General features: G+C 38.6%; 3 protein-coding genes and 3 pseudogenes across 3 annotated transcripts; all 6 read right to left on the bottom strand.

The window, feature by feature from the left end:
- Positions 1-1,296: 1,296 nt before the first annotated feature.
- Positions 1,297-2,356, bottom strand: LOC132345687 (olfactory receptor 7A10-like). The gene has a single exon (XM_059888529.1). The coding sequence runs from the start codon at positions 2,353-2,355 to the stop codon at positions 1,297-1,299; it is 1,059 nt and encodes a 352-aa protein (XP_059744512.1). The 5' UTR covers position 2,356.
- Positions 16,185-17,117, bottom strand: OR7A133P (olfactory receptor family 7 subfamily A member 133, pseudogene; annotated as a pseudogene).
- On the bottom strand, positions 28,833-29,870 carry OR7A113 (olfactory receptor family 7 subfamily A member 113). Its single transcript, NM_001390823.1, has one exon. The coding sequence runs from the start codon at positions 29,868-29,870 to the stop codon at positions 28,833-28,835; it is 1,038 nt and encodes a 345-aa protein (NP_001377752.1).
- An 11,414-nt stretch (positions 29,871-41,284) lies between these two features.
- Positions 41,285-42,415, bottom strand: OR7A115 (olfactory receptor family 7 subfamily A member 115). Its single transcript, NM_001390824.1, has one exon. The coding sequence runs from the start codon at positions 42,413-42,415 to the stop codon at positions 41,285-41,287; it is 1,131 nt and encodes a 376-aa protein (NP_001377753.1).
- On the bottom strand, positions 58,937-59,968 carry OR7A166P (olfactory receptor family 7 subfamily A member 166, pseudogene; annotated as a pseudogene).
- OR7A164P (olfactory receptor family 7 subfamily A member 164, pseudogene) lies at positions 70,898-71,802 on the bottom strand (annotated as a pseudogene).

The raw sequence follows: 72,089 nt of genomic DNA, 5'->3' as shown, positions 1-72,089 counted from the left end.
TAGTTTATTTTCCTACCCTAAATCTCCCTGGAAATGTTCAAATTTTACTGAGACCATTGTGCTTCCAATTTCTTCTTGAATTTCATCCAAGTATATTTTCATTCTTATCACTTAATTATCACTAATAATCATGTACTGCTGAATCTGATTGGCAGTTTTCTTTGAACATATTAAATAAATTGATTAGAAATCATTTAATCAACCATGCACATAAACAGGGAGATCTGTTGGCTTTTTTCCAGGTATTTGGGTTTCTAAGTGACTGCAGGTAAATGTTCTTGGATTTCATTCTCTGTGGCTTTCTCCTGAAGTGTCTACTGGGCTCTAAGACTTACCTGGATGGAAAGGTTGAGATGGAAGACTCTGGGTGGAAGTCCAAAACTTCCCCAGGTGGTTGATGGTGGAGAATGAAGCTCTGTTCCCAGATAGGAAAGAAGTAAGAAGCGAAGTATGGACCCCTGAGCCAGACTCAGGAATCCAAATGCACAAACCATGACTTCTCCAGCTCAAAGTGGAACATGCTTAGACCTAGCAGCAGTGGAGATATTTACAGCTCTGCATATCCACTCTATTTTCTCATTAGTACATTTTCCACTGTTACTCCAACCCCAAGCACATTTCCCCCATGGGAACTTATCTGGACAGAATGGAAATTTTCTGGGTTGATTTGTTCCCAAGAGACCAGTTAGATGTCAAGTGTATCCAATGCTTATTACTACTCCATGAACTCTTCTGGATTCCAAAGTTATAACACTGAACCTTTTTATAGTCCTGAGACAAAGATTTCTCCAAAGCTAAGTCTGATTGTCCCATTTGTTCTTTAAAAAAGTCCATCCAATGAGGACTATACAATCAGAACTCTCATTCTAAATTTTCAGAATTGTTGTTCAGAGGGGTTAGATAGATCATGTAGATATAAAAATCAATGAGAGGAAAGACTAAAATATCTTACAGTAAAATCTGTACACTTAATATCTTACACTAAAACCTGTAAGATATTGATGAGAAAAATTGAAGAAGACAAATAGATGAAAAAATATAAGGTGTCTATGGCTTGGAAGACTTAATATTATTGAAATGCTGATACTACCCAAAGCATTCTATAGATTCATGCACCCTCTATAAAAATTTCCAAAACTTTATTCATAATAAAGCTCAATAAATTGAGTTCTTTAAATTGTGTAGATAAGTTGAATTCAAATAAAAGGAAATTCCTGGAAATAAATGGACAAGTTCTCCTTCCAAAATCTGGTTAAAACATATCAATTTCTGGCTCCATTTATTTAAATCCTGCAATCATGGGTAGTTCTTCAGTCCCAGAACAGATAACACTTTTATACCTGCCTTTCTATTGATTCTTTCCAGAGCCCTCTTTATGTCTTTGTTCCGTAGACTATAGATGAAGGGGTTCAGCATGGGTGTGACCACTGTGTACATCACTGAGGCGATTGCACTTGAATGTGAGCTGTGGGTAGCAGCAGAGCTAAGGTACACTCCTAAACACGTACAATAAAATAAAGAGACAACTGAGAGGTGAGATGCACAGGTGAAAAATGCCTTATACTTTCCCTGAGCTGATGAGATTCTTTGTATTGAAGAAACTATCTTGGAATATGAATAAAGAATCCCAGTGAGGGAACCACCACCCAATATTGCAGCTGCAAAATACATCAATATCTCATTAAGAAACATGTCAGAACAGGCAAGTTGAATCAACTGATTAATTTCACAGAAAAAGTGGGGGATTTCCATGTACGTACAGAAGGACAATCTCAACACCATTACACTTTGTAACAAGGAATTCAGGGCACTCATCATCCAGGACACCAGAACCAGCAGACCACAGAGCTGGGGGTTCATGATGACCATGTAGTGCAGGGGGTGACAGATGGCTACAAATCGGTCATAGGCCATCACAGCCAGAAGAAACACATCCAATACTGCAAAGAGTATGAAAAAATACATCTGGGTAATGCAGCCTTCATAGGTTAGTACTTTGCTCTGTGTCCTTATGTTCTGCAGCATCTTTGGGATGGTTGTGGAGGTGAAACAGATGTCTACAAAAGACAGGTTGGAGAGGAAGAAGTACATGGGGGTGTGGAGGTGGGAGTCTGAGCTGACAGCCAGGATAATGAGCAGGTTTCCAAACACAGTGATCAGGTACATGAAGAGGAACAGACCAAATATGAGGGGCTGCAGTTCTGGTTCCTCTGAAAATCCCAGAAGAAGAAATTCCAAAATTTTTGTATCATTCCCTGGTTCCATGTGGTGAATGTGACTATCAAGAAACAAAATAACATGACTAGTTTTCTCAGAAATTAACATTGTAAACATAGTTGAAATTCTACAGTTCATATTTTGCATTTAATATTAATATCTATAATTTCAATATGAAAAATTTCCCTCAAGTAATCCCATGTGCAATCTCTGAATACTTCACCCCACATTCAATCTTCTCCCCATAAAATCATTTATTCTAAACTTTGAAGAGAAATTATGTCATATATTTGGTAGTATAAATTGAAGACTAACTTCTGGATAAAGAGTATACAGTGCCTATATACAATAGTTCGTACAGTTCAATGATGGAGGAAGAATAGAAGCAAATAAGAAATTATAATGATTATCAGATAATGACAGGCACTGTAAAGCTAAAAAAATCAGGTATAAAAAAGAGACTTAAAGGGTGTATTAATTGTTTGTAATAAAGATAAGCTTTCTTGGTCCTGGAACCTTTCAATCCTGGATACCCAGAAGAGTAAAGAAGCAAAAAGCATTTTACCAAAAAGAAAGGAATGATATATTTATATGATCAATGTAGAACATCCTACTAGAAAAATTGACAAGAGAAATAAATTAAAAATTCATAAAGGAAAGTATTGAAACTACAACAAAAATGGAGGATTTTTAAAGATTTCAATTGTAATATTTTAATGAAGAATTTTTCATTTTTATGTTATCCATGAAACACTTTTTAGTTCTGATTCAAATTCTAAGAAAATTGATTTAGAAACATGAAGTGCTTAAAATACAAAAAATAAACACAAAATTTATCTGAATTATACAATTTAACTCTTAAAAGTAAATGAAGAATCTCTAAAAATAAGGTAAATTCTTCCTTTTTTTAATATGATATTATACATGTTTTAATGCCATTCTCCCAAATCATACCCCACTCCCTCTCCCACAGAGTCCAAAAGACCGTTCTATACATCTGTGTCTCTTTTGCTGTCTCCCATACAGGGTTGTCATTACCATCTTTCTAAATTCCATATATATGCATTAGTATACTATATTGGTGTTTTTCTTTCTGGCTTACTTCACTCTGTAAAATAGGCTCCAAGTTGCTCACTCTTAGTGACCCCAGGTACTGTAGCCTGCCAGGCTTCTCTGTCCATGTAATTCCAGTGGCAAAAATAGTGGCACTCTTGGTAACCATCCCCTTCTCCAGGGGATCTTCCTGACCTAGAGATCAAACACAGGTCTCCCACATTGCAGGCACATTCTTTACCATCTGCGCCACCAGGGAAGCCCTAAATACATTTAAATGGATTCAAACATGTTTATGAAAAAGAAATAAGCAATAAATTAGTTGAATGCAAAAGCATGTGTTCCACAAAAGGGCAACAAATTATTGACATTTTAAAAACAGATCTACTCATAAAAGGCAAAAAGTAGCCCTAAATAAAAACATGTGGATAAGATGGCAGTTCACATAAATGACGGTTTATTATTACTAAGGAGGCAAAAGAATTTCTATGTTTGAAAAGCTTTGGGAGGGAGGCCAAAATATGACCAACTGATAGTTTTGACCACTTCCAGTTTATGCACTCTCATACAACCCAACAAATGCAGTAAACACACATACAAGAATTAAATGGTGCATAACTGCTGCTGCTAAGCTGCTTCAGTCATGTCCAACTCTGTGCAACCCTATGGACTGCAGCATACCAGGCTCCCCCATCCCTGGGATTCTCCAGGCAAGAACACTGGAGTGGGTTACATAGCTAACTTCCTTTAAAAATGATAATCCTTTGTTTGAAAGAACGCAATAAAAACAAGAATAAAGAGAGACTCATATAGGGAATCTGAAGTAGGGGAAGTGGTTGCAGTTTAGAGTGACCATAAAATGGAGCCATGGAAATGGTGCCTGACACACTTGTGTTGGGAGGGGAAGAGTGGGGACAGAGAAGCTGCCTGTATCTCTAGTTTCAGCAACAAGAATTGTCAAGGTATTTAAAATATATTTCATGCTCCCTATCTTCCACCTGTTGGAGTGAGTTTCCTGGCCTTTTCTTAGCCAAAGGTGAAAGAAATTATAAAAGAAGGGGTGTAGAAAAAAAAAAGAAAGAAAGAAAAAGAATAGAACACTCAGAAGCCAGTATGTGAAACAATTTGCATGGACAGTTTACAGTAGGGAAAGTAAATAGCTGAAGCCCCCAAATATATTGAGCCCATAGGTAGTGAACAAATTGCGAAGTTAACCCCTTTACTATATGCCTGTTTGTATGGTAAATGTAATTTTTAAACAAGTGAACACTCAAATCTGAGTAAAGACTCTGTGACATGTGTGTCTCAAGAACTGTATTTCCAGGTAGTTACTACAGCCATTGATCTGGATCTTCCTTATGAATGCTCCAATATATTGCATCTTAAAAATTAAAAAGTAAATAAAATACTGTCACTTCACTACAAATAACTTCTAACCAAATAGTTTATTTCCTACTCCCATCAACTGCAAAAGTGCTTGGAAGCATTCAAATTTTACTGATCACTATGACTCCCATTTCTTCTTGAGTCTTTTCCAACTAGATTTGCATTCATATAACTTAATTATCAACTGTAATTCTTGTATTTCTGAAAACATAGATACTTTCCTTTTAAGTTGTTAAATACATTTGTTATAAGTTAATCAAGCAAACAAGCAAACATGGAGATCTCTTGGCTCTGGGTCAGTTGCTTAGGTTTTCAGGTGACCCCAGATAAATAGTGTTGAGTTTCATTCTTTGTGACTTTCTCCTTCAGTGGTTATTTCTTGCTTAGACTCACCTGGGTGGGAAGTCTGAGAGGAAGGTCTCTGTGTTAAAGTCCAAATTCTTCCCTGAATGGTTGATGATGTTGATTGAAGTTCTGTCTTTAAACAAGAGATGATTAGGAAGCAGTGAACCAAAACCAGACTTGGGAATCTAAATGAAAAACCATGCCTTCTCCAGTTCAAGACAGAACTGCTCAGACATTGCAGCAGAGGAGATATTTATAGTTACTTATGTTTTCTGTATCTCCTCAATATTTTCAGCACATTTTCCATTGTTACTCCAACCCTTGAACACATCATTTCCTCAGGGAAACTTGTCTAGACAGAATGGAAATTTTCTGTGCTGATTTGCCATTCCCAGGTGAACAGGTTAGAAGTCAGGTGTATCTGATTCTTATTGTTACTCCATGAATTCTGCTCTCTCCCAGAGGTCTGACATTGAAACTTTTTACAACACTCAGTCAAAGTTTTCTTCCATGTCCAAGTCTGAGGAACCTGTCTTGACTAGGTTGCTTGGCCCTCAGAAGCACTGGCTTGTGATGGGAACACAACTCCTGATATCTCCATAAAATTACTGCTGCTTCTTCAATAAGTGAGAGAAGTGTGTGCCTTTGTTATAAAACCATGGGTAAAATAATCCTAGGCTTCATAATGCCTTTAACACATCAATAGGATTTACATGCTTTAAATGCATATGAAAAGTTGATATTTAGTCTTTTATTTATAAAACATTTGGTAATTATAAGATATCCACTTAGATCTTTTAATACACCATAGACTGAGCTTAGAATCTTACATATTATTTCATTTACTTTTTGCAATAGTCCATCTTATGAGGATTGTACAATAATGAGCCTCCTTCTAAATTTGCAGTGATTGTAATTTGGGTGATTGGCCCAAAACTTATGAACTGAGTAAGGTATGTGTTTTGATTAGAACACAAGATATTTATAGTTCTCTCACTCCAGGCTAAGGCTTCTCAATCAGAGATGATTTCATCTTCTGAAGACACTTGGCAATATCTGGATAAATTGTTGATTGTCATATCAGGGGAAGTGCGATTCACTGACAGTGGGTTCAGGCCAGGAATGCAGTTCAACAGTCTGCAAAGTAAAACCTGATCCCACCCTAGAGAATTATCCAGCATAATGTCAACAGCAGTGAAGTTCAGAAACACTATTCTGAGCAAGCACTTCTTCCAACATAGATGCGAACATGAATCACTAGGGTATCTTGTTTAAATGAAGATTCAAATTTGGCAGGATTTTTAAAGTGCTACACTCAATATGTCAGTAAATTTGGAAAACTCAGCAGTGGGCACAGGACTAGAAAATGTCAGTTTTAATTACAACCCCAAAGAAGGGCAATGCCAAGTTCTAACTACCATACACTTGTGCTCATTTCATATGCTAGTAAGATTATGCTCAAAATCATTCAAGCTAGGATTCAGCAGATCCTGACCTGAGAATTTCCAAATGTGCAAGCTGGGTTTCAAAGAAGTAGAGGAACCAGAGATCAAACTGTAAACATTCTTTGGATCATGGAGAAAGCAAGAGAGTTCTAGAAAAAATCTAATCCTGCTTCATTGACTACAATGAAACCCTTGACTGTGTGGATAGCAAGAACCTGTGGAAAATTCTTAAAGGGATGGCAGTACCAGATCACCTTACTTGTCTCCTGAGAAACCTGAATGTGGGTCAAGAAGCAACAGAACTGGACATGGAACAACTGACTGGTGTAAAATTGGAAAAAGAGTATGTCAAGGCTGTAGAATGTCACCCTGCTTATTTAACTTCTATGCTGAGTCAGTTGAGTTCAGTTCAGTCACTCAGTCGTGTTGGACTCTTTGCGACCCCATGAATTGCAGCACGCCAGGCCTCCATGTCCATCACCAGCTCCCGGAGTTCACTCAGACTCACATCCATCGAGTCCGTGATGCCATCCAGCCATCTCATCCTCTGTCGTCCCCTTCTCCTCCTGCTCCCAGTCCCTCCCAGCATCAGACTCTTTTCCAATGAGTCAACTCTTGGCATGAGGTGGCCAAAGTACTGGAGTTTCAGCTTTAGCATCATTCCTTCCAAAGAAATCCCAGGGCTGATCTCCTTCAGAATGGACTGGTTGGATCTCCTTGCAGTCCAAGGGACTCTCAAGAGTCTTCTCCAACACCACAGTTCAAAAGCATCAATTCTTCAGTGCTCAGCCTTCTTCACAGTCCAACTCTCACATCCATACATGACCACTGGAAAAACCATAGCCTTGACTAGACGGACCTTTGTTGGCAAAGTAATGTCTCTTCTTTTGAATATGCTATCTAGGTTGGTCATAACTTTCCTTCCAAGGAGTAAGCGTCTTTTAATTTCATGGCTGCAGTCACCATCTGCAGTGATTTTGGAGCCCCCAAAATAAAGTCTGACACTGTTTCCACTGTTTCCCCATCTATTTCCCATGAAGTGATGGGACCAGATGCCATGATCTTCGTTTTCTGATTGTTGAACCTTAAGCCAACTTTTTCACTCTCCACTTTCACTTTCATCAAGAGGCTTTTTAGTCCTCTTCACTTTCTGCCCTAAGGGTGGGGCCATCTGCATATCTGAGGTTATTGATATTTCTCCCGGAAATCTTGATTCCAGCTTGTGCTTCTTCCAGTCCAGCGTTTCTCATGATGTACTCTGCATATAAGTTAAATAAGCAGCATGACAATATACAGTGTTGATGTACTCCTTTTCCTATTTGGAACCACTCTGTTGTTCCATGTCCAGTTCTAACTGTTGCTTCCTGACCTGCATACAGGTTTCTCAGGAGGCAGGTCAGGTGGTCTGGTATTCCCATCTCTTTCAGAATTTTCCACAGTTTATTGTGATCCACATAGTCAAAGGTTTTGGCATAGTCAATAAAGCAGAAATAGATGTTTTTCTGGAACTCTCTTGCTTTTTCCATGATCCAGCAGATGTTGGAAATTTGATCTCTGGTTCCTCTGCCTTTTCTAAAACCAGCTTGAACATCAGGAAGTTCACGGTTCACATATTGCTGAAGCCTGGCTTGGAGAATTTTGGGCATTACTTTACTAGCATGTGAAATGATGCAATTGTGCTGTAGTTTGAGCATTCTTTGTCATTGCCTTTCTTTGGTATTGGAATGAAAACTGACCTTTTCCAGTCCTGTGGCCACTGCTGAGTTTTCCAAATTTGCTGGCATATTGCATGCAGCACTTTCACAGCATCATCTTTCAGGATTTGGAATAGCTCCACTGGAATTCCATCACCTCCACTAGCTTTGTTCATAGTGATGCTTTCTAAGACCCACTTCACTTCACATGCCAGGATGTCTGGCTCTAGGTGAGTGATTACATCGTCGTGATTATCTTGGTCGTGAAGCTCTTTTTTCTACAGTTCTTCTGTGTATTCTTGCCACCTCTTCTTAATATCTTCTGCTTCTGTTAGGTCCTGAATACATCATGTGAAGTGCTGGGCTGAATGGAACACAATCTGCAATCAAGATTGGTGGGAGAAATATCAACAACCTCAGATATGCAGGTGATGTCAGTTTAATGGAAGAAATTGAAGAGAAACTAAAAAGCCTTTTGATGAGTGTGAAAGAGGAGAGTGAAAAAGCTGGCTTGAAATTCAGTATTCAAAAAACAAAGATCATGGCATCCAGTCTCATAACTTCATGGGAAATAAAAGGGAAAAAGTGGAAGCAGTGATGGATTTTATTTTCTTGGGTTCCAAAATCACTGCGGATGGTGACTTCAGCCATAAAATTAAAAGATGGTTGCTCTTTGGAAGGAAAGCGATGCGAAACCTGGACAGCATATTAAAAAGCACAGACATCACTTTGCCAACAAAGGTCCATATAGTCAAAGCTATTGTCTTTCCAGTAGTCATGTATGTATATGAGAGTTGGACCATAAAGAAACCTGAGCACCAAAGAATTGATACTTTGAAGTTTTGGTGTTGGAGAAGACTCTTGAGAGTCCTTTGGACTGCAAGGAGATCAAACCAGTTAATCCTAAAGAAAATCAGCCCTGAATATTCATTGGAAGGACTGTTGCTGAAGCTCTACTACTTTGGCCTCTTGATGTGAAGTGCCAACTCATTGCAGAAGACCCTGATGATGGGAAAGATTGAAGACAACTGGAGAAGGGAGCAGCAGAGGATGGGATGGCTAGATAGCATCATTGACTCAATGGACATGAATTTGAGCAAACTCCCATAGATAGTGGAGGACAGAGGAGCCTGGCATGCTACAGTCCACGAGGTTGCATAGAGTAGGACATGACCTAGCAACTGAAAAACAACAACAGGGCTGCCCAGAGATCCCACATTTGTAATAAATTCCCAGATGTTGTTTATGTTGTAAGTCTTACTCTGTGGACCACATTCTGAATGTCAGTACTGTGGTCCAGAGTGAGGTGTAGGTCTTTTAGGTCTTCTCTATTAAGAGTCTTCCTTTCCACCTCTGGTCTGATGTAAGGTGGTCAAATGTTGAACTCAGTCATTCTACTACTGCATATACAATTTTACACGTGCCTCTTGGGTATTTCACTCTTGGTATGAAATAATAATTTTGACCTGTGCATCCTTTTGTATAAGTGGGTAGATTTCACCTAAGCAGTTATTGTCTAAGTTGATAATATTTTAGATATCACAGGAAATTACTTGGCACAGACAGATACTCAATTCATCACAGCTGTTATGACTATGTCTGAGTTCAGAATTGACTAAAATCATTGGGGCTCCAGAGAATCTCTTAAAATAAGAAGAGAGTCCAGGAATACTCTGGTCGTGGATTGAATTGTGATTTTAAAGGCATATCTCCTCCCAGAATTCCACACAGGGAGGAGAGTGTTTGAGAGCTCACCATTCTGTGCCTTGTTCTACACAGGGACATAAACGCTGACCCCCTCATGCTGGCTCCATATTATCTCAGGAAGAATTTTTAGACTCTCTCAAGCTATTTTACTGTTTATTCAGTTTACTCAGAATATGTGCAAAGCTTCCATTTCTTGGTGAATTATCGTATTTCTCCAACTCTCTTTATTTTCCTTTGTTGCAAGTCTGTAGCATAGAATTCATAAGCAATTGATGTCAGTAGTAGTACGAAATACTTGTGTTTGTTTCTGCCTTGAGTAGAATTTTTATTTTTCAAAATTACTGCATTACTCCCTTATTCTCTTAAAAGGAATGTACCTCCCATCTATTACTTTGTGCCTTGAAGGTACAAGTGGGAGGAATACATGTCCCCACTTGTGAATCTTGACATGACATGCTCAGAGCCTAAGGAGAAGCTATAAGAGGCTTTGGAAGAGGCCACCCTTTCTATTACTATTACTGTTCCCCTCGATCATGAGAATGGGCATTTTCCGCCTAGGAGCTGGTCCACTGGTATGGCTCCCAGACATGCAGGTAGCCTAGCACAATATGGACAGAGCCATAGACATTTTGCACCATGCATTTAATATGATAATAGGTAAACAAGTGTTATTTTAAGCCACCATGTTTAGGGAGTTGCTTGTTGCTACAGCAAAATTGACTACTATACTACCTTGCATACATGCTAAGTCACTTCAGTCATGTCTGACTCTTTGCAACCCAAAGGACCGTAGCCCACCAAGTTCATCTGTCCATGGAATCCTCCAGACAAGAATACTAGAGTGAGTTGCCATGCTCTCCTCTATGGGATCTTCCTGTTCCAGGGATTGAACCCACATCTCTTGTGTCTACTGAACTGGTAGGTGGGTTCTTTACCTCTAGTGCCACCTGGGAAGCCCTATGTCCCTTTGCCTGCCAAGTTGCTTCAGTCATGTCTGACTCTGTGCGACCCCATGGACTGCAGCCTACCAGGCTCCTCCATCCATGGGATTTTCCAGGCAACAGTACTGGAGTGGGGTGCCATTGCCTTCTCCCTATGTCCCTTTATATAATGTTTAATGATAATTAATATTTATCTACCAACTAAATGGATGCTACAGGGTACAGACCTTTTCAAGTATGTATTCTCATGTGATGTGCACATGGGAATAAAATCTCTAAAAGAAAAAACATAGCCTAAAACATTTCAAATATTTAAAAATTTAATCCTGAGTACTTCCATCCAGTCCCCACTGGTTTAATTACTGATTTATGGAATGATAATAAAATAATTACATGAATACCTTATTTTCTGAACTCAAATTATTCTGTTTCCTTCCCAAACTCAGGAATCAAATAGAGTTAGATACCAAAGTGCTACTTGTACTATTTGGGGAGAGAACTGGCAACTCACCCCAGTATTCTTGCCTTGAGAATCCTATGGACAGAGGAGCCATGGGGTCGCAAAGAGTTGGACACAACTGAGTGACTAATCCATGCATACTTGCACTATTACACTTTTTATTAGATATTAAATAAATATTCATTCTTTACCCTCTCTCCCTCTCTCTGTGTCTTTCCAAACAACGTTAGAGAGTTGTAAAATTCAGTTCCTGTCTAGATTGTGGAAATCTGCACTTTAACAGGAAAGGGGCAGATAAACTACAAAATTGTATATTTTCTTGAACCTATTTAAGAGTGGCAATCTCAGAGCAACCATTTATTCTGAAATCTAAGGTAAGTCAGGTGCATCCAATAAGAGTCAGGGACTTAAGGAAGTGTTTCCTTGAGGGACTATCATTGGAGAAAGGTCATGCCAACATTCATCAGGCAAGGTTTCAGGTAAAATCTTGCTGTTGCTCAGGTGCTAAGTCATGTCTGACTCTTTGTGACCCCATGAACTGCAGCATGCCAAGCTTCTCTGTCCTTCTTTATCTCTGCGAGTTTGCTCAAAAACTCATGTCCCTTGAGTCAGTGATGCCATTTAACCATCTCATCCTCTGTCACCCCCTTTTCATCCTGCCCTCAAACTTTCAGCATCAGGGTCTTGTCCAGAAGTCAGCTTTTCTCATCAGGTGGCCAAAGGATTGGTGTTTCAGTTTCAGCATCAGTTCTTCCAATGGATACTGAGGGTTGATTTCCTTCAGGATTGACTGGTTTGATCTTCTTGCTCCCCAAGGGATTCTCAAAAGTCTCCAGCACCACAAGTCAAAAACTTCAATTCTTTAGTGCTCAGCCTCCTTTATGGTCCTAATCTCACATCTGTACATTACTACTGGAAATACTATAGCTTTGAGTATAGGACCTTTGTTGGCAAAGTGATGTTTCTGCTTTTTAATATGCTATCTAAGCTTTCCTTCCAAGAAGCAAGTGTATTTTAATTTAATGGCTGAAGTCACCATCCAGGGTGATTTTTGAGCCCAAGAGAATAAAGTAAAAATCTTAGAGACTATTTAAAGATCAAGTGTGGATTGACTACCATGAGAATATAGAATTCCAGGAAAGGTTATAATATTTCATTGCAATTCTCAGGTAACTGTGCAGTGGTGAGAGAATGTTTCATTTTCCACTTAAAGCCCTTGGATACAGAGAACAAGATATGGTAGTTGAAAATTGAGCTTTGAAATGTCAGAAATGATAGGAATAAAGATGATATGGGTGGGACATACACATCATTTAATATAGTTACTAATATTGATGCATATATATTTATGTATTTTCTCTACAGATATCCACTTCCTGCACCATTTTGTCAAAACATTATTTTCTTGTTTTAGTGCTTTTGTCAAAAATCAGTCGAGCAGATATGTCTATTCATGACTCTGTTCCACTCCTCCATAAGTTTCTGTGTGCATGTGTGCTAATTCCCTTCAGTCATCTTTGAGTCTTTGCGACGCCATGAACTGTAGCCTGCCAGGATCCTTGTCCATGGAGATTCTCCAGGCAAGAAAACTGAAGTAGGTTGCCATGGCATCTTCCAGAAGATCTTCCAGACTCAGATTTTGAACCCTCATCTCTTATGTGATCTGCATAGGCAGGTGGGTTCTTTACCACTAGTGCCACCTGGGAAGCCCCAAATCACAGTGTCTTCATTATTATATTTTTACAGCACCTGCTAGTGTGAAACCTTCAAAAGAATTTTTTTTTTTTTGCCTTTGGCAGTTCTTTGCATTTTCCATGTAAATATCAGAAATAATTGACAATACTACACGAAAGAAAATTTGTAAAAAAATTTAGTTGAATTTCAATCTATAGCACAAATTAGGTAGAACTGACATCATAACAGTACTGAATCTTCCAATTTTTTAACCCAGGGTAGCAGGCAGAATTCTGAGACAGCTTCAAGATCCCTCTTTCTGCTTTATGCACTCTAGATGCATCTCCCCTTGAGTGTGGATAAGTGAATTTAACACTCAATATTAGGATATACTTTATGGAAAAAAATGAAAATATTTTCCAGATTTAATAAAGTCTCAATTCAGTTTTCTTTGTGCTAATCAAGAGGTAGGTTATCCTGGTTTGGCCTGATGCAATCAAGTTATCCCTTAAAAGAGACTGGGCCCTCCCTAAAATAAAAGTTTGGGAGCGGAGGAATGATTCTGCAGCTGGCTTTTAAGTAGTGAGCTGCTGTCTTGTGAAATGGCTAAAAGTCAGGGCAGGTATGCTCAGTTGTTCAGTCATGGCTGAACAACTCTTTGCAACCTCATGAATCATAGCCCACCAGGCTCCTTTTTCCATGGAATTCTCCTGGCTACCCACTGGAGTGGATTGCCATCAGTTCAAGGGGGTGTACAAAATTCCATAGACTGATAGTCTACCAACAGCACACATTTATTTTTTATAGTTCTGGAAATGTAACATCAGGTGTAGGTATGGTAAAAGTCCAAAGAAGGCTGTCTTCTGGATTGTAAATTAAAAGTTTTCCTGTATCCTCATATGATGGAAAAGGACTAAACTTGCCCTCTAAACACCAAGGACTTTGCCAGGTGGTGTTAGTGGTAAAGAATCCACCTCCAATGCAGGAGATGTAAGAGATCTGGTTGGATCCCTGGGTCAGGAAGATCCCCTGGAAGAGGGCATGGCAACCCACTCCAGTATTCTTATCTGGTGAATCCCATGGACAGAGAAGCCTGGCAGGCTACATGGTCTGTAGGGTCACAAAGAGTCGGACACAACTGAAGGGACTTAGCATGCATGCTAAATGGCAAATTAAGATAAAAGAAAGCTACCAAACAGACAACCTAAATTTCTACATCAAGGAACTACAAAAAGAACAGCAAACTCAGCCCAAAGTCAACAGAAGGAAGGAAATAAGTATTGGAGTAGAGAGAAATAAGACACAGGCTAGAAAAACAATTTAAAAATTAATGAAACTAAGAGGTGGTTTTTGAGAAGACAAACAATGTTGGTGATCTTTTGGCTAGACGAAGAAAAAAGAGAAATGACTAAGAAGAGTTTACATGAAAGAGGAGACATAACAGCTGATACCACACAAAGACAAAGAATCATGAGACCATCATAAACAATTACCTATGGACAAGTTAAGTAACTGAGAAGTAGTGAATAAATACCTAGAAACATTCAAGTTACTAAAACTGATTCATGAAGAAACAGAATATCTGAACAGACCAATGACTAGAGAGGTGCTTGAATCAGTATTAAAGAAAAGCCCCATGTAAGATGGTTTCACTGTTGAATTATACCAATCCTTCTCAAAATCTAAAATGTTGATAAAGAGATAGCACTTTCTAAGTCATTTGACAAAGTCAACATTACTCTGACATCTAAACCAAATAAAAAGACTACAAGGAAAGAAAATTACAGAACAATATTCCTGGGAAATATAGGTGCAAAGTATTCCCTCCCTGCAAAATGCCAGTTAAAAAAAAATTCCATAGCACATGATAAATATTATACATTGAATTCAAATGAGATTTTTCCCTGAGATTCAAGAATGTCTCAACATATATAAATCCATAAATGTAATACATCAATTAACAGAATGAAGAATAAAAAATATAATCACTAAAGACTGAGAAAAATTTTTTGACAAAATTAAACATCCATTATGATAATGCATGCATGCTCAATAGCTTCAGTCATGCCTGAATCTTTGCGACCCTAGGCACTGTAGCCTTCCAGGCATCTCAGTCCATGGGATTCTCCAGACAAGAATACTGGAGTGGCTTGCCATGCCCTCCTAGGGGATCTTTCCAACCCAGGGATCAAAGACGCATACCTGCGTCTCCTGCATTGCAGGCAGATTCTTAACGCTGAGCTATGAAGGAAGCCCTATTATGGTAATAGCTTTCAACAAAATGGGTTTAGAATAAATGTACCTCTACAGTTTTTAATAATAAAGGCACTATATGACAACCTCACAGGTAACAGCAAACTCAAATATGAAAAGTGAATGCTTTCCTCCTAAGTTGAAAGACAAAAATGCCCATTCTTGCTAGTTCTATAGAACATACACTGGAAGTTTTCTGCAGAGGAATTAGGCAATAAATGAACAAAAAGCATCCATTTCAATAAAGAAATAGCAATGTAAGCTGTATTAGTAGATGACATCATCACATACATAGAAAATACTAAAGAATCCATTAAAAAAGACATAACTAATACTTGAATAAAGTTGTAGGGTAAAAAATGACTGTATAAACATAAGCTGTATTTCTACACAGTAACACCAAACTATCAGAGCTAAAAAAAAAAAAAAAGCAACTTTATTTATAATAGCATCCAAAAGTATAAAATATTTATAAATAAATTTTACCAAGGAAGTGAAAGACATGTATGCTACAAACTGTAAGATGCTGTTGAGAGAAATTAAAGAAGATCAATAAATGAAGAAGTATAAAGTGTCCATGGTTTGTGAAACTTTATATTATTAAAATGCTCATACTACCCAAAGCATTCTACAGACTCAATGCAGCCCCTATCAAAAATTTAAATGCATTTTACTTTATTTTTCTAAAAATAAATAAAATCCATAAAAAATTTGGCAAAACTAATACAATATTGTAAAGTTTAAAAATAAAATAAAATAAAAAAAAACAAATAAATAAAAGGTGAAAAAAATTAAAAAAAATTTAAATGCATTATTCACAATAAAGCTCAGTAAGCTGAGCTACTTAATTTGTACAGAGGAGTTGAATTCAGATAAATTGAAATTCTAGGTAATAAATAGAAGGAGCAAGTTTTGCTTCCATAGTCAGATCAAACAATTTCAATTTCTGACTCTCTTTATTTGAGCCCTATAACCACAGGCACTTCTTCAGCTCCAGGACAATTGGCCCTTATCTAACTGCCACTCTAGTGATTCTTTTTAGAGCCCTCTTTATGTCTTTGTTCCTCAGACTGTAGATGAAGGGGTTTAGCATCGGTGTGACCACTGTGTATATCACAGAGATGACTGTACTTAAGTGTGAGCTATGGGAAGCAGCAGAGCTAAGATACACTCCTAAGGCTGTACAATAAAATAAGGAGACAACTGAGAGGTGAAATGCATAGGTAGAAAATGCTTTATATTTCCCCTGAGGTGATGACATTCCTCGTATGGATGAAATTACCTTAGAATAAGAGTAAAGAATTTCACTGAGGGAACCACCACACAACATCACAGCTGCAAAATACATCACTATGTCATTAAGAAATGTGTCAGAACAGGCAAGGTGGACCACCTGATTAATTTATCAGAAAAAGTGGGGGATTTCCAAGTCTGTACATAAGGAGAGCCACAACACCATTAGGCTTTGAGTCAAATAATTCAATACACTGATTATCCAGGACATCAACACCATCAATCCACAGAGCCAAGGCTTCATGTTGACTGTGTAGTGCAGGGGGTGACAGATGGCCACAAAGTGGTCATAGGCCATCAAGGTCAGGAGAAACATGTCCAATACAGCAAAGAGTGTGAAAAAATGCATCTGGGTGATGCAGCCTTCGTAGGTTATGCCTTTGCTCTGTGTCTAGATGATCTACAGCATCTTTGGGATGATGGTGGAGGTGAAGCAAATGTCTACAGAGGACAGGTTGGAGAGGAAGAAGTACTTGGGATTGTGGAGGTGGGGATCTGAGCTGACTGCCAGGATAATGAGCAGGTTTCTGAACACAGTGATCAGGTATGTGGAGAGGAAAGGTCCAAATATGAGGGGCTGCAGTTTTGGTTCCTTTGATAACCCCAGAAGAAGAAATTCGGAAATTCGAGTATCATTCCCTGGTTCCATGTTGTGGAGTTGACTGCCAGGAAACAACAAATGATATGACTAATTATCTCAAATTTTGCATTGCAAATGCTGTTGAAATTCTACTATTTATGTTTTGCATTCAAAAACTTATATCCATGATTTTGGTATGGAAGTTTCCCCTTCAAGTGATTTACTATGCCATCCCTAACTAACAATTCCCATCCCACATTCAGACTAACCATTTACATTTTTAATGAGTAATTTTGTCAAGCATTTGCTAAGTACAGTTGAGAATTGACCGACTTCTGAACAAAGAGCATACAGTGCTGAGACACAATAGTCCCTATAGTTCAATGATGGAGAAAGAATACAAGCAAATAAAAATTCATGTTTTTTTTTTTTTTTTAATGAGATGAAGTCAGGTGCTGTGAGGAAAAATAAATCAGATATAAAGAAGAGCATTTACTTTTACATGGTGTTGAGATAGATTTGCAACTATTTGAACATAGATCTCACAGAAGAGAGGGCTAGAGATGTCATTTCTTCTAGGGAACTGTGGGCTGGACAGAGACAACGGCCAGAAGAAAGGTCTTGAAAAGGCACTTGTTTCAGAATACTGAGGCTCAAAATGAAGCAGTTGCATATGCAGGGGAATGTATAAAAAGGCAAGTGATGAGAGATGGTGTCAGAACTTGGAAGGAAGAGCTGGGCTCCTTGTTACAGCTGAAACTTCAAGTCCCAGGGAATGCCTACTCACATGTTGTATTATTGTTCGGTCACTAAGTCATGTCTGACTCTTTGCAATCCCATGGACTGGAGCATGCCAGGCTTCCCTGTCTCTTGGAGTTTGCTGACACTCATGTCCATTGAGTTGGTGATGCTATCTAACCATCTCATCCTCTGCTGCCACCTTCTCCTTTTGCCATCAACATTTCTCAGCATCAGGGTCTTTCCTAATACATGTTGTATTACTTTCACCTTATTAATTTTGTTTCTATGAAATCCTATGAATAAAAATGAGTCCTTTCATTATTTTTAATGTTGATTAATATTCTGGCACCTGTGTTATAAGAGTCCCATACTGGAAGCTCTGTGCTCAGGTACTCTTCCCTGCCTTGAGAACTGCTCATTCCCCACAGTACACACACACACACACACACAGGCCTCCAAGGGAAATGCTACTACCAGCTATTCTTACCCTCAGCCACAATAATTAGGAACAGTGATACAAGACAGGCTCTCAATATGAGATTATATTTCCCCTAAAACTGTAGAAACAATACCTAAATTTCTGTTGTTAAGTCACCCATGGACATTTAAATATGGGGCTCCATTTTAATATGACCATTTTGTGTGCAGCATTTAAAGAACAATAAAAACTCATGTGAAAAAAAACAGAAACAAAATATGTGAGGGAAAAGGATCAAATAAGCTCAGGTGATCCCTATAGTTTATGATAAAGTTTCCTTGATTCTGGCAACATTTAAACGCCAGTTATAACCCCATGATGCCCAGAATAGTAAAACAACATCCCTTGGAGAGTAAGGAGATCAAACCAGTCAATGTTAAGGAAAATCAACCCTGAATACTCATTTAAAGGACTGATGCTGAAGCTGAAACTCCAGTATTTTGATCATCTGGTGTGAACAGCTGACTCACTGGAAAGGTCCCTGATGCTGGGAAAGATTGAGGGCAGAGGAAAAGAGGGTATCAGAGGATGAAATTTCCAGATGCCATCACCGATACAATGGACAAGAACTCGGGCAAATTTTGGGAGATGGTGAGGGACAGAGAGGCCTGGCATGACAGTACATGGGTCTCAAAGAGTTGGATTTGACTAGATGACTGAATGACAGCAACAAGAATAAAATAAACCAAATTAAAAATGGGAAGAAAATCTAAATAGACATTTCTCCAAAAAAGACACTTAGATAGCCAAACATCACATGAAAAGATGCTCAACATCACTAATTATATAGAAATGAAAATCAGAACTATAATGAGGTATCACCTCACTCCAGTCAGAATCAGTTCAGTTTAGTTCAGTCACTCAGTCATGTCTGACTCTTTGTGACCCCATGAATCGCAGCATGCCAGGCCTCCCTGTCCATCACCGACTCCCGGAGTTCACTCACACTCACGTCCATCGAGTTGGTGATGCCATCTAGCCATCTCATCCTCTGTCGTCCCCTTCTCCTCTTGCCCCCAATCCCTCCCAGTATCAGAGTCTTTTCCAATGAGTCAACTCTTCACATGAGGTGGCCAAAGTACTGGAGTTTCAGCTTTAGCATCATTCCTTCCAAAGAAATCCCAGGGCTGATCTCCTTCAGAATGGACTGGTTGGATCTCCTTGCAGTCCAAGGGACTCTCAAGAGTCTTCTCCAACACCACAGTTCAAAAGCATCAATTTGGCAAAACTAATACAATTATGTAAAGTTTAAAAATAAAATAAAATTGGAAGAATTAAAAAAAAAAAAAAAAAAAAACAAAAGCATCAATTCTTTGGCTCTCAGCTTTCTTCACAATCAGAATGGCCATCATCAAAAAGTCCAAAAATAATACATATTGATAGAGTATAGAAAAAGGAATCCCTCTACAATGTTAGTGGGGATTAAATTGGTGCAGTCACTGTGAGAACTGTATGCAGGTTTCTTAAAAAACAAAACAAAACATAACAACAGCAACTAAAATAGAGCTAACATATAACCCTGCAACCCCACTCCTGGGGATATATATGGAGAAAACTATAATTGGAAAAGATACCTGCATTTTAATGTTCATTGCAGCACTATTTACAAAAAACAAAACGTGGAAGCAACCTAGATATACATCGACAATTGAATAGATAAAGATGTGGACCATATATACAATGGACTATTACTCAGCCATAAATAATACCATTTGCAGCAACATGGATGAACCTGGAGATTATCATTATAAAGGAAGTAAACCAGACAGAGAAAGAAACATATCATATGATATTATTCATACATGTAATCTTATAAAAATACAAATGAATGTATTTACAAAACAGATATAGAGTCAAAGATACAGAAAACAATCTTATGATTACCAAACTGGAAAGAGGAAGGGGTACATTAGGAGGTTGGGATTAACATATACACACTACTGTATATAAAATGGATAACAAAAACAGAACCATACTCAATATTTTGTAATAACCTATTAGGAAAAGAATCAGAAAAAGAATGTGTGTGTGTGTGTATACACATATGTATATGTGTGTGTGTGTGTAAAATTGAATGACTGTGCTATATACCTGCAACTACATGATATTGTAAATCAACTATACTTCAATAAAAAAGAATAAAGTAGAATTGAATAAATAAAACACAAAATATCCGAGTGCATCATATATGCATGCTTGCTAAGTCGCTTCAGTCATGTCTGACTCTTTGTGACCCTATGGACTGTAGCCTGCCAGGCTCCTCTATCCATGGGGTTTTTCAAATAAGAATACTGGAGTGGGTTGCCATTTCCTTCTCCAGGGGAATCTTCTCAACCCAGCGATTGAACCCATGTCTCCCTTGGCAGGCAGATTCTTTTCCACTGAACCACCTGGGAAGTCCCCATGCAACTTTTGATTGAATTCAAAAGAATGGGTTCCACAAGATGGCTGCAAATGATTGATATTTAAAAAATAGATCTAATCCCTAAAGGCAAAAGGTAACAGTAATAAAGAATATGTGAAATAAGATGGCAATGCATCTAAAAGGTGGTTTATTACATCTATGGATGTAGAACAGCTTTCTATGCTTGAAAAACCATGGAAAGGAGGACAAAATATAGATAGATTTGACTACTCAAAATTCATCAAGTTTCACCCAACCCAACACACACATTGTATACACAAATAAGATTTAAATGTCAGATAGCACACTTGTTTTAAAAATTGAAGGAATGAAATTAAAAAAAATAAGAATAAGGGAGACTAGGATTGATAATCCTGAGTAGTGGAAGTAGTTGCAGCTTACAGCAGCTTTGGGTGAAATGGAGTCACAGAAATGGTGCCTGACACACATGCATGGGGGAAGGGAAGAATGGAGAGAGGGTGAGATGTATGAAAGAGTAACATGGAAACTTACATTATCATATGTAAAATAGATGGCCAGTGGGAACTTGCTGTATGGTTCAGGAAACTCAAACAGGGGCTCTGTATCAACCTAGAGGGGATGAGATGGGGAGGGAGATGGAGAGAGTTTCAAAAGACAGGGGATATATGTATATCTATAGCTGATTCATTTTGAAGTTTGACAGAAAACAGAAAAATTCTGTAAAGCAATTATGCTTCAATAAAAAAAAGTTAATTTAAAAAAAAAGAGAGAGAGAAGTAGCACATATCTCTATTTCCAGCAAGACGACTTGTCAAGGTATTTAAAATACATCTCACTCTTCCATTTTTCCTTAAGTTGGAGCACACTTCCTGGCCTTATATCTCAGAGATAGAAATGAAATAAGTTATGAAGGAAATTATATGGAAAAAAATAAAGCAGAAAAAGTAAAAGCACTCAGATACCGATACATAAAGCAAAGAACATCCATAGACAATTTTCAGTACAGAAAGTAAATGGCTAATAAACCCTCAGATATATCTAGTCTTCAAGGTAATAAAATCATTGCAAAGTAAAACTCTTTATCATCTTCCTGTTTCCATAGTAAATGCAATTTTTCCAAGTGAATACTCAGTGTGAGAGAAGACTCTATGAAATATGAATCTCAATAACTGGACTTGCAATTTCATAGTTACTTCTATTGATCTGGATCTTTCTAATAAAGACAGAACATCATCAAATATACCCTATGTTAAAATTTTAAAAAATGAATAAAATGTTCTTACCTAGCAGCAAATTCCTCCTCACCTAAGTTTACTTTCCTACACCTATATGTTGCAAAATTCAGGAAAATTTCAGAGTTTCTGTTTTTCCTTGAGTCTCATCCAACAGATTTTCATCCCCCAAACTTAATAAGGAGCAGTATTCCTTGTATTGCCGATAGAGTAGAGTCCCATAGAGACTTATCACTAAATAAATAGGTTAATTTGCCAATCAAGCAAACAAACATGGAGATCTCAAGGCTCTGGGCCAGCTGTTTGGATTTTCCAGTGACTTCAGGTAAATAATATTGGGTTTAATCCTCTCTGACTTTTTCCTGTAGTGTCTACTGGACCTGGATGGGAAAGCTGAGAAGAAGGTCTCCACATGGAAGTCCAAATTTCTCCCTGGGTGCTTGATGAAGCATCTGGGGCTAAAACTCTGTCTCCAGACAATAAAGAAGGAAGGAGTACCTGAGCTTAATTTAGGAATCCAAATGCAAAAACTATGCTCCCTCCAGCTCAAGGTTGAACTTGCTCACTCATTGCAGCAGTGGAGAGATTAAAAGCTCTTTATATTCTCTGTATCTGCTCATTTTTATTATTACTCCAACCCTGAGCACATTTTCCCATGGGAGCATGTCTGGACAGAATGGAAATTTTCTGTGCTGATTTGCTGTCCCCAAGAGATTAGTTTAGATGTCAGGTCTATCCAATGCTTATTGCTATTCCATGAACTCTTCTGGCTTCCAAGGGTGAAATATGGATCCTTTTTAACAATCTTGATTTACAATCTTGAGTCAAAGATTTCTCCAAAGCTGAGCCAGAGAAGCCTGTCTTGACTATGTCCTTTGAGTCTGAAATATTGACTTGTGGTAGGAACACAGCTCCTGATATCTCCAGAAAATTTATATTTATTTTTCAATAAAAGAACTGTGTTCCTTTGCTATGAAATCATCATTAAAATAATCCTTGTTTTATAAGGATTTTAAAAACAAAAAAGTATGCTTTTGATACATCAGTCAAGAGTTTCATGCTTTTAATATAAATGAAAAGTTGGCATTTGAATTGCATTTACTATGCAAACAGGCAGATGGCAAAGGTTTTCCTTCGCAGTGATTTTACTGCCTGGGATGCTGGATATATTTTGGGGTTTACTAGCCATTTATTTTCTGTATTGCAAATAAAGTCCTCTATTTATTAAAAAATTGATAATCATAAAAGACACGGTTAAATCATTTTTTGCAAAAGTCCAATCAATGGGGATGGAACAATTACGAGCTTCATTCTAAATTTGCAGAATTGTGGTTCAGAAGTGTTACATGGTTGTTCCAAAGTTATGAACTGAGTAAGGGATGCACTTAGTTTAGAATACAAAATACTTCTTAGTTCTCTTACACAAGGCCAGTGGTCTCAATCAGAGATGATTTTGTCTCCAGAGGACCCTTGGGAATATGGGGAGAAATATTTGATTTTCCCACAAGGGGAAGAGTTCCTGGACATAGTGGGTTGAATCCAAGGATGCAGGTCAGCAAACTACAAAGTACAGGACACGCCCTACCACAAGGAAGTATCCATCCAATGTCAACTGTGGTGAAGTTGAGAAACATGGTTCTTCACAAGACATTCTCCCAAAATCAGTGTGTATATGAATCACTGGGGAATCTTATCATTAAATACAGATTCTGATTTGGCAGGACTAGAGTGGCCCAGAGATTCTGCATCTGTATCAATCTCCCAGATGTCGATGTTGCAGGTCTTGTTCTTTGGAAGAATCTTTGAGTATTAGGGCTGTGGTCCAGTGTTAAGAGTCAGACGGAGGTATTTTCCCAGGTGGTGCTAGTGGTAAACAACATGCCTGTCAGTGCAGGAGACACAAGAGACATGGATTTGATCCTTGGCTCAGGAAGATCCCCTGGAGGAGGGCATGGCAACTTACTCCAGTATTCTTGCCTGCAGAATCCCACAGACAGAGGAGCCTAGTGAACTACAGTCCAGGGGGTCCCAAAGAGTCAGACATGATTGAAGCAACACAGCACGCACATGCATGCACATAGATGTTTTAGTTCTTCTCCATCAAGACTCTTCTTTCTCACATCATGTCGAATGTAAGGTGATCAAATGCTGGACCAATATCAAATGTGGTGGTCAAATACCATTCTGCTTCTGCCTTAACAAATTTACACACATCTCTTGAGTATTTCCCTCTGGACAGATGGTAAAACTTTTAGGCCTTGTTTCCTCTTATGTTGTTGTTGTTTAGTCACTCAGTCGTGTCAGACTCTTTTGTGACACATGGACTATGGCCCATCAGGTTCCCCTGTCCATGGGATTTTGTGCCATTTCCTTCTCCAGTTTCCTCTTACATGACTAGGGAAAATCCTCCTAAGGAGTAGGTCGAGGAGTTTTTTAATATTTCAGAGCTTATAGAAAATCACCTGGTAGAAAACAGTTGCTCACTTCACTGCGGCTATTATGACTGTGTTGTAGGAGAAGACTTTTGAGATTCCCTTGGACAGCAAGGTGATCAAAGCTGTCAATCCTAAAAGAAATCGGTCCTGAATATTCATTGGAAGGACTGATGCTGAAGCTGAAACTTCATACTTTGACCACTTGATATGAAGAACTGACTCACTGGAAAAGACCCTGATTCTGGGCAAGATTGAAGGTAGGAGGAGAAGGGGACAACAGAGGATGAGATGGTTGGATGGCATCACCAACTCGGTGGACATGAGTTTGAGTAAGCTTCAGGAATTGGTGATGGACAGGGAGGCCTGGCATGCTATGCCAGGGAGGCCCCTGGTGTCCATGGGGTCACAAAGAGTCGGACTTAACTGAGCAACTGAACTGAATATGTTCTAATTTTATTGGAACCACTTTATGCCTCCAAACCAAATTTTACCCACTTAATTCTATTCTCATCACTTAATTGTCAAGAATGATCTCTGTATTGCTAAGTCTAAAAGACATTTATCTTTTTAGCATATTATAATGTATTTACAAATTAGTTGACCAACACACATGTCCAAGTCTTGGCTCTGAGCTATGCTCATTACAATCTCTTATGACTTTCAGGTGAAATTTCTCAGCTTGCAGTCTCTGTGAATCTTTCCTGAAGGAGCTGTGTGTTCCCAGGATTACGTGGAGACACACTCTGATAGGAAGGGTCTCTGGAAGTCTGAATTCCTTCATGTGTGGTTGAAGACGTAGTCTGTAGCTATGTTCCCAGAGAAGACTGCAGTAAGGAGTGAAGTGCCAGTTCCTTTACAGACACAGGACTCCAACATAACAAGTATGTCTCCTTTGACTCAAGGATGTAGAAGCTGAGGGACTGCAGGAAATATTTATGGATGCCTAGATCTGGTCATTAGGGACATTTCCCTCTTGTTACTCCAGCCTCAAGCATGTGATTTCCTCCAATGCACTGGTCTAGACAGAAGTTCCTCTTAATGATTCTCTGTTCCCAAGAGACTAGGTCACAAATCAGGTGAATACTATTAATATCAATCCTTCTCCATAAACCCTTGTGCCATCTAGAGGTATAACCTCCTAGTACCTTATTCCACTATGAGTCCACATTTTCTCAAAAATAAGACTGAGGAACCTGTCTTGATTAGGTCCTTTGGATCTTCAAAGCATTAATTTGTGGTGGCAACAGAGCCCTATATCTGCAGAAAATTTCTGCTACCCTTTCAACAAAGTAAAGAAGTGGATTCTTTAATATGAAACTTTGAACACCATACCTTTTGGCTTCATGAAACTTTTGCTTAAACAAGTAGGAATTTTTATACTTGTATCACAAATTAAGTAAGTAAAATTAGTGGTTGTCATTTAGTCCCTCATTAAAAAAGAAAGTTGGTGTATGGCAAAACCAACACAATATTGTAAGGTAATTAGCCTCTAATTAAAATAAATAAATTTAAATTAAAAAAATAAATAAAAGGAAAAAATCTAAAAAAAAATAATAAAGATAAAAAAATCAAAAAGAACAGATACATTTTGATCTCTTTTTAAGCCATATAACCTATATTTGCAGATTATAATTAATCTTTATGAAAGGTAATTCTATGATATTGTACTGTATGTACTCCAGTGAAGAAATTGGACTTGGAGGAATTTAGTGACTTGCCCAAGATACAAATTGAGTGAGGGATGGGAACCTTGATTGGAATTCTGTCAGGATATTCCCAGTTCCCTGTGGGCCACTGGTTTCCAACCAGAGATCATTTTGCCCCTTGGGATATTTGGTGATATCTGAAAAAGTGCTGCTAGCACCCACAATGTGTGGGATAGAACAGAAAACAAATAATTATTATGCCCCAAGGTTAACAGGGAGAAGATGAGAATACCTATTCTAGTCCAATGTTTCTCCAAACTCACTGTACATAAGAATCCCCTATGATTGTAGTTATAATGTAGATTCTGATTCTGTAGGTCCTGGTTGGCCCTGAGATGCTGAATTTCTAACAAACTTCTGGGTGATGATAATGCATTCAGGATTTGGTCTGTGGACCATTCTTTGGGTACTAAGTCTATTATCCTTTGTTAGAGTCTAGAGTAGATAGTTTTAAGCCTTTTGCACCCCAAAAAAGGCCTTTGCATGTAATTTTGAAAGAATGATATTTACTCATTCCAGAGGCCATGATAAATTTTAGCTTTGTTTCTTTTATATAAGGGCACTTAAGTGACTCTGAATACTATACTTCTGAAAGATACTTTTTAATAATCAGAATAAGGGCCACCAAAGAATGGTCACATCCTAATCCACAGAACCTTAGAATATATTATTTTATATAAGGAGGGGTATTGAGTCGGTATATAGAGGGAAGTTGTTAACCAGCTGACCTCAATATATTAAGATTGACCATGATTGTCTTTTTAAACAAAATTTTAATTGGAATATAATTACTTTACAGTGTAGTTTCTGTATTGTATTGTTGTATCGAAACTAAATTGTATTAGCTTCTGCCATGCAACAGCTGTAAGTATATATACGTCCCTTCCTCTTGAGTCTCCCTCTTATCCTCTCCCCTATAAGTCTTCATAGAGCACCCAGCTGAGCTCCCTGTGCTCAACAGCAACTTCCCACTGTTGTTGTTCAGTCAGTGCGTTGTGTCCAACTCTTTGCCACCTCATGGACTGAAGCATGCATGTCAGATTTCCCTGCCCTCCACTATCTCCTGGAGTTTGCTCAAACTCATGTCCATTGAGTCAGTGATGCCATCCAACCATCTCATCCTCTGTTGCTCCCTTCTCTTCCTGCCCTCAATCTTTCCCATCATTGGGGTCTTTTCCAGGTGTTCCTATATTATGTTACATGTGTGTGGGTTGTGCTAGGTCACTTCAGTAGTATCCAACACTGTGTGACCCTATGGACTGTAGTCTGCCAGGCTTCTCTGTCCATGGGGTTCTCCAGGCAAGAATACTGAAATGGGTAGCAGTGCGTTTCTCCAGGGAATTTCCCCAACCCAGGGATCAGATCCATGACTCTTACATCTCCTGCACTGGCAGTCAGGTTCTTTACCACTAGCACCACATGGGAAGCCCATACTAAACACCTATATGTTAGCAACTATTATGCACTCTTCTTGTATTGATGACTTTAATATTATATAATGTATTTATATTTAGTTTTGGCTTTTTTTCTTTTATCTTTTAAAATTTCTACTCCCCCACCCCCTTACAAACACCTGTGTCAAAAATAGATCGCAGGGAGGGAGCTGCTCAGCTACAAAGGAAACCTCCACCCAGAAGCAGGTTGACTAGGAATGGTTTAGCACCAGGTTCCGCATGAATGTGCGGTGCATGACAGGCAGGGGCAGCTCCCCATGCCCCAGGACAAAGGGTTATCTGCACTAGACCCCAGTCCGTTCGCAGGGCAGGGCATGCCATGCCATGCCCCAAAGGTCATGGGCAGGGGCCGTTGGTGGAGACGGCAGGGGACTGGCTATCTGAGGCTCCTGTGGCACGGCCGAATCCTTCAGTCTGGGCGGGATTCTGACTTAGAGGCATTCAGTCATAATCCCACAGATAGTAGCTTGGCCTCATTGGCTCCTCAGCCAAGCACAAACACCAAGTTTTAGCCTTTGTTTTAAAGTCTATTTCCCGCCCCCGCCCAAGATAATGTTCTCCATATCTCCTATTTCTTTTACTTTCCATATGCATGAAATATATTTTCAACCCTTTTGCTATCATTCTTTGTGGTTCTTTAGCTCTGAAGTGAGTTTCTTATAAAAAGCATAGAGAAGATAGAAGTCTTATTTTTTTTTAACTCAATCAGCCACCCTATGTCTTTAATTGAAACATTTAGCTCATTGGCATTTAAAATATTAATGATAAATATATGCTTATTGACACTTTGTTATCCATTTTCCAGTATTTGTAGTTCTTTTGAAAATATTTGAGATAATACATATGTCATGGGGCTTCCCCAATGGCTCAGTGGTAAAGAAGCTGCCTGCAATGCAGGAGACGTGAATTCAATGCCTGGGTTGGGAAGATCCCCTGGTGGAGGGCAGGACAACCCACTCCAGTATACTCACCTGGAGAATCCATCATTGTGGTCCATGGGGTCACAAAGAGTGGGACACAGCTGAAGAAACTGAGCATGCATGCATGTGCATATATCATCTGAGATGAAATTATTCATAAGTAATCCATGTAGCACCGTGAAATTAACCAGACTTTCAAAGTCTTTCTGTTCTTAGGCTAGGAAAAACTTTTTGAAAATAGGAAAGTGGATAATGGGGATAACTGTCTTTTCATCAGAGAGAGGAAAAAGCTTCAAAAAGTGAGTGCACAATTTATTTAAAGTGTAAAAGTCAAAGAAACAGAAATTCCAGGAAATGAATAGAAAAAGCAAGCTCAACATCCACAATCTAATCAAAGAATAGGAGTTTTTGTTCCAAAGCTTGGGGTCTTCTTCAAGGATGCTTCTTCAAACCCAGAACAATTTCCCTTTTTATGTGAATGACTCTTTTCAGAGCTCTTTTTATGTCTTTGTTTCTGAGACTGTAGATGAAGGGGTTCAGCATGGGTGTGACCACGGTGTACATCACAGAAGCTGTTGCACTTGAATGAGAGTTGTGGGGAGCAGTAGCAGAGCTAAGGTACACTCCTAGGCTTGAACAATAATATAAGAAGACAACTGAGAGGTGAGATGCACAGATGGAGACTGCTTTATATTTCCCCTGAGGTGATGAGATTCCATGTATGGAGAACATTATCTTAGAGTAAGAGTAAAGGATACCAGCCAGGGGACCACCACCCAACAGCACTGCTGTAAAATACATAATGGTATCATTAAGAAGTGTATCATCACAGGCAAGTTGGACAATCTGCTTGATTTCACAGAAAAAGTGAGGGATTTCCAAATCTGTACAGAAAGACAGCCGTAACACAAGTAAGGTTTCTAACAAGGAAAGCAGGGTACTAATGAGCCAGGATAACAGAACCAGAAGTCCACAGAGTCGAGGGTTCATGATGACTGTGTAGTGCAGGGGGTGGCAGATGGCCACATACCGGTCGTAGGCCATCACGGTCAGAAGAAAATCATCCAACATTGCAAACAGCATGTAAAAATACATCTGACTGATGCAGCCTTCATAGGATATAGCTTTTCTCTGGCTCTGTATATTAATTAGCATCTTTAGGATTGTTGTGGTGGTGAAACAGATGTCTACAAACGACAGGTTGGAGAGGAAGAAGTACATGGGGGTGTGGAGGTGGGAGTCTGAACTGACAGCCAGGATGATGAGCAGGTTTCCAAACCCAGTGATCAGGTACATTAAGAGGAAAAGCCCAAATATGAGGGGCTGTAGCTCTGGTTTCATTGATAATCCCTGAAGAAGAAATTCTGAATCTTGTGTATCATTTCCTGGTATCATGTTGTGGTGTTGATGACTAGGAATGAAAAAAAAAAAATAGCGTGAATCATTTTTACCCAAATGGGCATTATTCATTTGAAAATGCTGCAATTACATCTATATCTATCTCTACCTATCTACCTACCTATCTATCTATTCATCCATCTTTTCATCTGTATTTTTAATGAATCCTCACTTTTAAAGGATGTTTTGTAACATCTTTGACTAGGAATTCTGTTAGAGAGAGAGGCATAATACTGACCTAAGTGGAAAAGACAGATCTACAGTGCTAAGGTAGTCCCAGTTAGATTATGATGTGCAGAAAGCTTTCAGATTTTCTCTCAAGGGATCGTGCATTACACAGTTTTAATGAGAAATATTTTTATCCATTTGAGGAATATATGCTGAATACTAGCCATTTTCTAGATTTAAATTCTAAGAAAGAAAAGCTAAAAAATAATAATAAAAAATATAAGCACATAAATATCTTATGTCATGCCACATGGTGACAGATTCTATGAATAGTGTAAAAAAGTGTAAAAACAGTGGATGAGGGTGCCTTTTTTTTAAACTGAGAGTTCAAGAAGACCTAAAAATGGAGAACATAAAGTTCTACTAAATGTTGTTAAGATATATCCATCTAAAATAGAGGAACTGACATACATAAAGCAAGTATTAGGAGACCTAAATGGAGAAATTGGCAGCAGCACAATAATAGAGGAGGACTTTGACACTTCTTCTACATCCAAAAAAACATCTATTTCTGCTTTATTGACTATGTCAAAGCCTTTGACTGTGTGGATCACAATAAACTGTGGAAAATTCTGAAAGAGATGGGAATACCAGACCATCTGACCTGCCTCTTGAGAAACCTATATGCAGGTCAGGAAGCAAGAGTTAGAACATGGAAAAACAGACTAGTTCCAAATAGGAAAAGGAGTACGTCAAGGCTGTATATTGTCACCCTGCTTATTTAATTTCTATGCAGAGTACATCATGAGAAACGCTGGGCTGGAAGAACCACAAGCTGGAATCAAGATTGCCAGGAGAAATATCAATAACCTCAGATATGCAGATGGCCCCACCCTTATGGCAGAAAGTGAAGAGGAACTAAAAAGCCTCTTGATGAGAGTGAAAGAGGAGAGTGAAAAAGTCGGCTTAAAGCTCAACATTCAGAAAACGAAGATCATGCCATCTGGTCCCATCACTTCACGTGAAATAGATGGGGAAACAGTGGAAACAGTGTCAGACTTTATTTTTGGGGGCTCCAAAATCACTGCAGATGGTGGCTGAAGCCATGAAATTAAAAGATGCTTACTCCTTGGAAGAAAAGTTATGACCAACCTAGATAGAATATTGAAAAGCAGAGACATTACTTTGCCAACAAAGGTCCGTCTAGTCAAGACTATGGTTTTTCCTGTGGTCATGCATGGATGTGAGAGTTGGACTGTGAAGAAAGCTGATTGCCAAAGAAATGGTGCTTTTGAGCTGTGGTGTTGAAGAAGACTCTTGAGAATCCCTTGGACTGCAAGGAGATCCAACCAGTCCATTCTGAAAGACATCAACCCTGGGTGTTCTTTGGAAGGAATGATACTAAAGCTGAAACTCCAGTACTTTGGCCACCTCATGCGAAGAGTTGACTCATTGGAAAAGACTCTAATGCTGGGAGGGATTGAGGGCAAGAGGAGAAGGGGACGACAGAGGATGGCATCACTGACTCGATGGACATGAGTCTGAGTGAACTCTGGGAGATGGTGATGGACAGGGAGGCCTGGTGTGCTGCGATTCATGGGGTCGCAAAGAGTCAGACACGACTGAATGACTGAACTGAACTGAAGTTACATCACTGCATAGCTCATTGAGACAGAAAATCAACAAGAAACAACAGCCTTACGTTTTCACTAGGCCAGATGGACATTATAGATTTGTACAGAACATTCCATCCAAATACAGAAAAATATACATTCTTCTCAAGTGCACATGGAACTTTCTCAAGAGTATTGTTTCCCATATGTTGGGAAACAATAGGTCTCAATAAATTCAGAAGACTGAAATTTCATGAGTCATTTTCTGATCACAATGGTATGAAACTACAAATTAACTATAGAAGAGAACTGAAAAAAATCAAGAATATATGCAGGCTAAACAACATGCTACTGAGCAACTATTGGTCAATTGAGAAATCAAAGGAGTCATTAAGAAAAATATCTGAAGACAAATAAAAATGAAAATGTGGCATGTCTAAATCTCTGAGATGGGCAAAAGAATGAGAGGGAAATTTATAAGAACACAGACCTACCTCAAGATACAAGAATGCTCTCAACAAACAATCTAACTTTATATCTAAAGGAAGCAGAAAAAGAAGAAGATACAGCTCAAATTCAGTAGAAAGAATGAAATAATATAAATCAGAGAAGAAATTAATGAAATAAAAACTATAAAAATAGGAATGATCAGTCATACTAACAGCTGGTTCTTTGAAAAAACAAACAAAATTGGCAAACCTTTACTAGATTCACTAAAAAAATAGAAAGGCAGAAGTCTTTGATTAATAAAATCAGAAATGAAAAAGGAGAAATAGTAATGAATACCTGAGAAATACAAAAGATTATGTACAACTATAAGTCAACAAATTGGACAACCTAGAAAACATGAACAGAATCTTAGAATTATATGACATTTCATAACTGAATCATTAGAGGATAGAACATTTGAATAGACCTATCATTTAGTACAGACATTCAAGTCAATGTGTGGCAAAAGCAATACAATATTGTAAAGTAAAATAAATAAATTCTTATATTAAAAAGAAAGTACAGATATTAAAACAGTAACCAAAAAGCTCCCCCAAATTGAAAGTTCTGGACCAGACAGCTTCAGGGGTGAATTCTTTGAAACACTACTTATCATCCCCAAACTCTTCCAAAAATTAAAAGAGAAAAAAACCATCCTTAATAACTTCATGAGACCAAATTTACCCTGATTCCCAAACCAAACTAGAACAACAACAAGAGCAAAAAAATGTAGTGCAATAGATCTGAAGGGCATAGAGCAAAAAGCCTCAATGAAATATTAACAAAAGAATACAACAATTCTTAAAAGGACCACACACCATAAAAAAGTGTAGTCAAGTGGTTTATGTTTCTGGAATGCAAGGATGTTTTAACATCTGTAAATTAACATGGAAAACAGCAATAATGAAGAATAAATATCATGTGATCAGTTCAGTAGATCCAGAAAAAGATGCTGATGTTGAAAGAGAGTTCAAAAGATTCATAAAAACTTTAACCATATAAATTTTCAATAAAGTGGGTATAGAGGGAATTTATCTCAACATAATAAAACCCATATATGACAAACTCACTGCTAACATCATAATCAATGTTGAAAAACTAGATGCAATCTCTCTAAGATTAGAAACATGACAAAGGTACCCACTCTTCCTATTATTATTCAATATAGTATTGGAGTCCTAGCCAGTGTAATGAGGCAAGAAAATAAATAAAATACATTTATTTTTTGGAATTGGAAAGGAAGTAAATCTATCATAAATCACAGATGACATAAATTTTTGAGTAGGAAACTCTAAAGATCCCACTAAATACTATTAGAAATAACAAATGAATACTATGAAGTTACAGGTATAAAATCAATATAAAAAACTACAATGTTTATAAACAATAATGATGAAATAGCAGGAAAAAATAAAGTCAAATACAAACCCACTTACAATTGCAACAAGAGAATAAAATTTTAATTCCTAACAACAACAAAAAAATCAACTCAAAATGGGTTAAACTAATGAATGCAAGACCTGAGAAATCATAAAACTTCTAGAAGAAGACAAAAGCAATACACTCTTTTGCAATATATTGTTAGATAATTCCAAGGCAGAAAAAAAAAAAATAATCTAATGGGATTACATTAATTAATCTGCTCAGCAAGGCAAAACATTAATAAAATGAAAAGACAACCTACTAAATGGGAGATAATTGTCACCAATAATGTATCAGATAAGGGGTTCATACCCATTGTTTATAAAGAACTCATATAAGTCAGCAATGAAACTACAAACAACCTAATTCAAAAGTGGGCAGAAGAGCTGAATAGACGTTTTCTCCAAAGAAGACATACAAATGACCAGCAGGCACAGGAAAAGATGTCCAATCTCACTAATTTTTAGTGAAATGCAAAGCAAAACCAAAATGACATATTACCTCTGGCCCATTAGGAGGACTATTAATCAAAAAGTCTAGAAATACTGTGTTAAACAGGATGAAGACCATAGGTAACCCTTATGCACTGTTGGTAGGAATATAAATTAGTGGTGTCACTATTGAAAAACAGTGTGGAATTTCCTCAAAATTTAAAAATAACACTGACATATCATCCAAAAATTCCACTTTTGAATATTTTACCCACACCTCCCAAAAGTCCCACTAAATTGAAAAGAGGTATGCACACCAATGTTCATTGCAGTATTATTGAAAACAACTAAAATATGGAAGCAGCCATTTATAGATGAATGGATAAAGAAGATGTGGTAGGTGTCCACCATGGAATACTATTCAGGCAAAATAAGTCTTACCATTTTTGACAAATGTTCATCTAAACTAGGAGGTATGATGGAAGGAAATAGCTCTAACAAACACTTAGATACAGAGAACACAGTAGTTGTCGCAGGGAGCATTGGGGGCAGACAAAATGGGTAAATAGTGACAACTGTGTAGTGAAGGATGGAAACTGAACTTTTGGTGGTGAGCACACTGTAGTAGAAGTCAAAATATAATATTCACATGGAACTTATGCAAAGTTTTAAACCAATGTTACCTCAGTAAATAAAAGAATGTAAAAATAATACCCAAATTCCAGTTGGTAAGCCTCCCATGGATATGTAAACATGAAGATCCATATTTATATGACCATTTTGTGTCCTGTATTTAAGAAAACATAAAAGTCAATTTAAAAACAGAGGAGAGACCTACACATCAGTAGGTGAAAAGATCTAGAATATTCACGTGGTTCCTGAGAAATTGTGATGAGAAAAAAAAAATTTATTGGTTCTGGTAATATTTGAACCCCAGTTATATCTCATCAATGCCCAGAATACCTAATAAATCAGGAAAAACATACACACAATTTAGTCTCCAGAAAAACAAACAACATTTTACAATGTTATGATCCTTTGCTAATTAAACATTCCATTATAATAATGATCACAGGAAATAAATTCTCAATTTAAAACAGAAAATATACAGGGTACAACAATCATTGTACATTTTAAAAGTTGAAATGGTGAAATATTTTTTTTAAAATGATACCATATGAAAAGACTCTGGGCACTTGAAAACTGAGTTTTGAATCTCTGATGTACCATATATTAGTTTTGTTTTGTTTTGTTTTGTCACGGGGGGGGGGGGCGGTCAATGGAACCATTGTAAATGCTAACGTTCTCTTTTATGTAGTAAAAGAGTAGTATACACTGTCTGGAGGAGCTCGACAGATTTATTCAATAAGTAAATAGAGTAGTTCCTTCCTGTTAACAAATGAATGGTTATCACTGCCAATGAGATGAATTTGATTTTTCCCCCTGCGTTTCAAGTGTCACTGTTGCTTCCCCACCTCTCAGTAATGAAATAGTTGTAAAGTAGAGCTTGTTAGCATAACTCTTTTTCATATTAGGTACAATTTGTAATCCATATGGATATCCAACATGAGGGACATCTATGCAAACAAATATTCACCTCCCTTAGTCTGTTTCTAATCAACACACAAACATACTCAAACATAAACATGATACATGAACAAACATGAAAATAAAAGATGCAAAACATGAAAATATTTACAAAATATGCAACCAACAAAGGATTAGTTGACAAAATTTGATAACAGTTCGTGTGGCTCAATATCATAAAATAAACTATCTAATAAAAAAAATGAATCTTTCTAGTAAATAAATGCTCAAATACATCCCATCTTAAGCATTTAAAAACTGCCTTTAGTTCACTGCACAAGACTCTGAAACTAATATTCTATAATACAACTCCCCTTAACTGTAAATATCCTCAGCCATGTTCTAATTCTACGGGAACTACACTATGCCTCGAATTCCTTCTTCATTCTCATTAAGCTGAACTTTATATTCCATGAGTTAGCTGCAACAATACTCCTTGTATTTCTAAGTTCAGAAGACACTTCTCTTTTTACCACATTAAGTGAATTAATTATAGGTTAATTAGTCTCTCTAGTATAGTCACATGGCAAGCTCTTGTCTCAGGGCTAGAGTGGTCTGGTTCTTATGTGAGCTTAGGTAAAATTTTTCAGGTTCATTTCTCTCTGAACCTTTTTTCTCACCTACTTATTGAGTTTTCAGATGTACCTGGATAATGTCCCTAAGAGAAAAATCTCTATGTGGATGTCTGAATTGCTGTCTGGATGATCAGCAATGGAGATAGAAGCTCTTTTTCAGACAAGCCAACAGGAAGGAGCAAAGTGTTGGTTCCTGAGCTATGATAAGACTCCAAAAGCAACAATCAAGTCCTCTCCAGCACCAGGAATGCACACACTAAGGAATTACAGCAGAGGAGATAGTTATAGCTCCCTAGGCTGCTCCTTAGGCACCATTTCCATTGTTGCCCCAACTTCTGAGTTTATAATTTCCCTGTGGGATGCTGATCTGAACAAAAAGAAAATGATTCCTATTGAGTCTCTGTTCCCAAGAGACCAGATTAGTAGCAATCAGGTGAATCCAGTCTATTCTTAGTTCTCCATGAACTCTTCTGCCTTCCAGAAGTCTCACCTCATTACACCTTATCTCAAACTTGATCTAACATTTTCTCCAAATCTGAGAATGATAACCTGTGTTTACTAGGTCCCATGGAGTTTCAAAGCATTGACTTGTGAGGGGATGTTTCCCAATAACTCTAGAAAATTAGTATTCCCTTCTTCAACAAAAAATCTATACATACATAAATGAACCAAATGTAAAACAGCTAGTTGGTTAAAAAACACACAAAAAAACAAAAATCCCCTTTTGCTTTTTTTAATGAATGTGAAGAAAAATGGCAATAGAAATACTATGACATCATTATACAAAAGGAAAGGACTCCCATAGACAAATTACGATGGAGAAAGTACATATCTAACAAACTCACAAATAATTCACCTTCACAGATAATGAAATAATTTGAAAGTAAAGATCATTACCATGTCTGGTTTGATATATTATATAATTTTCTTTCATGTGAATACCCACATTGAGAGGATACCATGAGAAATATATCTAATGAAATGCTATTGCAAGAGAATCCTTTCAAGAATTCTTTGGTCTATGTTTCTCATTAATATACAGTCAAGTATGCACCATCTTTTAAAATAAAAAGAATGCCATCACTTCACTGTGTATTCCCTCCTCTGCTAATAAGGATATTTCTCTACACCAGTTAATTACAAAGATCCTTGGACTTATTTTCCACTTTTACCAGAAGCACTTTACATCTCCCATTCTATCCTCTAGTTGGGCTTCCAAGGTGGCGCTAGTGGTGAAAAAGCCTCCTGCCAATGCAGGAGTTGTAAGAGATGCAGGTTTGATACTTGGGTCGGGAAGATCTCCTGGGAAGGGCATGGCAACCCACTCCAGCATTCTCTTGGACAGAGGAGTCTGGTGGGCTACATTCTGCAGGGTCAAAAGAGTCAGACACGACTGAAGTGACTTAACACACACTTCAATTTAATTTTCAACATTGACCTTGCTTTGCTGAGTACAGTATTCACTTCTTTTTTAGGCATCATAAGTAAATTAATTAATGAATGAGGCAAACAAGCAACCAGTCACAGTGAATTGGGGGCCATAGTTCAGGGAGGATTGGCTCAGGTAAACATTCTTGGTTTTCCTTCTCTCTGATTCACTCCTACAATGTCTACGGGGCTTTCAGACTCAAGGATTGTGATCTCTGAGAGAACAGTCTCCAGGAAGAATCACAAATTCCCGCTGGATGGTTGATGGTAGAGATTGAAATCTTTCCCCTGGAAAGATGACAGGAAGAAGTGAAATGCCGGTCTCTGAGACAGGCTTTGAACACCCAAAAGAAACAATGGTGTCCCATTAAGCCCTGAATTAGCAACTATGAAGAATTTTGCTCCCTATATCTGTTTTTTGGGCACATATTCCTCCTGTTACTCCAGATTATAAGTACAGATGTTCACTTCACTCTTCTTTCCCCACTTTGAGGTGTCTCCCTTCTCACTGGGATGTCCAGACTTGGGGTAGAGGAGATGGGAGTCATACAAAATTTTCTTTCCTTACCCTGTTCAATGGGATTCCCAGGTGGCACTGATTTCCTTGGTGGTTAAAAAGGTAAAGAATCTGCCTGCAATGCAGGAGACCTGGATTCATTCCCTGGTTGGGAAGATCCCCTGGAGAGTGGAATGGATACACAGCCTAGTATTCTGACCTGCAGAATTCCCATGGATAAGGGAGCCTGGTTGCCTACAGTCCATGGGGTCTCAAAGAGTCAGACACAGTGAGCAACTTTCACTTTCACTCCCACATGTCGCTAGTGGTAAAGAACCCACTGTCAATGCAGGAGACACAAGAGACACTGGGTTCAATCCCTGAGTCGGGAAGATTCCCTGGAGGAGGGCATGGCAACACACTCCAGTATTCTTGACTGGAGAATCCCATGGACAGAGAAGCCTAGCAGGCTACAGTCCGTGGGTGTCACAAAGAGTCGGACTCCCATCACTGAGTCAGTGATGCCATCCAACCACTTAATCCTCTATTGACCTCTTCTCCTCCTGCCCTCAATCTTTCCCAGCATCAGGGGCTTTTCCAATGAGTCAGCTCTTCACATCAGGTGACCAAAGTATTGGACCTTCAGCATCAGTCCTCCCATGAATATTCAGGGCTGATTTTCTTTAGGATGGACTGGTTTGATCTCCTTGCAGTCCAAGGGACTCTCAAGAGTCTTCTCCAGCACCACAGTTCAAAAGCATCAATTCTTTGGCCCTCAATCTCATTTAAGACAACTTACTTATGACAAACTCATTTTTTTTTCTGTAAACTATGTTAACCTAGATATAGAAATGGATGAACTGTCCATAGTTTGGTTTTAGAGAGATGAGCACTACACCCAGGCACAGGATCATGGGTGAGCCTTAGAAGTACTGTATAGAGCTGTTGCTGCTGCTGCTACTAAGTTCCTTCAGTCGTGTCTGATTCTGTGCAACCCCATTGATGGCAGCCCACCAGGCTCCTCTGTCCCTGGGATTCTCCAGGCAAGAATACTGGAGTGGGTTGCCATTTCCTTCTCCAACTATATAGAGACTGAAAGCTAATTACAGAGACTGGCAGCTAATTACAGACTCACAAGAAATCTAGTATAACTTGGAACAACTCCAAACCATCCCATCCCATTTGATAATAAATACATTATGGTTTTTTTTAATTTTTTTTTTAATTTTATTTTATTTTTAAACTTTACGTAATTGTATTAGTTTTGCCAAACATCAAAATGAATCCATCACAGGTATACATGTGCTCCCCCTCCTGAGCCCTCCTCCCTCCTCCCTCCCCATACCATCCCTCCAGGTCGTCCCAGTGCACCAGCCCCAAGCATCCAGTATCGTGCATTGAACCTGGACTGGCATCTCATTTCATACATGATATTTTACATGTTTCAATGCCATTCTCCCAAATCTTCCCACCCTCTCCCTCTCCCACAGAGTCCATAAGACTGTTCCATACATCAGCGTCACTTTTGCTGTCTCGTACACAGGGTTATTGTTATCATCTTTCTAAATTCCATATATATGCGTTAGTATACTGTATTGGTGTTTTTCCTTCTGGCTTACTTCACTCTGTATAATAGGCTCCAGTTTCATCCACCTCATTAGAACTGATTCAAATGTATTCTTTTTAATGGCTGAGTAATACTCCATTGTGTATATGTACCATATGTTTTAATATTTCATTTTATGATGGATGGTTACTCTGCCTGCTAACAAATATAATCATCAGTGGAACGATATTTAGAGCAAAGATAATAATCTATTGCTTGTTGTATTTCACTGTGTTCTAACATTTGCAAATGGCATTTTCAATTACTCTCATCCAACTTTTTCCCCCTACACAACTCTATTAAAAAGTGACTTCAGTGCTTGGGGCTGGTGCACTGGGATGACCCAGAGGGATGGTATGGGGAGGGAGGTGGGAGGGGGGTTCAGGATGGGGAACACCTGTACACCTGTGGCAGATGCATGTTGATGTATGGCAAAACCAATACAAAATTGTAAAGTAAAAAATAATAATTATAAAAAATTAAAAAAAAAAGTGACTTCACTGATGTTCCTTTCCTGATAGGAGAGCTTGCAAGAACATGCATGTTTGTGTACAAAACAGGCTGACCCTAGGTCTTATGTCTATACAGGAAAGCACATTCTTATGATTCAGTTTTGATCATGATAGTTGAAGGAATTGCTTTGTGTATGTGAGATAAATAGTGGATGATACTGCCCATTCACTGCTTATTTTGTTTCTGACAACATTTAGGATAGATGCTAAGTTTTATTTAGAACAATGGAAAAAGTGATAGCTGTAGGCATCACCTGAAATTTTTAAGTAGGGTGAGTGAGATAAGTCAATAAGAAAAAATAAAAACAGGTTCATCAATCATCTTATATATTTACACTGATATTCCATACTTTAATGAATATACATACAGCTTAAAAATAAATGGCATGTGTAATAATACAAAGTATCATTTAAAATTTGTTTAATTATATACAATGACATCTCTGATTCATATTAAATCATATGACTCTGATATAGTTATAATATGGCTAAAGATCATATTAAGTCAATTGATTTATTTCAGTTTCTGTGTAGACTACACTGGCAGATCTGTATTTGATAATCAGCTTTGCTAATGATTATGGTAAGGAATGTGTACATAGAGTCTTATAAGAGAACAGAATCCTATTCAGGAGAATAAAACCTAATGACCTTTTATAAAATAGACTGTTATGTTAAGGTCTGCATTATCAGGAACACCAGTTCAGGCCAAAAAAGGAATGATGGACCCAGAAGTGAAAAATTGTAGTCTCAGGTTTTTCCTCTCCCACAATGTTATAAAACTGAACTCTGTAGTTTAGTTTAGTTTTTTTTTTTTTTTTTTTCTGATGAAGTGGTAACTCATGAGTATTCTTTTAGCAAAACTAAGATGCATCATCTGGTATGGTATTTGTCATTTTAAAAGAAATTGTTCTTAATAAACCCAAGCAGTTTCATGAGATAAATGAGAATTTCCAACTTTTTGATATCAAAGTTTGGGGATGAAGTAGGAAAAATAGGAAGAAAGAACAGAAGAAAATAAAAATGGTTGGATATCTGACAGAGAAGAGTAATTAAGTGAGTAATTAAATTGTGTAGAGTAGTTGGAAAAAAATGAGAATTCTAGGAAATAAATAACAGGGCAACTTATACTTCCAAAGTCTGATTTAAAAAATCACAACTACTTATTCTGAGACTTTGAGATCTGCAATCTTGGGCACTTCTCCAAATCTAGAATAACTGACCTTTTTAGACTTGCCATCATAAAGAATCTTTTCAGAGCCCCCTTTATGTCTTTGTTTCTCAGACTGTAGATAAAGGGGTTCAGCATGGGTGTGACCACAGTGTACATCACCGAGGCTGTTGCACTTGAGTGTGAGCTGTGGGTAGCAGGAGAGCTAAGGTACACTCCTAGGCTTGTACAAAAGAATAAGGAGACGACTGAGAGGTGAGATGCACAGATGGAAAATGCTTTATACTTCCCCTGAACTGATGAGATTCTGCATATACAGGAAACTATCTTTGAGTAAGAATAAAGGATACCAGCCAGGGGACCACTACTCAGAAGTACAACTGTAAGATACATTACCATATTATTAAGAAAGGTGTCAGAACAGGCAAGTTGGATTATCTGACTGAGGTCACAAAAAAAGTCAGGGATTTCCACAACAGTGCAAAAAGAAAGCTGTAACAAAATTAAACTTTGTAACAAGGAATTCAGGATACTGATGGTCCAGGACACCAGAACCAGCAGAAAGCAGAGCCGAGGGTTCATAATGACCATGTAGTGCAGGGGGTGACAGATGGCCACAAAGCGGTCATAGGCCATCACTGTGAGAAGGAAGATGTCCAACACTGCAGACAGTAGGAAAAAATAAATTTGTGTGATGCAGCCTTCATAGGTTATAACTTTGCTCTGGGTCTGGACATTCCACAACATCTTTGGGATAGTGGTAGAGGTGAAACAAATGTCTACAAAGGACAGATTGGTGAGAAAGAAGTACATGGGGGTGTGTAGGTGGGCGTCTGAGCTGACTGCCAGGATGATAAGCAGGTTTCCAAACACGGTGATCAGGTACATGGAGAGGAACAGTCCAAATATGAGGGCCTGCAGTTCTGGTTCCTGTGAAAATCCCAGAAGAAGAAACTCTGAAATTTCTGTATCATTCCCCAATTCCATGTAGTAGAGGTGACTGCCTGGAAACAAACAGACAAAAAAAAAAAAAAAAAAAAAAACAAAAAAAACAAATGACATGACTAGTTTTATCTGAAATTGGCATTGTAATAATGTTGAAATTCTACAATTTTGCATTCAAAAATTAAAATCCATAATTTTTGTATGAAAATTTCTCCTTCAAGAGATCCCCTGTGCCATTTCTGAGTATCAACTTCTGGCCCATATCTAGCCTCCTCCCCAAATGGTCGTGTATTGGGGAGTTTAGATGAGAAATTCTGCCATGTTTTGGGGGAATATAAATTGAGGACTGACCTACTTCTAGATAAAGAGCATACTGTACTGAGAGATAGTTGCTATGAAGAAAGAGATCTAGTATGAAGAAGAAAGTCAATGGGGGTATTATGCTTTATTTTCTTGGGCTCCAAAATCACTGCGGATCGTGACTGCACCCTGGAATTAAAGGATGCTTGCTCCTTGGAAGAAAAGCTATGACAAACTTAGATAGCATATCAAAAAGCAGAGACATCACTTTGCTGACAAAGTTTCCTTATAGTCAAAACTATGGTTTCTCCAGTAGTCACGTACAGATGTGAGAGTTTGACTATAAAGAAGGCTAAAGGCCAAAGAATTGATGTTTTTGAACTGTGGTGTTAGAGAAGACTCTTGAGAGTCCCTTGGACTGCAAGATCAAACCAGTCAATCCTAAAGGAAGTCATCTCTGAATATTCATTGCAAGGACTGATGCTGAAGCTGAAGCTCCAAACCTTTGGCTATCTAATGCAAAGATCTGACTCTGCAAAAATCCCTGATGGTGGGAAACACTGAGGGCAGGAGGAGGAGAGGGCCACAGAGAATGAGATGGTTGGATGGCATCACCTGACTCAATGGACATGAGTTTGAGCAAACTTCCAGAAATGGTGAAGTACAGGGAAGCCTGGTGTGCTGCAGTCCATGGGGTTGCAAAGAGCTGCACATGTCTGAGTGAATAACAACAACAACAATGTTTTATGGAGTGTTCAGATAGTCTGCCAAACATCTGAACAGAGACCTCATGGAAGTGAGGGCCGGAAATGTGAGGTTATCTGAAGGAAATGTGTGAGGTGGACAGAGATAACCCCCAGGTGAAAGGACCTGAAAAGGTATTTGTTTCAGAAAATCAAGTTTGAAAGGAAGCTTTTGTATCCATGGGAAAGTCCATGAGGTAAAGTGATAAGATATAGTATTAGAAAATTTGGAGGTACCAAGAGGCCTCCTTGCAATGACCAGGCTATTCTCAATCTCAGGCACACAATTAGGAAAAACAATGTCACAAGCCAAGCTGTCAACATTAGATTATCTTTCTTCCCTAAGTGTAATAATAGTACCTAAAGTCCAGTACTATTTTTGCAGAGTCAGCTCTTTGCATCAGATAGCCAAAGGATTGGAGCTTCAGCTTCAGTAGTACCTAAATACCCTGGACACATAAAACAGGGCTCTATTTAAATATGACAATTTTGTATTCAGACTGGCTTTCTGTGGGAGTGGGATAGGGGTAGGAGAGGGTGGTTCAAGAGGGAGGTGATACACACACACACACACCCACACACACACACATGTATATAAAAGTGAAAAGTGAAAGTGAAAGTTTCTTAGTTGTGTCTGACCCTTTGCAACCCCATGGACTATACAGTCCCTGGAACTCTCCATACCAGAATACTGGAGTGGGTAGCCTTTCCCTTCTCCAGAAAATCTTTTCAACCCAGGGATCAAACCCAGGTGTCCTGCATTGCAGGCAGATTCTTTACCAGCTGAGCCACAAGAGAGGCCCAAGAATATTGGAGTGGGCAGCCTATCCCTTCTCCAGTGGATCTTCCCAACCCAGGAATTGAACTGGGTCTCCTGCATTTCAGGCAGATTCTTTACCAACTGCTATCAGGGAAGCCCATCTTATATAATTATGGATGATTTGCGATGTTGTCTGGCAGAAACCAACACAACATTGTAAGCCAATTTTCCACTGATTAAAAAAAAAGACTCCATCTTCTTTTTTAGGCTGCATATGGAATGGGTGAATTTAACTCAGAGGACCATTATATATACTACTGTAGGAAAGAATTCCTTAGAAGAAATGAAGTAGCCATCATAGTCAACAAAAGAGTCTGAAATGTAGTACTTGGGTGCAATCACAAAAATGAGAGAATGATCTCTGCTCACTTCCAAGCCAAACCATTCAATATCACAGTAATCCAAGTCTATGCCCCAATCAGTAAAGCTGTAAAAGCTGAAGTTGAATGATTCTATTAAGACCTACAAGACCTTCTAGAACTAACACCCAAAAAAGATGTCCTTTTAAAACACTATAGGGGACTGGAATGCAAAAGTAGAAAGTCAAAAAATACCTGGAGTAACAGGCAAATTTGGCCTTGGAGTACAGAATGAAGCTAATAGAGTTTTTACAAGAGAACGCACTGGTCATAGCAAGCACCCTCTTCCAACAACACAAGAGAAGACTCTGCACATGGACATCACCAGATGGTCAACACTGAAATCAGATTGATTATATTCTTTGCAGCCAAAGATGGAGAAGCCCTATACAGTCAGAAAAAAAAGACCAGGAGCTGACTGTGGCTCAGATCATGAACTCCCTATTTCCAAACTCAGATTTAAATTAAAGCAAGTAGGGAAAACCACTAACCATTCATGTATGACTCAAACCTCTTATGATCATAGAGTGAAAGTGACAAAAATTTCAAGGGATTAGATCTGATAGAGTGCCTGAAGAACTATGGATGAAGGTTCTTTTTTTTTTTTTCTTTAATAGAAAATTATTTAATTAGTATACATGTGTTCCTGACATTGTAGAAGAGGCAGTGATCAAGACCATCCCCAAGAAAAAGAAGTGACAAAAGGCAAAATGGTTGTCTAAGGAGGCCTTACAAACAGCTATGAAAAGAAGACAATTAAAAGCCAAAGGAGAAAAGGAAAGATACCCATTTGAATGCAGAGTTCCAAAGAATAGCAAGGAGAGATAAGAAAGTCTTCCTCAGTGATCAATGCAAAGAAAGAGAGGAAAACAATAGAATGGGAAGGCTAGGGATTTCTTCAAGAAAATTAGAGATGCCAAGGAAACTTTTCATGCAAAGATGGGCACAATAAAGGACAGAGTGGTATGAACCTATCAGAAGCAGAAGATATTAAGAAGAGGTGGCAAGACTACACAGAAGAATTGAACAAAAAAGATCTTCATGACTCAGATAACCACAATGATGTGATCACTCACCTAGAGCCAGATATCCTGGAATGTGAAGTCAAGTGGACCTTAGGAAGAATCACCATGAACAAAGCTAGTGGAGGTGATGGAATTCCAGTTGAGCTATTCCACATCCTAAAGGATGATGCTGTGAAAGTGCTGTACTCAATAAGCCAGCTAATTTGGAAAACTCAGCAGTGGCCATGGGACTGGAAAAGGTCAGTTTTCATTCCAATCCCAAAGAAAGGCAATGCCAAAAAATGCTCAAACTACCACACAATTGCACTCATCTCACACGCTAACAAAGGAATGCTCAAAATTCTCCAGGCCAGGCTTCAACAGTACATGAACATGAACTTCCAGATGTTCAAACTCGATTTAGAAAAGCCAGAGAAGACAGATAAAATTGCCAACATCTGATGGATCATCAAAAAAGCAAGAGAGTTCCAGAAAAACATCTACTTCTGCTTTATCGACTACAGCAAGACCTTTGACTGTGTGGATCACAATAAACTGTGAAAAATTCTGAAACAGATGGGAATTCCAGACCACCTGACCTGCCTCTTCAGAAACCTATATGCCGGTCAGGAAGCATCAATTAGAATTGGACATGGAAAAACAGACTGCTTCCAAGGAGCACATCAACGCTGTATATTGAATCCCTGCTTATTTAACTTGTATGCAGAGTACGTCATGAGAAATGCTGGTTTGGATAAAGCACGAGGTGGAATTAAATTGCTGGGAGAAATATCAATAACCTCAGATATGCAGATGACACCACCCTTGTGGTGGAAAACAAGAAGAACTAAAGAGCCTTTTGATGAAAGTGAAAGAGGAGAGTGAAATATTTCATTTCAGTTGCTCAGTTGTGTCTGACTCTTTGCAACCCCATGAATCGCAGCACGCTAGGCCTCCCTGTCTAGCACCAACTCCTGGAGTTCACCCAAACTTATATCCATTGAGTTGGTGATATCATCCAGTCATCTCATTCTCTGTTGTCCCCTTCTCCTCCTGCCCCAAATCCCTCCCAGCTTCAGGATCTTTTCCAATGAGTCAACTCTTCTCATGAGGTGGCCAAAGTACTGGAGTTTCAGCCTCAGCATCAGTCCTTCCAATGAACACCCAGGACTGATCTCCTTTAGGATGGACTGGTTGGATCTCCTTGCAGTCCAAGGGACTCTCAAGAGTCTTCTCCAACACCACAGTTCAAAAGCATCAATTCTTCAGCACTCAGCTTTCTTCACAGTCCAACTCTTGCATCCACACATGGTCACTGGAAAAACCATAGCCTTGACTAGCTGGACCTTAGTTGGCAAAGTAATATCTCTGCTTTTGAATGTGCTATCTAGGTTGGTCATAACTTTCCTTCCAAGGAGTAAGCGTCTTTTAATTTCATGGCTGCACTCATCATCTGCAGTGATTTTGGAACCCAGAAAAATAAAGTCTGACACTGTTTCCCCATCTATTTCCCATGAAGTGATGGGACCCGATGCCATGATCTTTGTTTTCTGAATGTTGAGCTTTAAGCCAACTTTTTCACTCTCTTCTTTCACTTTCATCAAGAGTCTTTTGAGTTTCTCTTCACTTTCTGCCATAAGGGTGGTGTCATCTGCATATCTAAGGTTATTGATATTTCCCCTGGGCAATCTTGATTCCAGCTTGTGCTTCTTCCAGCCCAGCATTTCTCATGATGTACTCTGCATAAAAGTTAAATAAGCAGGGTGACAATATACAGCCTTGACATACTCCTTTTCCTATTTGGAACCAGTCTGTTGTTCTATGTCCAGTTCTAACTGTTGCTTCCTGACCTGCATACAGGTTTCTCAAGAGGCAGGTCAGTTGGTCTGGTATTCCCATCTCTTTCAGAATTTTCCACAGTTTATTGTGATCCACACAGTCAAAGGCTTTGGCATAGTCAATGAAGCAGAAATAGATGTTTTTCTGGAACTCTCTTGCTTTCTCGATGGTCCAGTGGATGCTGGCAATTTGATCTCTGGTTCCTCTGCCTTTTCTAAAACCAGCTTGAACATCTGGAAGTTCATGGTTCACGAATTGCTGAAGCCTCGCTTGGAGAATTTGAGCATTACTTTACTAGCATGTGAGATGAGTGCAATTGTGTGGTGTTTGCGCATTCTTTGGCATTGCCTTTCTTTGGGATTGGAATGAAAACTGACCTTTTCCAGTCCTGTGGCCACTGCTGAATTTTCCAAATTAGCTGGCATAATGAGTGCAGCACTTTCACAGCATCATCCTTTAGGATGTGGAATAGCTCAACTGGAATTCCATCACCTTCACTAGCTTTGTTCGTAGTGATGCTTTCTAAGGCCCATTTGACTTTGCACTCCTGGATGTCTGGCTCTAGGTGAGTGATCACACCATCGTGGTTATCTTGGTCATGAAGATCTTTTTTGTTCAGTTCTTCTGTGTATTCTTGCCACCTCTTCTTAATATCTTCTGCTTCTGTTATATCCATACCATTTCTGTCCTTTATCGAGCTTTTTTTTGCATGAAATATTCCCTTGGTATCTCTACTTTTCTTGAAGGGATCTCTAGTCTTTCCCATTCTGTTGTTTTCCTCTCTTTCTTTGCATTGATTGCTGAGGAAGACTTTCTTATCTCTCCTTGCTATTCTTTGTAACTCTGCATTCAAATAGGAATATCTTTCCTTTTCTCCTTTGCTTTTTGCTTCTCTTCTTTTCACATCTATTTGTAAGGCCTCCCCAGACAGCCGTTTTGCTTTTTTGCTTTTCTTTTCCATGGGGATGGTCTTGATCCCTGTCTCCTGTACAATGTCTTGAAGCTCTGTCCATAGGGAAAAAGTTGGCTTCAAACTAAGATAATAGAATCCAGTCCCATCACTTCATCCCAAATAAACGTGGAAACAATGGAAACAGTGACAGATTTTATTTTTGGGGGCTCCAAAATCACTGCAGATGGTGACTTCAAGCATGAAATTAAAAGATGCTTACTACTTGGAAGAAAAGCTATGACCAACCTAGACAACATATTAAAAAGCAGAGACATGCCTGATACAGGATACTCGGGGCTGTTGCACTGGGTTGACCGAGAGGGATGGTACAGGGAGGGAGGTGGAAGGGGGGTTCAGGATGGGGAGCATGTGTACACTTGTGGTGGATTCATGTTGATGTATGGCAAAACCAATACAATATTGTAAAGTAAAAAAAAAAAAAAGTAATTCTTCAATAAAAAGCAGAGGCATTACTTTGCCAATAAAGATCCCTCTAGTCAAAGCTACAGTGTTTCCAGTGGTCATGTATGGATCTGAGAGTCGGACTATAAAGAAAGCTGAGCACCAGAAATTGATGCTTTTGAACTGTGATATTGGTGAAGACTTTTGAGAGTCCCTTGGACTTCAAGGAGATCAAACCAGTCAATCCTAAAGGAGATCAGTCCTGAGTGTTCATTGGAACGGCTGATGTTGAAGTTGAAACTAAAATACTTTAGCCACCTGATGCGAAGAGCTGACTCATTGGAAAAGACGCTGATGCTGAGAAAGATTGAAGGCAGGAGGAGAAGGGTTGACAGAGGATGAGATGGTTGAATGGCATCACTGACTCAATGGACATGAGTTTGAGTAAACTCTGGGAGTTGGTGATGGACTGGCGTGCTGCAGTGCATGGGGTTGCAAAGAGTCGGACAAGAATGTACTACTGAACTGAACTGAACTCATCATCTATATGAATCTTCTTTTTTTAAACATTTCCACAAAAGATACTCTCTTACAATAATTTACACAATAAGGTAATCAGTGTGCAATTTTAATTTAATTCCATATTTATATTCTCTGCTAGACTGTGAATGTCATGAGCCAGGTATCAATGTCATACATAATCCTTAACACCCCATACTTTAGTTGGAAACAGTAGCTGAATAGATATATATTGCATAAAGGAATGAAAGAATGTGTTCTCAAAGAAATTGCCTATGATTAGAAAACAAAATGAAGCTGGGAAACAGTAAATAGATTTGGAAGACATGCTGGAGGAATGTTTTTTATATTCTATTAGAGGTTCAGACCTGTTACAGCTACAGTCTATGCAGTTTGTAAGACCAAAATAGAATACAGTAAAACATGAAAATATCAGGATGTGTCATATGTAGTAAATGTTTTTGGTTTTCTTTGTTTAGCTTCCTTGTGTTTGTGTGTGTTTGCACAGGTGCATACATGTGTATTTATTCCTTGTCTGTGCACACATACTAGATCATATGTAAATTTCCTGTTTCACTGTGCCTGCGAGGGTGTGAAGTCACTTCAGTCGTGTCTGACTCTGCCATCCTTTGGACTGTAGCCTGCCACTGTCCTCTGTACACGGGATTCTCCAAGCAAAAATACTGAACTGGGTAGCCATGCCATCCTCCAGGGGATCTTCCTGACCCAGGATTGAACCCATGCCTCTTACATCTCCTGCATTGGCAGGTGGGTTCTTTACCACTTGGGTCACCTGTTTAGGACTCAGTCAAAAACATTTCTTATCCATTGCAGTAAACACAAGAATAGTTTTGAAAGAAGCCTAGTTCCTGCTAAGAGAGAAACAATAAAAATAAAGAGCTCAACAGAAGAATCAGTTTGCAGAGAGAACATGAAGCAGTACGCATGCTAAAGTGACCTCAGACCCAAGGAACCACACACTCACTACATCTTTATTCCTCCACTGTCTTATTACAGTATCCATCTCATTCCTCTGAGGTGTAGGAATTAGTTATTCCTATCTTTTCTGTGTTTGAGTGCATTTATTACTTTTTAAAATTATGAGCTTTCTATGTGGCTCAGTTAGTAAAGTATCCTCCTGCAATTCAGGAAACCCAGATTTTATCCTTGAGTCAGGAAGATCCCTTGGAGAAGAAAATAACAACCCGCTCCAGTATTCTTGCCTGGGAAATCCCATGGACAGAGGAGTCTGATCGGTTACAGTCCATGAGGTCACAAAAGTCAGACGCGACATAGGGACTGAAACACCACCATTTTTGATATGGTCCAATAGTGGATGAAGCTGGCCCTTTTCTCTCTCTCTCTCTTTTTTTTTCTGTTGCATCTTTCTTTGTTATTCTTTGGCTTTGTATTCTGATCTCTTTTTGACAAACCTGTTGGTCACATTCTACTTTTGTTTCTGATTCCTATTCCAAAGATAAAGTTCACATGCTACAAACCTTCCACATTCTACAAAAATCTTCCCCTTTCTTCATTTGGTTTATGCCTGAGGACTTTTTGTCACATATGCATTTATTTTATTGTAATATTCTTTCTCCATCAGAATGTGAGACCCTAACAGACAGGGACCTCACCTGATTTGTTCAGTGTTCACTCTTGAGGTTTCAGAAAGGTGTGCATTTATGTAGAAATAAATTTTATAAAACACAAAGAATATCAGGGGAAATAAAAGCAGATTAAATATAGCTGATTCAAAACAATTTTACTAAACAATATTGAATATTAGGAAAAGAGTAAGATGAATCTAAAAGAAAATATACAAAATAACAACACTCAAGTTAACATAAGTTTAAATATAAATGAAATAGGTGTAATCTTATGAAAAGGATTGGAAATATAATTTTTAAAAACAGTGAAGGAAGCAGTATCTAACACTACAAATTCCAAATGTATAAACATAAATGGATTCAAACATGCTTTTAAAAAAATGTAAGCAATCTTAAGCTGAATACAAACATGTTTTCGACAAGGTGGCAGCAAAGGATGACTACTATGTTTAAAAAGCAATGGGTGGGAGGACAAAATATAGCCAACTGATGTACTGGACAACTCACAATTTATAAACTCTCACACAACCCAACAAATACATCATACATACATACATGTGCGTGGGTGCCTGCATGCTCAGTCACTTCAGTCATGTCTGACTCTTTGCAACCCCACGGACTGTAGCCCACCAGGCTCCTCTCACCATGAGATTTCCCAGGCAAGAATACTGGAGTGAGTTGCCATGCCCACATCCAGGGGATTGTCCTGACCTGGGGATCAAACTCGTGTCTGCCTGCATCTTCTGCATTGCAGGTGGATTCTTTACACACTGAACCACCTGGAAAGCATATATATATATGGTGGGGTATATTTGAGCAATTATATATAGAAACTATATATATAGCAAGCATATATATATATATATATATATATATACACATAATATTTAAATGGTAAATAGTAAGCTTCTTTTAAAAATCATAACTTTTTGTTTGAAAGAATGCAATAAAAAACAAGAATAAAGGGAGAGAGGAATAGGGAATCTGTGGTAAGGGAACTGGTTGCAGCTTAGACCAGTTTTGGGTGAAATGGTGTCACAAAAAGACACCTAACACACCACTGCAGGGAAGGGGAAGGGTGGGGAGAGAAACACTACATGTATCTCTATTTTCAGCAGTAAGACTTTTCAAAGTATTAAAAATATGTCTAATTCTATCCTTCTTCCACATGTTGGAGTGCCGTTCCTGGCATTTTCTAAGTTGGTGATGAAATGATTTTTAAAGGAAATAAAATAGCCAAAAAAAGGAATAAAATCACTCAGACACCAGTATATAAAATAAAAAGCTTACACAGACAATTAGCAGTAGAGAGAGTAAATGGCTAATAAACCTAAAACTATGTTCAGTCTCTCAGCTGGTGAACTAATTGCAAAGTTAATCCCTTTAACATATGCCTGTTTATATATTAAATGCAACTTCTTTGTCAAGTGAATATTCAGGGTGAGTGGAGCTTCCGTGAAATGTGTATCTCAAGAACTGTGGCTATTGGGCAATAACTACTCCATTGATCTGTGTGTGCTCAGTGCATGCTCGGTCATGTCTGACTCTTTGTGACCCAGTGGACTGAAGCCGCCAGTCTCCTCTATCCATGGGATTTCCCAGGCAAGAATACCAAAGTGAATTTTCCAAGGGAAGATTCTCCAGGGGAAGATTCCCTAGGGGAATCTTCCTGACCCAGGAATCAAACCTGTGTCTCGTGTTTCCTGCATCGGCAGGTAGATCCTTTACCACTATGCCACCTGGGATCCTAATGAATATAGAAGTTGCTCAAATACACCCCATCTTAAAAATTAAAACAAATAATGAAATGTCCACATTTCACTGCAAACCATTCCTAATCTAATAGTTTATTTTCCTACTCCCTTAAACAGTAAAACTTCTGGGAAAGTTTGAAGGCAGGAGGAAAGGGGATGATAGAGGATGAGATGGCATTACCAATTCAGTGGGAGTTTGTGTAAACCCCAGGAGATAGTGAAGGACAAGGAAGCCTGGCATGCTGGGGTTGCAAAGAGTTGGACACTACTGAGCAACTGAACAAGCCCCACCCCCCCATTTCTTCTTGAGTCTCATCCAACTAGATTTTCATTCCCATCCCATAACTGTCAACAACAATCCTTGACTTGCTGAATCTGATAGACATTTATTTTTTAACATACTAAATAAATGTATTATAAATTAGTCAATCAAACAAACAATCATGGAGACCTCTATGCTCCAGGCCAGCTGTTTGTCTTTTCAAATGACCTCAGGTAAATGTTCATAGGTTTCATAGGTTTCACTCTTTCTAACTTTCTCCTGCAATGCCCACTGGAGTCTTTTACTCACCTGGCTGGAACAGTTGAGAGGAAGGTCTTTATGTGGAAATCCAAATTCCTCCCTGGATGGCTGATGATGGAGACTGAAGTTCTGTCTTCCAACAAGAGAGCAGGAAGGAGTGAAGCAGAATAGGACTTGGGAGTGCAAATGCAAAAACCATGCCCACTCCAGCTCAAGGTGGAGCTGCTCAGACATTGCAGCCGCGGAGATGGTCATAGCTCCTTATAGTTCCTGTACCTGCTCATTATACGTGCTCAGCACATTTTCCCTTATTACTCCAACCTTGATCACATCGTTTCCTCAGGGGAATTTGTCTGGACAGAATGGATTTTTTTCCCCACTGATTTGCTGATCCCAAGTGACCAGGTGAGAAGTCAAGTATATTCAGTTCTTATTACTACTCCAGATTCTCTCCTGGCTTCCAGAGGTCTGACACTAAAATGTTTTATAAACTTCAATCATAATTTCCTCCAAGTCTAATCCTGAGGAACCTGTCTTGACTCAGTATCTTGGGTCTTGAAGGCACTGGTTTATGGTGAGAAGGCAGCTCTTGATATATCCAGAAAATTAGTATTATGTCTTCACTAAGGGAGAGAAGTGTGTCCCTTTGCTATAAAATCATGGGTAAAATAACCCTTGGATTCATAATGCTTTCCTCACATCAATTAGGAATTTTGTATTTTTTTAAATATTTTATTTTATTTTTTAACTTTACAATATTGTATTGTTTTTTTAATAGAAGTGTTAAACTGTTTTTTCACCCTTTACTTATAAAATGTTTGGGAATTATAAGACATACACTTAGATTTTTTGACACACCATAGGCAGAGCTTAGAATCATATATGTATTGTCTCATTTAAATTTTACAACAGGCCATCCTATGAGGACTATACTATTTTGAATCTTCTTCTAAATTTTCAGAATTATGAGGTGATTGGCTCAAAGTTATGAACTGAGTAAGGCATGTGCTTTGATTACAACACAGACTATTTCCTAGTTCTTTTGCTCTGGGCCAGTGGTTCTCAATCAGAGATGATTTTGGCTCCAGAGGACACTTGGAAATATCTGGAGAAATATTTGATTGTCATATCTGGGGAAGTACAATTGAAACAAAGTGTGCTGAGGCAAGTGATACAATTTAACAAAACTAAAATGCACAGGACATCTCCTAACACAAGGAATTACCCATCACAATGTCAGTGTTGAGAAACAATGTTCACTAAATAAGCACTTCTCCCAACATCAATGTGTGTGTGAATAACTAGGGAATATTTTTCAAATACAGACTTTGATTTGACAAGACTAGAGTGTTCTAGAGATTCAGTATTTTTTTTTTTTTTAAATTTAAAGTTCCCAGACGTTATTGATGTTGCAGGTCAGGTCCTGTTCTGTGGACCACTCTTGTGAGTATCAAGACTGTGGGCCAGTGTTACAGTCTAGGTATTTTAGATTTTCCCATTAGGATTCTTCCTTCCCACCTCAGGTCTGATGAAAGGTGGTCAGATGTTGGATCTGGTCATTTAATATCTGAATACCTAAGTTTACATGTGCTTCTTGAGTATTTCTCTCTTGACAGGAAATAAACTTTTAACCTTTATTTCCTTATCTATAATCTGGGGAATTTCCACCTAAGAAGCTGACATGAGAAGTTGATGATATTTTAGGGTCACAGAAAATTACGTGTCACAAACAGATGCTCAATCCATAGCACCTGTTATGATTTTGTCCAAGTTCCAAAATTACTAAGATTGTTTGGACTTCAGAGAATTTACTGATTAGAAATGAATCCAGGATGACTGCTCTTGGGAGAGAGTGAGATGTGATCTTGAAGGCATATCTGCTCCGAGGGCCCCACACAGGAAGCAGAGTGATTGTGAGGACACATCACATCAGTTGTTCTACACAGGACATAAACTGTGACACCCTCATGTTGGCTCTATATAGCCTCAGGAAGAATTTTTATTCTCTCTGTCTATTTTACCATGTTTCTATGATCTACTAAGGCTTCCTGGTGTCTCAGTGGTAAAGAATCCACCTGCAATGCAGAAGACGCAGGTTCCATCCCTGGGTTGGGAAGATCCCCAGCAGTAGGAAATGTCAACCCACTACAGTATTCTTACCTGGGAAATCCCATGGAGAGAGGAGACTGGTGGGCTACAGTCCATGTGCTCAGAAAGAGTTGGACAGGATTTGGAGACTAAACAGCAACAAAGACTAAGTATGTGTGTAAAACTGCTGTTTCTTAAATCATACCTTTCTCCAACTTTTCTTATCTTCCTTTGTTGCAAGTCTATAGCATATAATTGATAAAGATTTGCTGCTAATAGAAGTATAGACTATCTGTGTGGTTGTTTCTTCCCCAGGTGGACTTTTTAAATTCTTCTCAAGTATTGGTTTACTCTTACTTCTTACTCTTAGGAGGACTGCACATCTTCACCCATTGCTTTGAGTCTTGAATATGCCTCAGGTGGAAGGAGTGCATGTCCCCACAGATTGGCTTTGAACTTGGACGTGTCACATACTTTGCTGGATAGAATGAGGGTAGACATGAGGTGCTCAGTGCCAAAGGAGAAGCTCAAAGAGGCTTTAGGAAAGTCTACCCTTTCTACTACTGTCCCTCTGTATAACGAGAAAGAGCACCTTTCACATAGGAGCTGGTCCATCAGCATGACTCCCAGAATGAAGATATGCATGCAACCTAGCACAGTCAGGTCAGAGCCATAGACACCTTGCAGGATGTGTCTAATATGATAAAAATACACTTTCATTATTGTAAGCCATTGTGATTTGAGGAGTAGCTTCTTACCAAGCAAGCTGACTGACTACTACCTTATATATACAGCAGTAAATTGTTAGTCACTCAGTCAGGTCCAACTCTTTGTGACCCTATGGACTGTAACCTGCCAAGCTCCTCTATCCATGTGATTTTCCAGGCAAGAATACCAGAGTGAGTTGTCTTCTCTTTCTCCAGAGTATCTCCCCTCCCCAGGGATTGAACCTGGGTCTCCTGCATTGCAGGCAAATTCTTTACTGCCTGAGCCACCAGGGAAGCCCCAGTTTACACAGTGCTACATGTCAATTATATCTAAAGAATACTGGAAGAAAAAGAAGGGCAAAGGATATTTTTCCTTTGGACATTTTTTCATTTTTCCAAAGGACAAAGATATACAGTTGTCCAACAAGTACATGAGAAGGTGGTCAATTACCATGACTATTCAGGTAAATGTATATCAAAACTATGCTGGGATATAACTTCACACCATTAGAATGTATTTTATTGAAAAGACAAGAGCTAATAAATACTGGAGAAGATGTGGAGAAAAGGAAACACTTTAGTACTGTTGGTGGGATAGTAAACTAGTACAGCCATCATGCAAAACTGTATGGAAGCTCCTCAAGAAATTAAAACAGAACCACAATATAATCCAGCAATTCCACTTCTAGGATATATTCAGAGGAAGTGAAAAACATTATCTTAAAGGACTATCTGCAGGCCTACGTTCATTCACAGCAGTCATTGTATGGAGACAAACTGTTGACAGATAAAATGTGGTAGACAAAATGTGGTAGAAATAGACAAGGAAATTTAAATTTAAATAGAAGGAAACCCTGTCATTTGCAACAATATGGCTAGACCTTGAAAGCATTATGCTAAGTGAAGTAAGTCAGAGAAAGATAAAAATTATATGATATTGCTTATGTTTAATATAAAAAATAAACATATAGAAGAAAAGTAGAATGGCTATTGTAAGGTGCTGGGCATGGGGATTGAGGAGTGATTGGCAAGAGAGTCCAAATTTTTAGATACAAGATAATGAGGTTGAAGATCTCATAAATAGCATGATTAACACAGTTGAAAATACTGAGTTGTGTAATTGAAAGTGCTAAGACTGCAGAACTGTGAGAGGTATAAGTAGAGTCTAGTTTCATCTTTCTAAGTGTGAATACCCAGTTTTTGAGGACCATTTATTAAAGAGACAGTCTCTTCTCCACTGAGCATTCTTATCTGGTTTGTCAAATATTAAGTGATCATGTATGCATGGGTTTACTTCCAGGCTCTCTACTGTGGTATACTGGTCTTAATATGTCTCTTATTGTGCCAGAACCATGCTATTTTGATTACTACTCTTAGTAAAATAAAAGAAAAATTATGACTAGGTATTAGAAAAGGGAGACGAAACAGTCCAAAATTAGAAGAGAAAAGGAAACAAAGATTGAATCAGAGATAAATATAATAATGATGAGGAAAGCAATATCAAATATTAAAAAAAAAAAATTGAGCTGGTTCTTTGAAAAGTTAAAATTGACAAAACTTTAGCTAGACTAACCAAAAAAAAAAATTAGTGAATATGACAAAATTTATGAGAGGAAATATTTCATTAAGATCAGTAGAGGATCCACATTTGTAGGGAGAAATGTACATTTTTAAGCAGAAAAAAGCTAATTGAATAATAAAAATAAATATTTCAAATAATTCTACATCCAAATGGAACAAACCAAAAAAGAAAAAAAAAAAGAAAACCTTTTGCCTGGGCACCAGTCTTCCACACTTCAATACAGCATGTGAATGAAATTTATTGTTTAGTAATATAAAGTATAATTTAAAATTTTGCTTCATCATATATAGTTAAGGTCTTCCTTGACTCAAAGACCATATTAAGTCAACCTATCTATTCAAATTTGTGTTTCTGTGTAGACTTCACATGGAGATACATATTTGATAAACATTTTGCCAGTCGCTATGGCAGGGATGTGGACATGACTGACTAAAAATACAGGATGTTAAGGAGGAGGATAAAACTCAGTCACCACCTCTAAAGCATGAACATGTATGCTAAGTCACTTCAGTAGTGTCTGACTCTTTGAGACCCTATGGACTGTAGCCCACCAGGCTCCTCTGTCCATGGGATTCATCAAGCAAGAATACTGGAGTAGGTTGCCATTCCCTTCTCCAGCATATCTTCCTGACTCAAGGATTGAACGGGCAGCTTCTGCATTGGCAGGCAGCTTCTTTACCACTACTGCCACCTGGGAAGTCCATCTATAAAGCACATTATTAGTTAAACTCTACATTATCAGGAAGAACAGTTAAGGTAATTATATATAAATAAATGATGTATGCAAATATGGCAAACTGTGGTCTCAGATGTTCCTCTGTTATAAAATATACATTGTCTGGGTTTTCAAGTGTGGTTTTTATTCACATGAGAAATACAACTAACTCCAGTATACAAAGGGGGAAAAAAAACTTGGGATGATAAATATAGTTAGAGAAGAAATTATTTGTAAGACATTCAGGCTGCCCTATGGGGGTTAAAAACAGGAATTTCCAAATATTTCTGATACAAGATTGGGGAAAACTTTGCAACAGTAGGAAAGCAAATGGCAAACTATCTATATATGAGACAGGAAAAAAAGTCTAATAAAGTGAGCTACATACATTTCACAGAGAAGGTGCCAAGTAGAGTTTATTCCATATGAGTAATACAACTCATGACTATTCTTAGTAAAACAAAAGAAAAAAAAATTAAACTTGTGATAATATTTCACCTGAGAAGAGATTGTTCTTAAGACATTCATATTCTCAAGAACCAGAACTTTGCAACTATTTGTTGTAAGTTTGGGAAAGCTCTGTGAAAGCAGGAGAATAGACAAATGGAAAAACTGTATGGGTATCCGAGCAGAAAAGTTGATAAATTGAGTTACTTAAGTGTAGAGAGAAGTTGAAGTCACAGAAATGGAAATTATAAGACACAATAGAAAGAGAAATTTCTACTTCCATAATTTGATCCAATAAAGGTAGTTTCAGGGTCCATTGATTTTAGCCCTGCAATCATGGGTACTTCCTCAGTCCTAGAATAGTTGGCCTTTTTGTAGAAACCATCCAAATGAATCTTTTCAGAGACTTCTTTATGTCTTTATTTTACAGACTGTAGATGAAGGGGTTCAGCATGGCTGTGACTGCAGTGTACATCACTGAGGCTGCTAAACTTGAGTTAAACCAGTGAATATCAGCAGGGCTAAGATACACTCCTAGAAGCATACCATAAAATAAGGCAAAAAAAAAAAAAAAAAAAAAAAAGGCAGCAATCGAAAGGTGAGATGCACAGGCAAAAATGCTCTATACTTCCCCTGAGCTGAAACTCCTCTTATGGAGGAAACTATCTTAGAGTAAGAGTAAAATATTCCAATGAAGGGACCCCCAACCTAATACTCCAGCTGAAGAATACATCACGATGTCATTCAGAAAGGTATCACAACAGGCACGTTGGATCACCTGATAACGTTCACAGAAGAAGTGGGGGATTCCCAAGACTCTACAGGACACCCACAACATCACTAAGTTTTGTAACAAGGAAATCAAAGCACTCATTATCTAGGATACCAGCACCAGCAGTCCACAGAACTGGGGATTCATGATGACTGTGTAGTGCAGGGGTGACAGATGGTCACAAAGCAGTCATCAGCCATCACAGCCAGGAGGAAGCCATCCAATCCTGCAAAGATAGTAAAAAAAAATACTTGTCCAATTAAAATAAATAAATTTATATGAAAAATATACTTGACTGATGTAGAGCAATGTGCAAATGTTATAATTTTGCTCTGTGTCTGGATGTTCCACAGCATCTTTGGGATGGTGATGGAAATGAAACAGATGTCTACAAAGGACAGACTGGAGAGGAAGAAGTATTTGGGGGTGGGGGTGGGAGTCAGAGCTGACAACCAGGATGATGAGTAAGTTTCCAAACACAGTGATCAGGTACATGGAGAGGAAAAGCCCAAATATTAGGGGTTGTAGTTATGGTTTCCTTGATAATATAAGAAGAAGAATTTCTTATATCTGTGTACCATTTCTTGGTTTCATGTAGCAGGGTTACCTGGAAACAGCACAAAAATAATATGAACAATTTTCATAAAGCATCACTAATATAGTTGAAATTCTGCGATTTGTATTTTGCAGTCATGAAACCAATAGCTATAATTTCGGTGTTAAATTTGTCCCCATTAAAGCTTCCCCTCTGCCATGTCTGTTTACAAATTTCTGTTAGCCTCTCAGTCTTTGCCTAAGTTTTATTTGTGTGTGTGTGTGTGTGTGTGCTCAGTCATGTTTGACTCTGTGATCCTGTGGACGGTAGACCTTCAGGCTCCATTGCTAGCAAAGTAATGCTCAAAATTCTCCAAGCTAGGCTTTGACAGTACATGAACCTAGAATTTCCAGATGTTCAAACTGTATTAAGAAAAGTCAGAGGATCAAATGATCAAATTGCCAACATCCATTGGATCATAGAGAAAGCTAGAAAATTTCAGATAAACATCTACCTCTGCTTCATTGACTACACTAAAGCATTTGACTGCACGGATCATGACAAACTGTGGAAAATTCTTAGAAATGGGAATACCAGACCACCTTACCTGCCTCCTGATAAACTTGTATGTAGGTCAAGAAGCAACAGTTAGAACCATACATGGAACAATGGGCTGGTTCAAAATTAGGAAAGGAGTACAACAAGGTTGTATATTATCACCCTGCCTATTTAACTTATATACAGAGTACGTCATGCAAAATGTCAGGATGGATGAAGCACAAACTGGAATCAAGATTGTAGGAAGAAATATCAATAACCTCAGATATGCAGATGACACCATCTTTATAGCAGAGGGTGAAGAACTAAAGAGCCTCTTGATGAAAGTGAAACAGTAGAGTGAAAAAGTTGGCTTAAAACTCAACATTCAAAACCTAGACAGCATATTAAAAAGCTGAGACATTACTTTGCTGACAAATGTCCATCCAGTCAAAGCTATGGTGTTTCCAGTAGTCATGTATGGATGTGAGAGTTGGATTATAAAGAAAGCTGAGCATTGAAGAATCAATACTTTTGAACTGTTGTGTTGGATAAAACTCTTGAGAGCCCTTTGGACAGCAAGCAGATCAAACTAGTCAAACCTACAGTAAATCAGTCCTGACTATTCATTGGAAGGACTGATGCTGAAGCTGAAACTCCAATACTTTGGCCACCCGATACAAAGAACTAACTCACTGGGAAAGACCCTGATGCTGGGAAAGATTGAAGACAGGAGGAGAAGAGGATGCCAGAGGATGAGATGGTTGGATGGCATCACCGACTTGATGCATGTGAGTTTGAGCAAGCTCTGGAAGCTCGTAATGGACAGGGAAGCCTGGTGTGCTGCAGTTCAAGGGGTTGCAAAGAGTTGGACACAACTGAATGACTGAACTGAGCTGATTACTCAGCCATATAAAAACGAAATTTTGCCAGTTGCAAAACCTAGGGATATCATGCTAAGTGATATAAATTAGACAAAGGCAAAGACCACGTGATGTCACTTACATGTATAATCTAAGAATCAGAACACACAAGCATACAAAGTAAACTGAAAACAGAATCATAGATTTGGTAAACAAGTAAGTGTTTGCTTGTAGGCAGGGTGTGGGGGGAACAAAACAGGGGAATGGGATCAAGAGGAAAAATCTCCAGTGATAAAATACATACATCATGGGAAAGTAATATGGCACATTGACAATATGGTCAGTAATATTGTTATAATCTTGCATGGGGACAAGTGTTTACTAGATTTATCTCTGTTATCATTTTCAATGTATTCAAATGCCAAATCAGTATATACTCCACGTGAAAGTAATATAATATGTCAACTATATTTCAATTTTTAAAAAGTCACTGATGAACTAATTTTCAGGGTAGGAATAGAGAGACACAGGTGTAGCCAATGGACTTGTGGACACAGTGAGGGTAATAAGAGGGTGGGATGAATTGAGAGAAAAGCATTAAGATAGATAGGTTTTACACACCTGCAATGTGTAAAACAGCTAGTAGAAAGTTTCTGTGTAATACAGGAAACTCAGCCTAGTGTTCTGTGACAATCTAGAGTGGTGGGATGGGGGAGTTGGGAGAGAGGCTCAAGACAGAAGGGATAATTGTAAACTTACAGCTGGTTTATGTTGTTGTGTGGCAGAAACCAACAGAAAGGATCTCATCCTGTTGATGTCTTTGTTCAAGATGAAAATAGTCACTCAAAACAATCATCCAAAGTGCTTCCTGGTTTTTATTTTCTTACAGATTGTTAATGTTGATTATAACTTTAAAGTCAGTCCCTTGTGTGTTAATAAAAATGGTTTGTTCTTCTGGCTGGAATAATGAGGAGTGTCCAATGGACTTGTTTTGACCTTATGAAGCTACAGATACCTGCAAAGTCCTGCCTCTACTGCCAACCATCCACCTCTTCTCATATTTCTTTCACTGTATGCCTAGAAATTCCTGTAGATTCCAACATTATGGCGTGAATGGAAGTCATTGGAAATGGTTTTGTTGAGAGATGAGCATGTCCCAATTCTTCGTTGGCAACTCCAAGTCCAGGTGCGTGGGACTTGCTTAGTTATGAACAATTTGCCAGCGTGTCTTAGATAGTCAAAAAAATTCAATCTTAAATGTTAAAGAAATGTTCATGGGAAAGAACGTGGATATTAGATCCATGGAGAAAACAGCATTGTGACTAAGGTGCAAGAGGAGGGGATATGCCTACCTCACATTTAAAATGCTCCCATGGGTAGGAAACTAGAAAGAAGCCCCTTTGTATTTTGGCTTCCTCACTCATGGGAACCAAATTTCTCTGAAAATAGAGTAACAATGGAACAATTAACTTAATGAGTAGTTGTGAGAATTCAATCTCTGAAGCCCCAGAAATAGTAAATGTGCCCTTTACTTCTCTCACTACAGCTCCATTGTCAGGAAGGAGGAAGTTCAGCTGTGCTCTTTCTGAGAAGTGACTCCTGATGTCACCTGCCTGCACTTCCTTGGAGTTGGGTTGAACATCCATCACCCAGGAAAGAAAGTATCCAGGGGACTAGGCTCAGTGATGGCAGTAGAGGGTGTGCTGTTGGAAACAGGTGTGAAGGCAGGCAGATCTCTCAGAGTATTAACAAGTGGGGAAAATGTAATGGTAAAAGTTTGTTTACTAAAACATTCTACACAATTCAGTTCCGGAGTTCTTTTCAATCTTACTTACTGTCAGCTTCCTTCATTTCTCTTCTGAAACCAAATGCTAAGGATCTATCAGCATTATCTGCTTTCATGTTAGAATGTTAAAACTTATTTTTGCAATACATGTTTATCATGGTAGTCCTCAAAAATTTTTAGCTTACTGAGTAAGTTTACTACTCTTTGTGTATTTGCAAGTTTCTGTTCCCTGATCCAAGATATTTCTATTTTTGTTATTATTTTTTTCAAAGAATTTTAACTATACTGATGAACACTAATTTTTTTTTTTCCTTGCACTCTCTTTTTTGGGGAAGTTTTAATTTTTGAACAATTTGAGATTTACAGATAAATTTAAAAATTTGTACAAGAAGCACCCATAGTGATGAAATGTTTTGAACTAGATAGAAGTGATTATTTTATTTTATTTTATTTTAGGACTTCCCTGGTGGCTCAGTGGTAAAGAATCCACCTGTCAATGCAGGAGACACAGGTTTGATCCCTGGCTCAGGAATATACCCTGGAAAAGAAAATGGCAACCACTTCAGTATTCTTGCCCGGAAAATCCCGTGGACAAAGGAGCCTGGCAGGCCACACTCCATGGGGTCACAAAAGAGTCAGACAATAGAAGTGATTTTGCAAAACACTATGAATGTACTATGTGCTACTGAATGTTACCTTAAAATGGTTATTGGTTTTTACATGTTTGTTTTATATCAGTTGCCTTACTAAAATCATATTCATTGAAAAGAGGTTTTCAGTTGTCAATTCATTATTAGCCACCAATCTATTATCCTCAAACAATGATATTTAGATCTCAAACTGAAGTGATTCACTCAGCTGTGTCTGACTCTGTGTGACCCACAGACCTGCCAGGCTTCTTTGTCCATGGAATTCTCAAGGCAAGAATACTGGAGTGATTCACTCAGCTGTGTCTGACTCTGTGTGACCCACAGACCTACCAGGCTTCTCTGTCCATGGAATTCTCAAGGCAAGAATACCAGAGTGGGTAGCCCTTCCCTTCTCCAGGGGATCTCCATGACCCAGGATTCAACTCAGATTTCCTGCATTGCAGGAAGATTCTTTACTGTCTGAGCCACCAGGGAAGCCCTTAGGTAGGTATTGAAGGGATTATTAAACAGTATTAGTGATGGTAGACTTTCTTTTTTCTTTAAGACTTAAAGGGAATTTCATCCAATATTCATGTCACACATTTCCATGGCATTCTCAGGTAAGTTGTGATGTTCATTTCATTCTTTTCTTAACTATTGATATATTATCCTCCATCCTGAATCAACCAATAAATTAATCAATAAATTCATTTCTTAGAGGTTTTCAAAATTTTGACTTACAGTTATAATATCTTGCAAACTTAAGCATTTTCTTATGCATGCGTCCATTTTTATCTTTCCTATTTTTTCCCTAATCTTTCTTTTTATTGCTTTTCTTAAATATCTGATTTTTTTCTATTTGACTTTTGTCAAAGAATTAGCTCTGAAACATTTCTCAATTAAATACTTTTTTCTTTTTAATTATTTAACTATGATTTTAGCTTAATTTTTTCCTTTAATAGTTTTGTAAAACTTTAATTTACAACATCTTCAAATCTTAAAATGTTTGTTCCTTAAGGATATATTATCTGTGTGTCTATTTGTAGTGCTGGAAAGATAAAGTAGAGTAAAATGAACCTAAAAATAAGGATTCATATTACTGCTCAAAGATGATGCATGTCCTTGTTCTGTTCTATCTTATTGTAGACCAGAATATAGGTCATTTCCCCTTCAGTTCAGTTCAGTTCAGTTCAGTTCATTCGCTCAGTCGTGTCTGACTCTGCGACCCCATGAATCATAGCATGCCAGGCCTCCCTGTCCATCACCAACTCCCAGAGTTCACTCAGACTCAAGTCCATCGAGGCAATGATGCCATCCAGCCATCTCATCCTCTGTCATCCCCTTCTCCTTCTGCCCCCAATCCCTCCCAACATCAGAATCTTTTCCAATGAGTCGACTCTTTGCATGAGGTGGCCAGAGTACTAGAGTTTCAGCTTTAGCATCATTCCTTCCAAAGAAATCCCAGGGCTGATCTCCTTCAGAATGGACTGGTTGGATCTTGCAGCCCAAGGGAATCTCAAGAGTCTTCTCCAACACCACAGTTCAAAAGCATCAATTCTTCGGCGCTCAGCCTTCTTTACAGTCCAACTCTCACATCCATACATGACCACTGGAAAACCATAGCCTTGACTAGACGGAACTTTGTTGGTAAAGTAATGTCTCTGCTTTTCAATATGCTATCTAGGTTGCTCATAACTTTTTTTTTTTCCCAAGGAGTAAGCGTCTTTTAATTTCATGGCTGCAGTCACCATCTGCAGTGATTTTGGAGACCCCAAAAATAAAGTCTGACACTGCTTCCATTGTTTCCCCATCTATTTCCCATGAAGTGGTGGGACCAGATGCCATGATCTTCGTTTTCTGAATGTTGAGTTTAAGCTAACTTTTTCACTTTCCTCTTTCATTCTCATCACTTTTTAGTTCCTCTTCACTCTCTGCCATATGGGTGGTGTCATCTGCATATCTGAGATTATTGATATTTCTCCTGACAATCTTGATTCCAGCTTGTGCTTCTTCCAGTCCAGTGTTTCTCATGATGTACTCTGCACAGAAGTTAAATAAGCAGGGTGACAATATACAGCCTTGACATACTGTTTTTTCCTATTTGGAACCAGTCTGTTGTTCCATGTCCAGTTCTAACTGTTGTTTCCTGACCTGCATACAGATTTCTCAAGAGGCAGGTCAGATGGTCTGGTATTCCCATCTCTTTCAGAATTTTCCATGGTTTATTGTGATCCATGCAGTCAAAGGCTTTGGCATAGTCAATGAAGCAGAAATAGATGTTTTTCTGGAACTCTCTTGCTTTTTCCATGATCCAACAGATGCTGGCAATTTGATCTCTGGTTCCTCTGTCTTTTTTTAAAACCAGCTTGAACATCTGGAAGTTCATGGTCCATGTATTGCTGAAGCCTGGCTTGGAGAATTTTGAGCATTACTTTACTAGCATGTGAGATGAGTGCAATTGTGTGCTAGATTGAGCATTCTTTGGCATTGCCTTTCTTTGGGATGGGAATGAAAACTGACCTTTTCCAGTCCTGTGGTCACTGCCGAGTTTTCCAAATTTGCTGGCATATTGAGTGTAGCACTTTCACAGCATCATCTTTCAGGATTTGAAATAGCTCAACTGGAATTCCATCACCTCCACTAGCTTTGTTCGTAGTGACGGTTTCTAAGGCCCACTTGACTTCACATTCCAGGATGTCTGGCTCTAGGTGAGTGATCACACCGTCGTGATTATCTGGGTTGTGAAGATATTTGTTGTACAGTTCTTCTGTGTATTCTTGCCACCTCTTCTTAATATCTTCTGCTTCTGTTAGGTCCATACCATTTCTGTCCTTTTGTGCAAATAGATATCTAATCATAAATGATCTGAGCTCAGTTCAGTTGCTTATTGTGCACGAGTCTGACTCCATGGACTGAAGCACGCCCAGCTTTCCTTTCCATCACCAACTCCCAGAGCTTGCTCAAACTCCTGTCCGTTGAGTCAGTGATGCCATCCAACCATCTCATCCTCTGTTGTCCCCATCTCCTGCCTTCAAACTTTTTCAGAATCAGGGTCTTTTTCAATGAGTCAGTTCTTCTTATCAGGTGGCCAAAGTATTGGAGTTTCAACTTCAGCATTAGTCCTTCCTATGAATATTCAGGGTTGATTTCCTTTAGGATTGGCTGGTTTGATCTCCTTGCAGTCCAAGGGACTCTCAAGAGTCTTCTGTGGCACCACAGTTCAAATTAATCAGTTCTTCAGTGCTCACCCTTTTTATTGTCAATCTCTCACATCTGTACATGGCTACTGGAAAAACCATAGCTTTGACTAGATGGACCTTTGTAAGCAAAGCAATGTCTTTGCTTTTTAATATGCTGTCTAGGTTGGTCATAGCTTTTCTTTCAAGGAACAAGCATCTTTTAATTTCATGGCTGCAGTAATAATTCACAGTGATTCTGGAGCCCCCCAAAAATAAAGTTTGTCACTGTTTCCATTGTTTCCCCATCTAGTTGCCATGAAGTGATGGGACTGAGTGTCATGACCTTTGTTTTCTGAATGCTGAGTTTTAAGCCAGGTTTTTCATTGTCCTCTTTCACCTTCATCAAGAGGCTCTTTAATTCCTCTTCACTTTCTATGATACAGGTGTTTTCATCTGCATATCTGAGGTCATTGATATTTCTTCTGGAAATCTGGATTCCAACTTGTGCTTCATCCAATCTGGCATTTTGCATAATGTACTCTGCATGTAAGTTAAATAGCAGGATGATAACACACAGCCTTGACCTTCTCCCTTCCCAGTTTTGAGCCAGTCTGTTGTTCCATGTCCAGTTCTAACTGTTGCTTCTTGATCTGCATATAGGTTTCTCAGAAGGCAAGAAAGATGGTCTGGTATTCCCATCTTTTAAGAAATTTCCACAGTTTTGTTATGAACTACACAGTCAAAGGCATTAGTATAGTCAATGAAGCAGAAGTAGATTTTTTTTTCTTCTGGAATTCTCTAGTTTTTTCAATGATCCAATGGAGCTTGGTAATTTGACCTCTGGTTCCTCTGCCTTTTTTTTTTTTTAATCCAGATTGTACATCTGGCAGTTCTCTGTTCACATTCTATTATGTAGAGAAGAGAAAGAGGAGCTAGTACTTTTGGAATGCTCTCTGGATAAATTTTCATGAAGTGGAGACCAGAGATACAGGGGCAGTATCTGGAGGGGAATGTGGGGTCAAAATAACACAATTTTCTTTTTTTTTTTTAGATGCTTCTTTTTTTAAATTTTATTTTATTTTTAAACTTTACATAATTGTATTAGTTTTGCCAAATATCAAAATGAATACACCACAGGTATACATGTGTTCCCCATCCTGAGCCCTCCTCCCTCCTCCCTCCTCATACCATCCCTCTGGGTCGTCCCAGTGCACTAGCCCCAAGCATCCAGTATCGTGCATCGAACCTGGACTGGCAACTCGTTTCTTATATGATATTTTACATGTTTCAATGTCATTATCCCAAATCTTCCGACCCTCTCCCTCTCCCACAGAGTCCATAAGACTGTTCTAATAAACTCAAAATGGATTAAAGATCTAAACGTAAGACCAGAAACTATTAAACTCCTAGAGGAGAACATAGGCAAAACACTCTCCGACATACATCACAGCAGGATCCTCTATGACCCATCTCCCAGAATATTGGAAATAAAAGCAAAAATAAACAAATGGGACCTAATTAACCTTAAAAGCTTCTGCACATCAAAGGAAACTATTAGCAAGGTGAAAAGACAGCCTTCAGAATGGGAGAAAATAATAGCAAATGAAGCAACGGACAAACAACTAATCTCAAAAATATACAAGCAACTCCTACAGCTCAACTCCAGAAAAATAAACGACCCAATCAAAAAATGGGCCAAAGAACTAAATAGACATTTCTCCAAAGAAGACATACAGATGGCTAACAAACACATGAAAAGATGCTCAACATCACTCATTATCAGAGAAATGCAAATCAAAACCACTATGAGGTACCATAACACAATTTTATTAACACACAAATCACATATTATAAACTTCATCAAGAAATATGGAGAAAGTGGCAGAGTGTTTGGATAATTTGGTGTGTAATCTACTGGTGACAGCAAATTTGATGCTACAAAAGACAGGAGATTTTCTGAAGATTTTCTTTAGTAGGGGAAGAGAATCTCTCTAGATATTGGCTTTCATGGGACCAGTGTTTTTAGTAACAGGAGGAAGGCAGAGATTTTAGTGATAGAGGTGGTGGGTGGATTGTTATGGAGGCAGATCACTTTGGAAAATTGCTTCTGAATTATTATGATTTCTCAGCGAGTTTGGAGCCAATGGTATCAGTTTAAAATAAGGATGGGGTAGATGGTGTTTAAGGTATGAGAATACAGAAGACAAGAAATAGTCATCAAGAGTTAAAAAAAAAGAAGGGAATGGTGGGAAGAAGAGGAAAGGGAAAAGGAAGGAAGGAAAGAATGAAGGAAGAAAGAGAGAGAGGCAGAGATGGAGGTAGAGATGAGGGGAGGGAGGCATTATAATCTTAGTGTGTGGAAAGATTTTGGAAGGAAAATCCCCTGGGTCTTAGCATCTTCTTCAATCCTATGAATAACTTCCTATATTGTACTCTTATCACAGCTTCCTATCTGTTCTTGTTTCTCTTCTTCTGATTGTTGTTGTTGTTCACTCACTAAGTCATGTTGAGCTCTCTGACACCACATGAACTGCAGAACACCAGGCTTCCCTATCCTTCACTATCTCCCAGAATTTGCTCAAACTCTTGCCCATTAAGTCTGTGATGTCATCGAATCATCTGCCCAGCAAAATTTAGATTTCAACTCTTCCTTTTATTCTCATTTCATTAGTCACCTCCCAGTTTCATTTCTTTCCCACCCAGACCACACACTTTTGGTCAGACATCCATCACATTTTCGACTTCTTGTTTTATCAATTACTTCACATCAGTGCATTCTTACCCAGCTGATACACTCAATTTGCTGCAAACCATTCTTCTCCATAAGTGCAGGACTACATGTTGGGAGATTTTACTTCATTTTCTCATTGCGTAAGAGCTAGTTTTTCTTCTATAGTTGTGGATTTGAATTCTGATGCTTTATAAACTCCTGTGAACTTCCTCTGCTTGGTAATATGTCCTCATCTATTTCTCCCCCAATCTGGCTTCTACATTTAATCTCAACTAATTTGCCCCTCGATGGACATGAGTTTGAGTAAGATCTGGGAGTTGGTAATGGACAGGGAAGCCTGGCATGCTGAAGTTCATGGGGTTGCAAAGAGTCAGACATGACTGAGAGACTGAACTGAACTGAACTGAATTTGCACCTGTATATGTATGTATATAAAGGTGTATTAGCATGTATACATATATACATACATATCTCACTGCTGCTGCTGCTGCTGCTAAGTTGCTTCAGTCGTGTCCGACGCTGTGCGACCCCAGAGACGGCAGCCCACCAGGCTCCCCCGTCCCTGGGATTCTCCAGGCAAGAACACTGGAGTGGCTTGCCATTTCCTTCTCCAATGCATGAAAGTGAAAAATGAAGGTGAAGTCGCTCAGTCGTGTCCGACTCTTAGCGACCCCATGGACTGCAGCCTACCAGGCTCCTCTGTCCATGGGATTTTCCAGGCAAGAGTACTGGGGTGGGGTGCTATTGCCTTCTCCGATACATATCCCACTAATGATTTACTAATAACCAGACCTCATGATCATGTGTTAATTATTCTCTGACTGTGTGAAGCAAAAAATATACAAAAAAAGAAAATATCAGGAAAAATAGATAAAACATAGTCTACACCTACAATTTGATAAAAGAATAACGATTTCTGGCTCTGATTTTCTGAGCCCTGCAATCATGTTCACTTCTTCAACCACAGATAAGTTGGCATTTTTAGAGATGCTACCTCAATGAATCTTCCTGCTGCTGCTACTAGATCGCTTCAGTCGTGTCCGACTCTGTGCGACCCCATAGACGGCAGCCCACCAGGCTCCCCCATCCCTGGGATTCTCCAGGCAAGAGTACTGGAGTGGATTACCATTTCCTTCTCCAATGCATGAAAGTGAAAAGTGAAGGTGAAGTCGCTCAGTTGTGTCTGACTCTTCGCGACCCCATGGACTGCAGCCTACCAGGCTCCTCCGTCCATGGGATTTTCCAGGCACGAGTGCTGGAGTGGGGTGCCATTGCCTTCTCTAGAGCACTCTTTATGTGTTTATTCCACAGACTGTAGATGAAGAGGTTCAGCATGGGTGTAACCATTGTGTACATCACTGAGTCCATTATATTTAACTGTGAACTGTGGGTAGGAGGTACACTGATAGGACTGTACAGTAAAATAAGGTAGCAACCAAGAGGTGAGATGCACAGGTGGAAAATGCTTTATACATTCCCTGAGTTGATGAATTTTGTCATATGGAGGAAACTATCTTAGAGTTTGAATAAATGATTCTAGTGAATGGACTGCCACCCAGGATTGCAGCTGCAAAATATATTACTGTGTCACTAAGAAAAGTGTCAAAAGAGGCATATTGGACAACCTGATTGAGTTCACAGAAAAAGTGAGGGAATTCCAAGTCTGTGAAGAAGGACAACTGAAGCATCATTAAGCTTTGTAACAAGGAATTCAGGGCACCCAAGATCTAGGACATTAGCACCAGCAGTCCACAGATTCTGGTGTTCATGATGACTATGTCACGCAGAAGGTGACATATGGCCGGGTAGCAGGCATAGACCATCACAGTCAGGAGAAAGTTATCCAGCCCTGCGAAGAGCAGGAAAAAACTTATCTGGCTGATGTAGCCTTCATACGTTATACCTTTGTTCTGTCTGGATGTTCCAGAGCATATTTTGGATGGTGGTCGAGATGAAACAGATGTCTGCAAAGGACAGGTTGGAGAGGAAGAAGTTCGTAGGGTGTGGAGGTGTGGATCTGAACTGACAGCCAGGATTATGAGCAGGTTTCCAAACACAGTGATCAGGTACATAGAGAGGAAAATCACAAATATGAGGGACTGCAGTTCTGGTTCCTCTGAAAATCCAATAAGAAGAAAATTTGAAATTTGTGCATCATTTCCTTTCTTTTTTTTTTTTTAAATTTAATTTAATTTTTTAACTTTACAATATTGTATTGGTTTTGCCATATATCAAAATGAATCCACCACAGGTATACATGTGTTCCCCATCCTGAACCCTCGTCCCTCCCCATACCATCCCTCTGGGTCATCCCAGTGCACCAGCCCCAAGCATCCAGTATTGTGCATCGAACCTGGACTGGAGACTCATTTCATATATGATATTATACATGTTTCAATGCCATTCTCCCAAATCATCCCACCCTCTCCCTCTCCCACAGAGTCCAAAAACCATA

The sequence above is a fragment of the Bos taurus genome, chromosome 7, assembly GCF_002263795.3.
Source record: "Bos taurus isolate L1 Dominette 01449 registration number 42190680 breed Hereford chromosome 7, ARS-UCD2.0, whole genome shotgun sequence".
In the NCBI taxonomy this organism is placed as follows: Eukaryota; Metazoa; Chordata; class Mammalia; order Artiodactyla; family Bovidae; genus Bos; species Bos taurus.
This window is presented reverse-complemented; position numbering and strand designations above follow the sequence as displayed.

Coding starts and splice junctions, on each gene's coding strand:
- OR7A113 (NM_001390823.1), bottom strand. CDS start 29,870: ATGAATAATGCCCATTTGGGTAAAAATGATTCACGCTATTTTTTTTTT.
- LOC132345687 (XM_059888529.1), bottom strand. CDS start 2,355: ATGAACTGTAGAATTTCAACTATGTTTACAATGTTAATTTCTGAGAAA.
- OR7A115 (NM_001390824.1), bottom strand. CDS start 42,415: ATGCAAAATTGTAGAATTTCAACATTATTACAATGCCAATTTCAGATA.